Below are 72,089 nucleotides of genomic sequence, written 5' to 3'. Positions count from 1 at the left end.
AAATGTTTAGCTGAGTTACTATCTGCTTTTCTTTCAAACTGCAAATCCCAGTTGTCCTCAGAATTTCCTAATGCATAACATGCTTATCCATGAAACATAAACTGTGGTTAGGATGGAACCTTTGCCCTGCATTCTCTCTGTAGATACAAACTGTCTGTCAATATACTATAGTACTGCTACCATTCAGATCACGTTCCATTTGGGAACCCCTGTACGTTAGGATTTAGGAGGCTTCAGAAACCAGCTTTTTAAAGTATTTTCAGCAAACTCTAATGTAGAAAGCATTGTTGTTCTATTTCAAGTTTTTTAATACGATGTAAAAGAATGTGAGGTAGTTAGAAATACAAAGCGCTATGGAAAGGAGGCAGGCATTCTAGATAAAAGTACTTAAGATTAATTTAACATGCACAGGATTTCCCAATTAAAACTTTCATATTAGCACTGCATTTTAAACAGTTAATCTCCTAATGAGACATCCCCAGCAATGAGAAGTGAATTGCAGGACTGAATATGGCCCTGAGGCCCGCATCTGGAAAAGGCTGTACTTTGTAAATGCTGGATTTATACTGCTTGCTCAAATTCTGCAAAGAAAGAGCTGCACTGCCACCTACTGTCAAGATGTCTTTTCCCATCAGCAGCTTCCTCTAAAAGTAAGAAGTCCTTCGTGCTCCCGCACAAATCATTGAACGCTGTTGACCAAAGCGCACACAAAAGAAAATGGTGTAACGGTTCTTCATGCATACAAATATTAGATGATTTCTATTTTTTTTTCCTCTGATAGCTGAAAAGGCCGGTTGTTTCTTTTTCTCTGTTTTTTCTTCATAATACAATAGAAGCAAAAGAATGCAGTGCTGAGCAATCTGGGACAGCCTACGCAAAAGTCTGTTTTTTCTCTTCTCTTATTCCCAGATCTGCACTGTCATACCTTTGAATCCTAGCTGACCTGCAGTCATCTCAGCTAATGATACTCCAACTGACTCATCCAAAAGAGGTATGTTGCGGTTGACTTCTTCCCTTCCCTTAGGGGCCACAGGCATTACCTCTATGATGTGCCTGATCTCCAAGAGTCTAGATGTGAAGGAGTCTTGCATAGCAGCCCACGGCACTGCTATGGAGATACAAGCTTAATTGAAAACAAAGTTTTACTGCAGTTTCCTCTCGGGGTCTTTTTTTGACAGCTAAATTTGCAAATCAATTAACAGCTACTCCCTTTCCTAGTAGACATACTCACTACCAATTGCTCATGAAATAAAGTTTCATCAGTAGCAGAAAATAAAGGGAAATAATATTTCAGAATGCAAAGAAACTTCCCCAATAGTGAAATAGGGAAGACAGAACATCAAGATAAATGAATGTCAGCTGTGCCTTCTGTAAATTCTAGCCAACTTGAGCAATTTATCTAGGATTTAAGAAACAGTAGCAGATAACGGGGTGGTTTTTCTGCTCTTTTTCTTAATCATATATGCAAATAACACATAGGTGAGAGAATCCCCATCCTCACATTTATAGTTGTTTGGTAACATTAAAGCACAGACCAATTCGAGCTACTGCCGGGAAAATCAGAGAGTTACATATAATCTGCAAGCACCCTGGGGGGATAAACATCTCCAATTCAGTGTGTGTCTAAGGTGTCTCAGAAGACTGAAGTTGTGAGCACACGCTCAAGGAAACATATCCCTTTCCTACATTACCATCAAAATAAGTCCAAAACAAGCAAGATAGCTTAATTACATTTTCTAAAGAGCAGACTTTTTTTTTAGTTTGCAATAGACAGGAGCTCCTGCAACTACAGAAGTGGTGAGATTCACTTGTTTAATAACAAGGCAAAAAAATTCCAGACATCCTGACACTATCTCTCTTCTCCTCTGCCTTCAGGCCTAGCAATACTCCACATTTCAAGTATAATACAAGACAGCTACTAAATTTGTGTGTCTCCATTCTCTGTCTTTTTAGATACATAATATGGTCACGGCACCAAAGGGTTTATGTGTTCGGACCCTAGAAGAGAGCTGTTTCTTTTTAAAAGCATGAATATAGTACAATAATCCTTGAGAAAACATAAATTTCCATACATTTGCACATGAAAAGTCTCCTTTCACTTTTCATTTATCAAGAGAATAGTTCTGAAGAATTAATTCTGTAAGAAATTCTATTCTATCTGTTGCCCTAAAATTAAAATCTTTTATTTATCTGTTCATCGTCTTACGTGCTGTAGGGCTTTTACTGCAAATAAATTCAGAATTTGTCTCTCCATTACAGAACAGTGGCAACAGAAGTAATAAAAATCAAACAATTTTTTTGTTCTGTCTTTATAAAATGCTACCTTTTCTTCCCCTTGGAAATTCTTAAAACATCATCCATCCAGCAACAAGCCCACGCGGTAAGTTTTATATGGCATATTATGTAGCATTAGCAAAATAAAGTTGTACTTTACCTATTCCTTACATTTACTGTGCTTACATTCATCTAATGGAGCTGTTTCCATCAGGAATAGTAGATTTCTAAGCCATCTCTACAAAAGCCCTTCAGGCAACAAACGGAGTCTAATTAATTATATGTTTTCATCTTGTCTTTGCCCAAAATCATCTGACAAGACAAATATATAGCAAGAGAAGACTAGAAACAAATTTTAGGAAGACTAGTCTACTCCTCCACATTTTCTGTAGCTGCTGTGTTGGGTTTCGTCCTTAGTTGGCCATACCATCACCATACTTGGCCAAAGTCAGTTGTGATTTTACTTATGTTAGCAAAAGCTTTGTCCAGGAGAGACACCCGAGCAGAAGAGTAAAATTTTGATGTTCTGTAACAAAACAAGTATTTAAGCAGTCCTTAATCCAAAGGGATTCCGGATTGCTCCTGCAAACCAAAAATATTGAATTTCTGTATTTAGTTTCATAGCACTGTGTCTTTTTCTCTGATCTTTTCTATTTCCTCTCCCCCAAACTGACTCTCTTGGTATCCTTTCTCTTTACTCAAAAAACATCCAACAGTATTTGAGCTGAACCTTCAAGCCTACAATGTTCAGCTTGCACCCATGGTAGGAAAAATAGTCTGTCCATTTTAAAAGAATCCACAGTGAATATGAGAATCAATGGAGGGCTGGGGGACATAAAAAAAAAAATCTATGAGAAAATCATGAAGATTGTTTTGACAAATGAACAATTTTTAACAAAACCAATACATATTCCTTTTTGTTATTATTGTTTGCGAAGGACCTATTCTGTAATGCATTCTGTTTTGCAAGTTAGAATTTTTATTACTGGAAAAGCAAAGACAAAGCAAAAGCCAGAACCTCAGATGCTGTAAATGCTGTGACTTGATGGCACATAATAGCACTGTTTTAATAGCAAGCAAGAATAAGCAAAATCCTGATGTACCGCAATGCAAAGCCAGGACTTCTACTGTTTGCAGTGAACTTGAAAATTCACTTAATGAGCAAGCTTCATTAACATACAGCAGATACGTTGTTATACAGGCTAACAGAATAAACCTCTGGCTCTCCAGTAGAGATGCAACCTTTCAGAGCCCCAATGCCACTTTCTGACAGAGACAGAGTGAAGCACTGCCCAGCTTCCTGCTGATGAATGACAGGATGTCCAAATGACAACATGGCAACTTAACTGAGCAAAATAAAGACACAACCCTCCGAATGACAATGGTTAAACACATACCAGAAACATCCAGGCTAACAAGAATGCCATGTTACAAGGCTTTAGCTGTAATTTTCCCCAATATTTGTTCACTATTAATAACATGATCTCTGCTACAGTAGCAAACACCACTGTCAACTATAAATATGACTGAATATGCTGGATAACCAGCAACGCTCTTTCATGTCTTTCTCTGCTCACAAACTGTATTACTGGTACTTTAAGACAAAAGCTGGAGAAACATCTGCAAGATATGCATACATAGTTAGATCTCTGCTAACTAAGAATTTCAAGTTCTCTTTTACAAATACCTAGCGGCAAGCCCAGGTCATTTAAAGGCTTATCTTCCTGGAAGAAGTAGCATAGCCAGTCAGCCAAAGTATGGAAAGAAATGAAAACTGTTCATATATTATAGAGGGTGTCTCAGTTTACGTGGAGATTCTGGTTGGTGTGTAAGGCAGGTAGGCTTTTACAGATCCTCCAGTTCTGCCCATCTCTAAGGGAAGTACCTCACCTCCAGCTTGGTGCTGTGGATACAGGAAGGATTGCAGCAGGACTTCTTACTCAGGAGCTGATATCTGTTCAGGAGCTTAATTTTAACGTTCCCTGTTTATTTAGGCTTCAGCTGATTAAATAAATTAAATAGATAGCCTAATATGTTAGAAACTAGTGGTAGATTTAATACAGGATACTGTCCCTTGTTTTCTCCCAGATGTTCTTTTTATTTTGATAAGGATCCTCAAGGAAAAAAAAAAAAGAAAAGAGTATGCTTTCAACTTTAATTATCAGTTTTAAAATGCAGTTCTGTATCCTGAATGCTTTACAAACAGGCTTCTTTGGTTTCTGATTTCTGTGATGGTTAGGAAAACAATAAACACGTTCAGGAGCTGGAAAATATTCCTTATATGCACTCTATTTTCAAAAGGAAGGACACAGTTCAATCCTAGACATAAAAACAGTTTTGCTAAAGTGATGTCTTTAAGTAAAGGTGGTCAAGTTTAAACCATCAGAGTTTAAGGAAAAACACTTTTTTTTTTTTTTTTCATGGACTATGCAACAGGGAGCTGCAAAGGTACCGATGAATTGTTCTTGACATTAAAGAGAAGATGATCAGTAAAATGTTCTTCATGTTTTCCAGATGCTGGCAATAATAGTGCAAAGCAATATGCCGTACATATTAACATTATCTTTGTGAATACCTGACAAATGTGGAGCACACTTGAAATGAAGACAGACTCTGCCCCAGAGTTCTTCCAATCACAAAGAAAACCGAAGTTGAGACACAGAAACAAAAATTCAAACTGAAACCCTGCGGCTTGGAGAAATAGGATACTGTTGAGCTGAATAATACTTGTGAAGTGAGACAAAGCTGAATCAGTATTACATCTCCACATACAACGATATTATATACTGATTATGCCTTCAAAGTACTTGTGCCTGGTTTTCAGCAGTGGTTCTTACATAGTCGTCTATGAAGCACTGCTGCTGAATGTAAGTGACCCTCAGAGATCCATCTAATCCTCAATTACATGAAAGAACACATTAGATTTCAGTTTAATAAATCCTTATTACCATACATGGTCAACAGCCAGACTTTGTTTTAAGATTTACAACTATTTTTATGTTTAGCAGTTTATTTGGTGTGCTGGCTAGACACAGAACATTCATTTATTTCTGAGTTAAATAATTTCAGATTTGATATCAAGTCAGCCACTTCATTTCTGAGTTGCTTTCTGCTACAGCTCTATGAAGCTGCATGCGACAATTAGGCTGGCATTCTGTTAAGGCTTTGCAACTGATGGCACAGGACTCCAAGCTACAGCAGAATGCTTTACCAAGCATTTTCTCCATGAAGGGAAGCTATGACTCTGTTTACTTGCCAGGTGAATTATTAAGCTCCTGGCTGATGTTTCAGTCAAGTGAAGAGGAATTTTCAGAACGATGGAAACTGAACGAGCTCTCAGGCTAAAAAAAAATATGTAAAAAATGCTGCAAAGTTTAAACAAGAAAAGGAAGGGAATCATAAGCTTTGAAGAGATTTTTCTCACCTCTGAAACAAAACTAAGTATTTCAGAACCCACAACACAATGAGGTTAAATAAAGTGGGGGCCCTCCTCCTCATGCTTGAGAATCATTCAGTTTATTCCTCTTTAATGAAGCAGCCTAGGATGACCCATCTTTCATCTTAAGTGCATTAATACAATCCCCTCTACCCTAGGAAGTTTGTGTGGCGTACAAGTTGCGAGTACTTTTTGGTAAAGAGATGAACCATGGCCAGGACTGCCAGAGTACCTGAGACTGCAGGCTAAGCTCTTTATGTCTCATTCCTCCACCTTAAAAACATTCTATTATTCTTGAACGAATAAGGTGAATGTCAGGAAAGCTTGCCAGAATTTCTTCTAGATAGATCAGCCACTTATTTTGATCTTCTGGCCAGAAAGACCACAGATTTTTTCTGCTGTACTGTATCTATGAATAAAGTTTAAAGGTGCCACACCAGATTACCCAAGTGCCCTTTGCAAGAGTTCCAAACATTGTGTTCTGGCTCTAATACACAACAGGAAATTAAAGCAGAAATACCCACCAAAAATAAGACAGTATTAAGAAATGTACTGTCACTTACAAGACAAAAAAACATTGAAACATGCACCTGTCATTTCATACTTCACAATGGCAAACCAAGAGCTCAAGGTGAGGTGAAAAGCCTCACATTGACAAAAATATCTTACTTTCAGCCTTTGCATTAAAATGCTCCTCAAGTTTTATTCAGCTAAACAAAATTGAGAAAAAGGTACATTATTTCAATAGCATCACTCTTCCAAGAAGCTGCTGCAGTCGGCAGAGTGAACCTAAAGGCTTCTTATGCCAGAGGGCACAGCAGCAGCCAGAGGAATTCAGTGGTACTGGGGCAGAAAGGAACAACGTATGTTGGAGAACACATAGACCACCTGCCTCAAGAGAGCTCGGGTACAAATGAAGCCTGGTAGGCTTCCTGCTGGCAGGAACTCCCAGAACAGGCAGCCACATAGCTGCCATATAGCCCTCTGCTGGGGTGAACCCCAACCCGAAGCCCATGGAGGACACCTCAGCCAGGCACCCTACCCTGACTCTTGCACCTCATTTCCTTAATTTAACCCATGGTTTGCAGAATTTTCATACACACACAAAATTTCTTTTAGTGTCTGCTTGCTGTTCAGAGGTTATAATTATTTTTATAGGTGTGTATGTATGTCCAGGTTAGCAGCTATCACAAGCAAGAAAACATACTCAGTGCTGGAAGAGCAATGGAGTGTTTGCTGTCCAGCAACACAAATAGTCAGGCTCTGCTCTAAGTAATCCAGGTGTCCATCAAACTATTATATGAGCACAATTTCTAAATAATCGTACAGAAAAACTGTTAAGCATAATCAAATATCATTTTAATCCCATCAGATCCTCATATAATTCTCTTTAGGATTAGTTTTATATTTTTTAAAACATTAGATTAAGCACAATTAGTGAAAAGGCATTAATTAACTCTATTTGTTCATTTTATGAAGCTCTACAATGCAGCATTTTTCAAAAATTAGATACAATGAAGGATGTTGAAATGCATGAATTGGTATATTAAAAATATTCCCATTGCTACCAACACGCTTTTAACCAAAACTCACTGCGATCCTAAACCAGAAGTAGCTATCAGGAAAGAAAGTTCAGTGACACTACCAAACTCCTCATCCTTCCTTCCCTCACACACACTCATTTATTTACCTTCCAAAACCACGGAAACTGAAATATCTTACGATAAGACAGATCTAACAAACACTATGAATTACTTAACAGAAAATCTGTCCCAAATCTGCAGGTTCAAAAAAGTTCAGTAAGAATCTGTACATCTGAATCCTACAATGAGTGTTGTATTATATATATTAATTATTAATATTATATGTGGACTTTATTAATGTGGTATTCCTGTATCGTACACGTGAATGGGCACTATAGCTCTGAAGTCCATCTAAGGCCTGCTTTGCACCAACACTGTTTGCCAACAGCAGCATACCAACAAACACTCCTAATAGATACACAGTATTTTCTACCAAACTAGCTACTTTGCTGGTATGGCTTAAAAAAAGTACCTAATATTTATAGGTACAGCTGTGTCAGATGACAGAAAGTAAAACGTGATCTCTTGTAGTGGATAGACAGTTGCACTGTATATCTGCATCAATAATCTGCCTTTGCTGGTCTAGCCTACATGAGTCTACAGAATATAGGGAACTTCACCAGGAATTACAGGAGACTGGAATCAATCTGTGTTTAGGATATGGTAGGAGCACACAGGCTCTTAGTGGGAAGTAGCTGACAAACTGAATTTGATACCTTCTCCCACTGTATTCTACACAGAGTAAATTGTTTTCATATCCTGATCTTAAGTCTTCTTTTGGGAGGGAGAAAATCTTTTCTCATAATACTTCATGCACGTAGCAATATGAGAAAAGAAAACCATAATGCTCTGCACTGAACAGAATTAATGCACATTTAATATGGAAGTTATTATGTAGTGATAATCAATTATTAAAAACACACATTAATTTCTGTCCCTTTCCACATGCTAATTAAAAAACATCCTTTCAGAATTTGTTTCTATTAATGCTTCTCAGTTTGAAAATCAGAACCATTCTTGAGAACATGTTAACCTCTGCAATGGTTTTCAGATGGTTATCTCCTGAGAGGTAGGAGATGACAGATGCTAGCACACAGTGCTTTTCCGTTTTCTCTTGTCTTAACTTATTCGCTTGCATGCATTTATGTGTCCTGAATCATCATGTTGCAGTATTACAATTAGGCAGGACCAAGACTCCACTGAATATAGGCTCACATTAATTAGTTTCCTTTTTTATACAATTTCCGTGTTAACTTTGCAGAAGGCTCTAAAATATCAGTGTTATTGGTTTCTATACAGTTGAGGAAAAAAAATAATTTATAGAAACACACTATCATTTTCATGTTCCTTGGGGCAATATTAAAGGTGTACATAGAAACCATTTCTTAATATAGGATCACAAATTAAACCACACCAGCACCACTAAGCAGTAGCAAAAGCATTTGCAAATACGCATTCAGTTATAGACACATCATGATGCGTTTGTGACTTATTTCAGTAACCTTCCATAAACATTCAAATGAACACATTTATCTTCACACAAATATGCACTGAAAAAAACCCAAAAAGTGATGTGAGTAATGACATGGCCATGCAGCTGCATAAGTCCTTATGTTAGATATGTGTGTGTGTATTTTGAAAGCTTTTTTGTGGGATTATGGTTCATCTGATCACAGCAGAGAACAAAATAGTATGTAACTTGTTATTCAATATATTACTGAAATTCAGACAGCCCAAAGATAATTGAATTGTTTTAAAGCCAACAGAACACAAAGAGCAGATTGAAAGTGGTAGTAAAGAGGTAGTCTATTACTCAAATTCAGTTGTAGTGGAGACTTTAGACAGGCAAACTATAATTTCCAGTCAATTTGCATTGTGATCAGGATACTAGGGTAATGCAGCTAATAACAAATTTCTTTCAATAACACCTGACTATTTCATCTACAAGCTTGTCTTTTTATGTCATACTATACACACGTGTTTCAGATATGACCATTCTATTTAAAATGGCTTAATAAATATATTTAATATATTTGATAGAAATTACAGATGTGTATTAACTGTTAGCGTTCCTTTAAAAGGTCTACATTTCTCTTATATTTTCAGGTTGATAAATTCAAAATTAACGAGACATGCATTTTCCATCTAAACTGTTTAACAACAATTTTATGAGTTGTACAGATTAATTAATCCTGTTAAACCTCTCATTAATAGTGTAGTAAATATGTGCTGTATAATGGATGCATTTAATTTAATTCCATTTTGCCCCATTTTTTTAAACTAATCTAGTATCACCTAACATGAAGTTGACAATATTTTTCTCCAATAATTACTATCAAACGAAAATAAGTAAGATGGAAGCTTAGACCTTCATGCAGCAAAATATATCAACACACATTTGAATTTATGCATGCATTTTTTTTTCTGTTGAACTCATTAGGGATGCTCACATGATTAAATCTAAGCAGGCCACCAAGTGGTATACTGGATCGGGGCCCAAAGATTTAAAGGAAAAATCGATCCTTTGAAAGCAACCAAGAAATGCAAGCAGGGAAGGACAGGGCTTTCACTTACCAAGATTTAGGAGAACAGTCAAAAATTATTAACTGGAATCAATTTGCACACATTGTATGCACCGTATTTAGATCACACAAATTACTTCATATTAGCAAATCGATACTTACATTCATTGCAAGCTCTAAGACTGATTATCCCTTGCATCTCTGAAAAGACTATAGAGCACTAATAATTTATATAAGGATAAAGGCCTTCTCTAGGCATTTAGATTAAAATAGATACTTATAAATATACCTTTGATTAATATAAAAACTAAACTAGAGAGCATTCACTAACATGTTTTGCAAACAGCCAAAGAAAAATTGCAGTATTGTATTTACAGAATCCTATCCTTTTCCTGAGCAGTGTGTTATATAGCACTTTTCCCCACAGCAATCCAGTCTCATTGTAAGCAATGATTACTATAAATAGACTAGGTGAGCAATATTTGTTTATTTGGAAATAACCACCTGATCTACATAAAATACTTTAAAACAAAAAGACTGTGTTTTAGGCAAATATCCAGTTGGAATTCATTGGCAACAATATCTGACATAAAAATCCATCCAAATGGGGCGTGTGATATAGTGACAAGTTGACTGTAATGAGAATTGCAAAATACAGGTTCTAAACTGGGTGCTGTCAGTGAGAATATGGCCATTAGTAATAAAATAGGTAGGTACAAACATTCTGTTTGCTGGCAGAATCGTCCTCAGCTGAAAACTGTGAGATTGTATTACCAGAGAGCCGAGCTAACAAACCCACTGAGAGCTCAAGAAAATTCCTGCAAGTTCAAGTCTTTGCTTATGTGGTTATTCAGCTTTCAGACCAGACCCCTCTCATCTCTCACCTCCTAAGTGAATTGGTTCTCAGTCTTGGGCAAGTCACTTCATCTTTTTTTTCCCCTCCCACTTTCCATTTCTTACCCACTCAGAGTAAAAGCTCTGCAGAGCAATGCAGGCATGATCTCAGTTGGGACTTCTGGATGCTTCTGTAATGTGAAGACTAGCAATAAATCAGGAGAGGATAATGGAAGTGTCAACTGAGTCCTCAGTGCAGCAGCAGAGCTGTAATGTACTGTACTATACCCTACATGTAACGCTATTCTTCAAGAAAGTCTTTGCACAGCTTGGTTTATTCCACTACAATAATAAATGCATTCATGATGCATCTCCAAGTATTACCCAGCACTAAAAATGAATCACAGTAATGTTACCTTCACTTCTTTCCAACAAGAAGATAATACTTTTTGGATGTGATGCCATTCTGTATAGCTTTTGACAAACTGGAAATACTTTAATGAAGTAATAAGACTGTACCAGGAGCATATGATTCATCTTGAGGCAGTAGTATAGAAAAAGAGAGAGCTGGAATAAGTGAGGCAATTCAATTTATATCTGTTTAGCTGTGCTCGTTTATATTGTTATTCTTAATTGTTCTAGATTCCAGCAGATACTTCCTTTGCAGGTCCTCCCATTCACCACGATCAATAGTTTCTAAGTTCATAAGATGCTACAAGATACGCAGGAAGCGTCAGCAAGTGTATGTATCACAAGCACGTAGACAAATCAGATAGCAAACGATGTGTAATTTTTAATCCACCATTAAGACAATGGTGGTTTTTCAAAATTTGAGATACTGCTGCCGATCCTCTATCACTTCTCTCATGAACCAGTAAACCGTTACTGGTAATCCCATGAATGTAACTGTAAAGAGCATAAGCAAATCGTTAGCATTTTCTATTCATGCTGTTCTTTATTACCGGATGCTTGCTCAGCCCACATTACTCTTCATTCCATTTTCACAGGTTTGGCTGATATAATGTTTCATGAGTTTGGAAATCCATCTAAGTATCAATTGTTTTCCTAAAACCTCCATAAATTCCGCCATGTAGCTGTTTCACTGTTACCTACTAATTTAGTAATGTTCAAACAAAACACATGTATCAGTCTCAGCATCCTCTTTATGAATTAATGCCAACAGACCTCTCACTGAATGAGATGTTTTGTGTCTGAATATCCTGCAGTTTTGCCAGTATTTTCTACAGCTTCCCAAGAAAATTTAGTGCATTCCCTTAGTTCCCACTACTCTATAAAAATATCTTTCTCTCCCCTACTACTGATCACATCTATTAGTCCTCTTGGCAGAAGACCTTCCTTTTTCTATTGCTAATAATTTTTGAATCCTAATATATGATTCTTCTGAGCCTGATTCTTTGTCAGCTTTTGATCGTTCTAATTGCCTTATTATCATCTGCTCTCATACAGTGATAAAGACTTTTAATGTTTCATGCTATGAACGAAAGGGAAAAAACGTGAGCAAAATCTGTCTTTGTTCCTGGAATATTACCACCTCCACAGTTCATAATCATTAGGGTGAAGAATTCATTTTGGCCGTCTGTTATGTCAAAGTTTCATCCTTTCAGTGGCCCTGCTGTCTTTTTGCTATTTTGTTCACTTCAGCAGCAAAATGAATTGATCATTGCTGCTCCCCTTGCCACCTACTATTTCATGTGCTACTTTAACACCTCAGAATAATGATTTGTACTCACTTCTTTAATTTTTCTATGAACTGTATGTCTCATGCATTTTTTCTAATATAGCTTCTTGTATCTATGTATAATAAAAAAAGCTTATAATCATTACATTTGCCCAGGGCCTGAATTGTTTTATCTCAGTTTTAAACTCCTTTTCTTCATTACAAGAACATGCTTTACAAAATAGAAATTCAAAAACATGACCGAACTTCTGCAGATTTGCCTGCCATTTTGAGTTCTGTCCTTTGAGAAGTTAGAAATGGCTCCAAATAATACAGTCTCTACCACCTTCCAAGATACGCTGCCTTTCCATTTCAGAATTCAGAAGCATCTACCAGAAGCTTACACCAAGTACCACCAAAATCCTAATTTAAAAACTTTTCAGATTATCTTCCAATGATTTTATAGCCCAGTTAATTCAAAAGCAAATACAATTAATCTTGCAAAATTAGGTTTTTTTTTCCATCAACCAAAACCGTTCATACAAACATGCTGGCTGCAACAAATATTTTCTCCATAAGCACTCCTCAGGTCCACAGTGGAATTAGCACTCAAAACAAAAGGCAAAATCAGAAAGAACAGGGAGAAAGAAACACTTCTGCCGAGGTACAGTCCAAATCTATCCAATCCCAAGAGATTATCCTAACCATAATTTAGAGAAATAGTCTCCCAATTGTCCAGCGAATATTTGTTTACAACAACTCCAACAGTAGGAGGAAGAACAAGATAACAGCACTGGCTTTACTGCAGCAAGAGCATTCACTGCTTGGCAGGAAAACTGGGTTCCGGTTATCCTTTTTTGTGTACAGTCTAGAGCACAATTTAGAGAAAATTGGGATCATTCTTCCTCACTGTCTGCTGTTGAATTTTTACAAGTCTGAAGAAGGACATGACTCCAGGTCTTTCACATTCCAGGATGTAGAAGATATCTTCCGGATATTAGCCTCTGCCACCCCTTTGTCAAGCTCCCATTTTGGATATTGATGTACTGTATAGGAGTAAATGTGTCATTTGGACAAGAGAGACCCAAATGCTACATAATCCGGTGGCTATGGCATCCACCTAGAAGACCTGCGTTCAAGTATCTGTCTCAGAAAAAAGGGCAAGCGGGTATGATTTGAAACCTTTCTTCTACATTTCTCATGCAGCACTTGCCTTAGAGAATTAGCAAGCAACTGAGTACAATGGTATAACAAGGCTATGATTTACTGGGGGTAGGGGGGGCGGGGGGGGGAATTTCCAATATATACTCATACAAGAAATGGAAGAGATGTGAATTTTACAATTCTTTGTGGTATGGGTAAAATACTTTCTATCCACACTCTAGTTATCTATAGTTAACTATACTAACAAGGTACGCACTTCAAACTAAAATATTTATTCTTTTTTTTTATTATTATTTCTACTGATTGTTCAGGCACATAATTATAGTCAGCCTAAAAATTATAGTGTATTTGAGATTTTGTTGACATTGTATTCTGTTTTTTAGTTGTTTTTGCTTCACCATGTGAAACAAACAGCTTTCCTTACATTTAATTGCCTGGTTCTATTCACTCCATAAAGTGAAGTGGCAGTGAAATGCAAAACACTTGTTAGAGGGCTGTCTATTACAAAAGTGAATCCTACAGGTACTGTTACTTACATTGCAGCAAACTGTGACTATTCGCTTCCAATTAAGAACAAAGTATTCCTTCACCAATGAGAAATGACCTGAGAGATAATGATTATACCATCCAATGCCTTCAACGCTAGCCTCTGAAATGTCATTGTTATACAACTTCATGTGAATGAATTAGGTAATTGCTGTTGATCCAATGTGGATGGTCTGTCCAACATACATACAAACATACAAAAAACTGCATAATTCACAAAGCTTGCATACTCTTTTTTCTCACTTTTCTACCCAGAAAATTCTACAGTTCACAGTCCTGACTCTTAAGAGAGACCTATAACTCATGTTCAAAGAGAAGCCTTTAAACTAAAATTCATGACCCAACAGGATATTTGATATCACAAACTGAACCAGGATACAGAATTCCCTTGCTTTTGCATCTGCGAGCACATCTCCTTCAGTGACAACTTCCCCGTATATCTGGGAGTAAACTCGGTCAGAGTGCTACGAAGAACAGGTTTCAAGGGGAGAACCAGCACACGGCAAGCCTTGCATGCCAGCCTCTGGCCTTTACTTTATGAAGTGACCCACTGCACTAAATTTCACCCATCAAGAGCAATACCAAACAACCGCTTACCAAGGTGGAAAACTAAGCTAGGAGCTATTCAGAAGCACTGATTCCTGTGGATGGCCTGAAAGACAGTGCAAGTTTAGTGGACACAAGCGTAAACAATAAAGAAGGAATAAGGAAGAAAATTTGTTGCTGTGGACTAAAGAAGAAAAGTTGTGGCTTTAAAGTATGCAGCCTACTCTTTTTGTGTGTTTCTTTTGGTTACCTAGTGTGTTTTAGAGTCAAACTATCATTTAATGGAGATTTAGGATTGTGCTCACTTTATGATCCCGATACGTTAGTCTGATCACTAAGAAACATTCAGGTTGTTGGAGGTTGGTTTTTTTTTTTTTAAATGGACACTGCAAATGATTGATTATAGAACTTGCACAAACCGAAACACTTACAGATTACTAGCAAAAGGTGTAAACATTTGAAAGTGTTTAGGTACAGAGGGCAAGATAACAAACATTTTCAAATTCATCACATTGCAACAATGAAAACAAATCTTTGATGTTGAAAGCCAAAAGAAAGTAAATGCACATGAAACTTGACAGTTACTTTCAGCAAGTCTAAACACAAAAATTGCATTGATCTCACTAAAATTATTTTGCAAGTCCATTTAATTAAATAGTACAGACCCATGTGAACATTCTTAAACTGGTCTGCAACAGATTTTGTGTGATTTAGCTTAAGTCAGTAAGAAATCTACTTAAGGTAAATCAATGTAAGCCGTTTGTAAAACAATTTAGGAGTAGCTATAGGAGGGCTTCAGGATTGTAACTACATTGATTTATTTAAATCTGAGTTCAATTAAACAGGTGCAGCTTTTGTATGTGGACACGGCCTAAAGGTGTGACATACTGTCTTGTCTGCACTGACTCCATACCTACTTTTAATGTTTATTAGTTTTTTTTATCTTGTTAATGTTATGGCTTTCTTCCAAAACCGCAAAATGCCAACCTTATTTATACCTACTCTGATACATCCCTTGCTCAAGAAACTATTACCTGTTGGTAATCTCTTAAATACCTCCCATCAAATCCCAAAATCAACTTTACTGATTAAGGTGGCAACAAAACTGCTTAGTCCTCTTACCCATTAGGATAACGAGGAGCATATTATTCAAGGGATGGATTTCTTCAAGGCTACAAGTAGAAAATAAACAGCCTGACTATTATTAGCAGGCCTACTGGCAGTTTTGAATACCACTAGTCACAATGAGGCATTTACCGGTGTGACCCAACAGAGCTGAGATGGGATTACAAACCAGAAGCTATTCACTCTTACAAAGAATAGTACCTGTTGGATTCTGCAGGATGCAGCATGAAAATTAACACGTAAATGATACTGATTTAAGATATTGGGGTATAATCAGAATGGTGATAGACCTCAGGTGGTCCAAACAATTTTCTCCCAGATTGCAGCAATGTGTAATAGACCACTTAATACGTCTAATTACACTTTCTATTAGCGTTCAGCTCACCCCTCCAACTCCCCCACCCCAAACCAGGGAAGAGTGTGTTATGACCTACCTACTAATTAATAGAAGCATGATGTTCTTCTAGCGCCAAAGACGCTGGGTTCTAGCCCACAGACGCAGTTAGCTCTGATTTTCCTTACTGGATTGTTCCCAGCCAACTGCTTCCCAACACTAAGGGGAATCACTCTTTTGTAATGTCACAAGATGTGAGGTACCACTAAATGTTTAAAAACCAACAACCCCTGCAAAGAAAGCTCAGCTACTACTGCATCCTGGCAAGTTTCCTGCCCTCAGTTCTCATGAATATGTGGAGGAATTTATTATTTACACTAAAAGTAATACAAAATCAGAATGACTTGGAAACAGCCCTATGTTTCACTTTGTCCCTTTAAAAAGACAGATTTTGATCATGAAACTGTGACCTTTGAAACCCCCGACCTGAAATCTGTGAAACTGTCTCTAACAAACTTTAACCAAAATGAAGGGAATGCTACCAAGCACATTTACTTGAAATTAAATGACAATATTCTTGCCATACAAACAGATTTATTGAAAGACTGCTGTTCCACTTCCTGGTACACTGTCATTATCATCACATTATTCTATGCAACAGCATCGAATAACGCAAAGGAATAAATATTCTTCTAACACTAGGTTAAATTCAGAGGATAAACATAAGGATATATTTCTAACAGGGCAGCTGTGGTTTTGGAAGAAAAATAAAATGTTCTTTTCTTACATCTTTAATAATAGATAGCCATGGAGCCAGTTATGCAGCCAGTGGGGGGAAAAAAAAAAAAGATGATAACAATTAATCCATAGCTATGCCATATATTGTAAATTAACAAGTATCATCATATTTTAAGGAATATAGTCTAAGTAACAACCATTTATGCAGTACTTTAAATGCATGCAATACAATACAAAAATCTAAAGACGTGTTCCTTTGTCTGGATTGCTTACAAGCTACCAGTTATAAATATTCTAATCAGGCTTTTATACCTCTCCTGTCAGTGTGGTATCAGAGTGCCTTTCTATTAGTGCATTAAGCTACATGACTAGCATTTTTCTGTCTTTCTGTCCCCAGGTGGAGAATTGCATGTATTTAAAAATAATTAATATTTTATTTTTTATCTATGATGTGCATGCACTTTCACTAGCAAATGCAGAGAGAACAATATATATCATGTTTTACTGTGTGGAATTTAAAGTACTAGACAAGACTGTTGTATTAAAATAAGTATATTTATATGCTGAACTGGTGGAGAACAACAGCTAGAAACGTCTAGAGGAATATGTTTTATACCCTCAGCAGCAAATACTTTTCATTATCCACATTCCAGAGTAACCACTGATGAACACTTTGGATGAATTTTCAGATATGCTCAGTATTAGACTAACTTTGCTTCCACTGGAAGTTTTATCACGTAGCTTAATGGGAGCAGAGTTGGGCCACTGCTTAGTGCATATGCAAACTCCAGACCCTGAAGATAGTGTGAGAGTATAAGCACACCGGAAAGCTCAGGAGTCCCTGAATGGCGGCGCAGGGACCTAATTAATCTGCCCCAGTTCACTTCCAATCTGATGTAGCTCTTTGTTTGTGTCCATATGTATGAATCGCAAAATTTCTTCCTGCTACATCAACTGGAGTCACCCATAAAAGTTTGTCATTTCTCATAGACAGTGACAGTTAACTTACTGCAGTAATCCTTACCACTTTCCAGTTTACAATAGGATGGAAAACAGAAAATTTCAAATACTAAAATATTACACTGAAATTGTCAGTTTTAGAGAAGAGAAAATTTACACCACCTCCCACGCAAGGTTACACCAGAACAACATTTGAGTTACCCAAAGAAATTCTGTCTGTATTATATTGTGCTATTTTGTGCATTACTCTGACTATTCATGCCACTACTTTTTTTTTTATTACAACCCCTTACCTTCTCCTTTCATTTCCAAGACATAACTATCCAGAGATTTCAAATCTCAGCCAATTGTAGAATACATATTTTAATCAGGTTTAATAGGAAAATGATGATACACCAAAAAAGCTTTTTCTAATGTGGATATGACATAAAGGGCATGTTACTAAAGATGCCGGTAACTTAAATTTGGAATAAATCTGTACAACTATTTTGACACTGCAACTAAAGCATGGAAATGCATATCCAGTTTTGAAAGGTATAAAAGTCAGATCAGTTGTCAAAAACAATGGGACCTTCTACCTATTCAGTATGCTCCTAGCATTTGCTCAGGAATCAAACTCCCAAGAACAGACTATAGAAACTCAGAGGCCAGGAAGACATTATACTATCATGTAGGAAAGAAAATTCTACTCAGGAACCCTACCCAGAGTTCAATAAACAGTAAATACAAAATTTATTTCTGCTTAATTTTTTTACGTAGAGATCTCCTTTTTCTCTTTACCAAAAAAAAAAAAAAAAAAAAAAAAAAAAAGTACTTTATAGCCAAGTATCACAAACCCTGCAACAGAAAGATGTGAAGAGCTCCATTAGCAAGAAAGAGGTTTTTAAAGAGTGGTCTGAATTATGCAGCACTCTGAAGTTCAGAGTGCATTACTGTACTGGAGTATACCTTCTCACAGCTTCCCCCCCAAAACCCAGCAGTCATTTCAAAATAATCTCTCTTGAAGCTAACTTCACTAATTTTTGTTTCTATAGTTTAAAATGACAAAGTTTTGAACCACATTCCTCCTTCACACACCAAGACCTGTTCACAGAATTATATTTTTAATTTGCACTATCAAGAAACGTGTCATGATATTCAAATAGTTTTATTATTACAATGCTATCACGATTAGCATTTGCAAAGAACTTCTGAGTTCACAAAGACTGATAAGGCAGATTTTCTTACGGACATGTATCTTCTCTTCTGCCTATAGCTATACCACCATTAGGTCATCTCCTGTCTCATCTCTTCCCTTACCCCACTGTATTCCACACCATCTTTCTAAGCATCCCTATGACTTTTCCACTGGCCAACAGATAGCATATGTAGTGACTAGAAAGTTGTTTTCATGCTGACTGACCTTTTGCCTGCAACCAAACAAAATATATAACAGCTGAGTTGTTCCTGCCTTTCCCTCAGAGCACAGGGAGGACAAACATTTAGATTTCTCTCTTCTCCCCAGCTTTAGGTTTTCATAAAACTTGCAACTCAAGACTCCTACCTTCCTTCAAATTTAGATGAAGCTGAACAGCTGGTTCAAAAGCTACTGGGGACAGATTAGCAGAGAAGCAGATAAGTAATCAGGCAGTTTTCACCCCCTGCCCTCAAAAAAGACGAAAAATCAGGGCTGTTCAAAAGTACACCAGCAAGTACAAGCAGCAATCACGTAGCACCTTTCTGGCAGAGGAAACCAGCAGAATTTCACTGTTATTCTTAATGAGGCCAGAATTTTGTCAGAGTAACACGAGTATACTCAGAATTACCTCTGTTTCAAAGATCAGAGATCACTCAGTCCTGTCATTTTCCCAATACTTAATATTGTAAATATGTAACAGCTGAGAACTAGGACAGCACACTCTTCAGTGTTAAAATAGTACCTTTTCAAACCAGCTATACTTGTGAATTTTAAATCTGCATGAGTTAAATATGGATCTCATTCTGTTACAACATCTATTCTTGATTTCAAAGTAATCAAGAAGTGAAAGGGCATATCCAAACACAGCCCTATGTTTTATTTCTAATCTCGGAGATGGATTTAAGTCTAAACATGTCTTGTTTACGTATTGAGCTGAGCCAGCCAGCATATGAAAAAAATCACATAACTAATACCTAATCTTATTAGGTCCAGACTAACAGTGGGAATGACATGGAGTTTAAGGGGGCTGACTTAGGATGCAGGGACAGCCAAGCTCAGCTGGGGGTTTTCTGCAACCTTCTCATGTGCCTGAAAGTAAATCACTGTGGCACAGGGCCACCAACATATTTACATATGTAAATGCAATTCACTCAAGAAAGCTTGGGAGATAAACAAACGGTACTTGAATAAAAGTACACTCTAAATGTCTTTGTTGATCCAGCCTTTAAACATTTTGTAGCTCCCTAAAACATAGAAAATATTGTTTGCTTACCATGCAGAGGCTTGAGAAGAAAAACAGATCCAGAAAAAAAAAAAATCTGTGTGTGTCATGCACAATCATATTCTGGCAAAATCCTCAACCAGTAAGAATAAAAGTAATGAACTCCTCAAGAGCATAATTTAGGTTGTTTATAGGGTACAAAGATCTTCTAACCACGTTAACATCACTGGACCTGATCTAAATCCTGATGAAGAAAAAGAATATTTTTTACTGACCTTAAGTAAATTTGAACCTGGCCGATCCTCAGTGTTGGCCGGTTAACTGTGTCTATGTCTCTAGTACTGCTGCTTTAACAGGGGTGTACAGATCAACTTTGTACTGAATGCAAAGCAAGACCACACCTGCTGAAATGCACGGAGCCCCAGACCTCCTTAGTGCGAGCTGCAGGGCCGTTCCAACTGGAACCTTAGGACCAATGCTTTGCAAGTCAGCTCTCATCACTCTAGCTGGTATTCACTGAACTGCCTGCAAAGTATTATTCATCACCTTATATTTGACAGCTTACTATTAAAGACTGTTGTAGAAAAAAAAAAAATCTTACAGAATCTGTAGTATATATTATTTTACAGATACATATAAATCAATTTTAAAATAAACCAATGTTGTTTAATTGTCTTCATAGTCAAATGTTATTTTCTTTCATATTTTGACAATACTTAATTAAAAGACAAATCTGTGCTAATACTTCAACCATACAACATGAGCACATTACACCGACATTTGGTTAAAGATATGTTTTCATTCCAAAGTGACACTAAAGCTGGTGGCAAATTAAGATGATATTCTAGAAACTAAATGGTCATACAAACGTATGAAGACAATAAATTCGATTGTACTTCAGAGAAAACATTCAATATGGGATTTTAGATTTTTACTTATATTCACTAACCAAATAAATCCAAGACATAAAAGTAGCAAGAAAAAAAAAATTATTATTTCTTCAACAGCTACAACAAGATTCCTTTGGTGATCAAATAACTACTACACTCAAAATATTTTTCCTATTTTGCCAATATGGTCTAACTACAAATACAAAGACAGATAAGAAATTTAAAAATCCACATTAATAAGGAGTCTCACAGAATCTTACTCAGTAAGCAGTTTCTATTACACTTTTAAACATGGTAGATTATTTAAAGCATGTTTGGACTGGAATACTTCTATTTTAAAAGATAAAGCAAAATTTTCAACCTCATTTCAATTCATTAGTGTATTTTTGGAATTAGACTCCAAAATTTACAATAATTAAAACCATATGTAGAGCAGAAATGTCTCATTTTTTATGTTATATTACTTCTTCAGAATTATTATAAGCTCAGCCTGCCTGATGTGAGTCTAATTTTCTACTCAATCTTAGGCTGAGTCCCACTGGGAAAGTGAGATATTGTGATTATTAAGAAAAGCAGAGAAAGAAGAGATTAAAGACTCCCCGCTAATGAGTAGAGAGAAAAGAAAGAGATGTGCCAATCTACAGTGTAGTACCTCTAAATTGAACTGCCAAACAATAAAGAACAATAGGAAATAAACAATTCTTCATTACAGAGAGAGACATTTTTAGATGTTCATAGATAATAAGTGCAGAATGAACAAAAATACTGGTAAAAAGAGAAAACACCAGAACAGTCATATACAAATTGGAATTTGTAATGTTTGACTACTTTCCTTACAGCCTTTGACAGAACAAATATAATACGGACATTCTGAATATTTAGTAAATATTTGAAAAGATAGATGAATAATGAAGGTCCAGTAAGATACTGCTAGTTTTATTAATTCTATATCTACTTATCTTAGCTGATTAAAATAAGGAACAGAATTCAGCTTCATGGAGAAGGAATGCAGTTTTGCTGTGGAGCGGTACCCAAAACCAAAAGCATTGAACTAATCAAAGAGATCAGCACTTGTGCACACAAAATATTTAGAAATTACAGTCTTCCAAAATTGTTTGATGTACTCGTTGGAATTTTTAACCTCCAAAAGCTCTCACTTACACTCCCTGTACTCCCAGAATCCTAATTCAACATAATCTAGAAAAAGAACAATTATTACAAAGAAAAACGCCTTTGAAGGTTGTCTACGATGCAAATTCTTTAAAGACTGATACTACAGCATCAGGTAAAATATTTCTGTTTGCAATATTGTTGAACAGTGACCATCTCATCAGGAGATCTTAACACATTTTACAAAGGAGGGAAGTTTTTAGATGGAGAAAGTGAGGGAGAAAAATCAAATGGAATGCCAACAAATTATCCAGTATATTAATAGCACAGAAGTACTAGTAGTAAATATTTTTTAAAATTCATGTTTACAAAGCAATATTTATAGATTACCAAGAGGAAATTGACGCTTCTTGACAGAATTACCACAAAGACTGGTGGAATTGTAGACCTACCTACATCTGTTAGATGACTACAAAATATCCTTAAATTACTCTCGAGAATCTGGAAAAGCAAGCACATTCTGACCTTACCTCACACAAATACAGAATTATCTGCAATTCAAGGAAGGCGGAATAAGCAAAAAAATACAAATTCTCCACTGTGCAAACTGAAGCTAGTATAGGGTGACAACATCTGCCCATGTAAAATTAATCAGAGCATGTGCATCACAGTCTTCTATTGTCTCTTACAGTAGCCTTGAGACTTGTTCCAACTATCGAGTAAGCAACACAATTAAACAAGGAAAACTTTACTCTTAGCACTAAAAGAATAGAAACAAGAATAGCCATGTTTAATACTAATAACACCAGACTGTAAGATGAAAGGGATTACCTAATTACTAATTCTAATTAGTTATTGCAAAAATAATGGAACCTACAAACACCTATCAAGATAAAAGTAGATGCTCTAGTCCCACTCAGGGTTCCTGTTTAAGCCCATAAGGACTATACAGGTCATATTGTCCACAGTATATTAGAAGCCAATCATCTCACATTCACGCTTTGTGAAGTTTGTTACGCTGTTCCCCCATGTCTTTTTTCCCAATCCAAGTGTGGTTTTCTCACACACCCTGTTTACCAACAATCTGCGTGGATCTGAGTGCCAGCGACCTAAGCATTTTATGTTCAGTTGTCTCAGTCTTTGCATCACTTGCACATTGCGTCACTAATGATGCTGTTTATTCCAGGCCAGTGACAAGCCCTTAAACACTGTGTGGCCATCCCTGATTAAGACCATGAGACCTGTGCCTGCTTGATGATTACGCATCACTCTCTTAGCCACTCTTCATTCATGCCATGCGTACTGGGATGACTTTGTATTGTTCTAGCTGCTTAATCAAAATTCTTTGCCCTCCCAACTCCCCCTTTGCCATAAAATCCTCCCTACATCAACAGCTCTCTTATATCTGTATCTATCAACCCAAACTGTAATCTCATCAAAAGGGTGTCATATCAGCTTTACACTATCTGTGTTCCACAAGTCTAACAATTATTATTACACTTATTTCATTCTTTATAATTGAGTCCTATATCAGCCATGCCATTATTTTGCCTCAGATGGATGTCAGTCTGACAGGCCTATAATTACCATTATAACCTCTTTCACCCTTTCAAAATATTGGCTCAACAATAGATTTCTTCTCATCTTCTGGAATTTTCCAGTTCCAGTTTTATTGAAAAGCAATGGCAATGGTCCACTAAGCTCCTCATAACATTTGGACACCTACTATAAAGAAATGCTGATTTTAAAAGGTCCGAGGTTAGCGGCCTGTGCCCATGTTCATTTTCATCAGTTGCTGTGACAAGGTATTTCAGCTTCATCATCATCATATGGCTATAATGCTGTTTCTTTTCCACAGAGAACCAGGAGGAGCATTCTGGATCACCACTAACTTGGAATTTTACACATTAACTTGTAACAAGTCCCACTTGGGAAAGGCAGCAAGTGAAACAGTAAGGGAGAAATAGATGGGACTCCTGCTCAGAGTATAAAAAGGGTTGCAAGGGGAGAATATCGGTCTTGGAGAACCCAGAAAAGGCAAAAGTGTTTGCTTCCCAGGGTGATGACTACTAAGGAACCCTAGGGACTTGAAGGGACAGCAGCAGTTTGGCAGATTAAGGAGAAAAATCTGTAGGCACAAATGAAAATCCATTCAAAATGAATTCTTGCAAATCCAAAATCTTCATCTAAGTAATTTTTTTTTCCTCATCTTATCTCTAATTATTTAACACCTTACAACTCTGCTGCTGCTGACCCCTAACTACTTCTTAATCAACAATTTCCCTGTTAGTACTCTCTTCTGCACATCCTAAATCCACCCAGATGAGATCACTGAATACCCTTTAGCTGGAAAACTAGTTATGTTAGCTAAAAAATGTGGACAGGTTAGCACAGAATTCAGAAAAGTAGCTGGTTAAACATGTAACAGAAATGTTTATTCACTATCTCTGTCTTTCCTGCATTGTTATGCACATTTCTGCCTGTTCCACATAGTAACAAGCTACTACCATCATTAGGATTTTTTCCTCTTTAAAAAACTTTAAAAAGTCCTTAATTCCAATGGCCATAGGTTTCTTCTTCTGTCCTTCTGCTTCCTTTACAAATGTCTTCAGTTCCTAACTTCTCATTTATATTCATTTATTCATTGCTATCAACTTCCCCTTTTTTTTCCATTTGTTTCATTATATATTACAGCTGCTTTCTCTTCCCCTGTAAGTCAGGCTAGTTTTTAACTGTTGGAAAATTTTCATTAAAAAATGCCAATGAACTGACCCTGAAACATTTCACTCAAGACATCCCCAGTTTGATAAAACTTTTGTCAAAACCAGCAGAGGACTCAGAAGGAACTCAGATAGGATGCCTTGCGACTGCCACAGGGCCATGTACCCTCTCTGGGTTCCTGGCTCTGGGGAAGATCCACCAAGTGCAATGGCAAAACCCCAAAGTTTCTAGTTAACAAAACAAAAATAAAAACAAGACAAAAAAAAAAAAGGGGGGGGGGGGGGGGGGAGAGAGAAAAAAACCAACCCAAACCACACCACACTTTAAATTCTCAGGGCTTACAAACAAAGGAGCGTATCTCAAACTCTTTCAAAACAGAGACATCTGAATAGGGACTGCAAAAATACAAGAATCTCAGAACAGATAGTTTGGGTCTTAGTATATGCTTGTCTACATTAACAGTGTTTGCTTAGTTAGCCATGGCTCATCAATTCCAACATTTTATATTTTTAAATTTGCACATCTAATTCATCAGATGTCTTGGGAAGTGATGGGTGTCTCTCTGGGTAAGAGTGACTGACAGGTGCTGTGCAGGCACGTGTGTAATGAATGTCACAGAGAACACAGAGGCCTCCTCAGAGAATGCCACTGGGAGAGACAGCTTGTCTTCTGGCAGTTTGTAAATAGAAATCCAGTGGGAGTTACATGGATCTGAGTTACCAGTCATTTTATTCCTGCCTGCTCTCTACGGGAATCAGGAGAATAAACAAGTACTTTTCATCACGGCAGCTCCCATCCACAGTGGAAGACAGTGTCTATTTGGAACAGACCGTTACAAAAGATAATCTCTCTTTTGTTTTATCGAGATCCCAATCCTGTCATTACGACTGCAGTTATGGCCAAATAGTTATCACAGACGTAGATTTCCACAAAATGCATTTTTTATGGTGTGCCTATTCTCTCCTCTTTCAAACAGAGCATACAAGCCATGCACAAATGGTGGATAGGATCCTGAAGGCAAAGTTCTCTAGAGAAGCAATAACATGAGCATGACTTCTACTGCTTATTTTACTTAGTGACACCTGGACACTGAGCAGATAGATAGTTCACCAAGAGCTCTCTCTCATATCGATGCAGGGAACATGCTTTCAATATAAACTGTTCCTATTTGGAATAATGAACTCCATTGTATACTTGTCATGATCCTTTTTCTTTTCTTTTTTTTTTTTCCCCCCTCCTCTTACTACACCTTTCTATCAAGAGAATAGAAGAGCAAACATGAGCAGCAATGCCTAGAGTTTTATTCAGTGAAATGTGGATACCAGGAGAGCCTTTGGAACACATACACAGTTGTTGTCTTTTGGTCTGCATCTCCCTAAGACAGCTGACAGGCATGAGAGAATTGTATTCTCTAAGGCTGTATTCCGGAACTGGCACCTGACACAACAGTACATACACCTTCAGAAAAATGTCTGCATATCTGTGAATGGCTGAGGCAAAAAGCCAGCAGGTGGCACTCAAAAACACGTACTGGTACCTGGATGAGAGCACGATCGTGTGCGCTACACATGGCAGTTCATTCTCAACAAAATCTTGTCTACATAACCAGACAGAAACAAACAAACAAGAAAAATAAATTCCTGTTAAGCAGAGAGTCTGATTTTCAAACGAATCTCAGAGAAATATCTATGAACTCTTAGGTGAAATACTGTGTCAGTGACATCTCAAAAGTCACATTCACACATCCCAACTAGGAAAATTCACATACTTTCTGCTCCGTTTGCTTCTTCTCTTTACACAGTGTGATATGCTTGTGTAGAGATTTCCATGTGTGATTACATTTCTCAAGTCTCAAGAGGGAACATATTGTAGCACTCTTGTGACAGGAACCTGCTGGTTTGGGAATGGGTTCTTTATCCACTGCCTTCAGATTTCAGTGGTGAAGCCTCTGAACATCTGCAGGCAATTGTCTGAATCTATTCACTGAAGATGATGGCAAGTTTTCTAATATTTTTGCTGTTTTTTTCTCCCCCTCTAGTCATTTGCTCAAATATGTAGCCATTTGCTCAAATTAGCATGTGTCCAAGCTCAAAACTAAAGCCATCATCTTGCATTGGTAGACATTTAGCATTGCTTTATTAATGATTGAACCAAGGTTGCTTCAGTCTTTGAAAAGGCATCACTAATGGTCACCAGCCTCCTCTGTCAATAAATAACAAGCAGTGCTGCCTGTCATTCCTTGAAAGACACTGAATCCAAGTCTGCCGCTTTAAGCACAGCTCTCATTATTTATTCTCTTTCTTCTACACAGCCCGTTATCAAAATAGACTTCCTTTCATATTTCACAGTTTTTAAAAGTTTAAAACTCGACATTTACAGGTTGTTTCTTTTTTTCCTCCCCTAATTAGACTTCCTGAAAAAAAGACCTAAAAAATTTGCAAGGTTGGACCGTATCACTAAAATTTTAGTTCCTACATTTTTGCAGTTCCTTCCCAAGGCTATATCCTACAATTTACAGAGGACCCCATACAGGGGTCATTAAGAACAAAGCCCCTACTTAATACTCTTTCTGAAGGGTTAGCCATGTGACTGATTCCTAGCTCAAGCAGACTCTCTAAAGAGGTTGGGGGGGGGGGTGTTTGTTTTTTGTGGGTTTTTTGGTTTGGTTTGTTGTTTTTTTTGGTTTTCTGTTTTGTTGTGGGTTTTGGTTGTTTTTTTTTTTAATATGAGCCTTAGTGTTCATCCAGCATCAGGGCGTTCTCAGCACAAAAAGCATAAAACAAGCCAAACCCATACCACCATCAAGAAATCCAATAAGAATAAAACTCTTCATTCAGATATATTATTGTACATCGCTTGTAAGATAAAACTATATGCTCAGAAGTACTTCAAGACATGATAAAAATTCATACAGTACTTCAAGATCCTTCATACTCCAACCATAAAATCAGTGTTGCTGAATGTATCTCCTGATAAGAGGGAAATGCTACATGCTCAGATTTAATTTTTAAGTGATACAAACCTGTATTTTGTTCCATCTAAATGTAGAGATGGGATATTTCAGAAGTATTTTTTCTTTTCCTTCCCACAGCAGGGATAAATATACCATACATAGCTAAATCGGTTCTGTGTTATTACACCGTGCATATATCCAGATAGGCCTAGGGGATTTCTTTTTATTTTTATTATTAATTCCAGTTAAACACTCAAATTAAATAAATCTAATTCTAGTTAAGGAATTTGTTAGCTGGTTTAACAAAGTGCAGACTATTTTCGGGTAAGCCAGACCCAAATTTTAGAGTCCTGATTAAATTACTCTCAACCGTGAGGAGATCATTTTCTTCATCGTTGAGTCAGAGTTCTGGCATAACATTTGGATTTCAAAGGCAACACTCAGAAATTGTCAGCCTGCATGCAATTCTCACATATTTCAGACTTTGTGTTTTACAAGTTTCGACTTAAAGAATATCACTGCCCCGATTACTCTGCTGCTCTTGTCTCACATAAAATTTTAATTTAGTTAAAGGTGAAACAAATAAGATATTGAAATATTTATTTCTATTATAAAAGAGAACAAAGCAACCTTTGTGTTTGTATTTCCTCTTTCCCATAATTTTAAGGAGGCAGATTCTTTCAGGGAGAAATCATTCATGTTACCATTAGATTACATACTTTGCTTATAGCTATAAATAAAATATCAAGTACAAGTGAACTGCATTTTAAATATTAATTAGAAATTACATACCTACAGTACAGTGGATGGCAGGAAGGGCTTTACGTTGATCTGACTGTTTTAATTCATTCTGGCTGACTTAATTTTACAATTTAATTTCTTTTCTCTTTTTTTCACAAATAGATGGCAAATCTTCAAAACTTCTGCCTGTTTCATGAGATTAAGAAACATCACTAAACGTTAGTGAATTCAGAACAGTATCAGTGATTCACAGAGAATACATTGTAGCTAGTTAACGCCTTTTCCATTGGTGATAAGGTCATTTCTGTGGAAAAAAAAAAAAAAAAAAAAAAAAAAAAAAAAAACAACAAACCACCAAACCAAGGATCAATTTCATTGTCCTTTTCTGGATTCCTGCATTTAAAGAAAATTCCGATTTCAAAAATCTTACCATTTAAGGCCATTTAAAATACAAACATATAGAATGACTAATATACTTATCTATATATTTATATGTACATTAAACACATTTGTACAAGAAAATAAAGTTATCTGTTTGCACCCATCCTTGTGGGAAGATCCACATCCTGTTCCTATCTGTCCTACTGAGTTAAGTGTCCAGCATTTGTCTATGTGTCCACAAAGAAAAAAAAACCTTTCAACAGACACTTACTTGGGTATGTGGATATCTTAAGACTTTGATAAGCAACAGGTTGTCACTACTGTCAGTGACAGTAACTTGAAGTCTGGCTCCCTCTTTATCCTGATGATAATTGCTAGTTATAGCTAAAGTTATCACAGTTTTTATAAGTCTCTTGATTTGAGAAGTAGAAAACCAGCATAATCAAAACCTCAGCATAGTAAATTTTATTAGAAGATGCATAATGAGGGAGACTATTTTTTTCCCCCTCAATTGGAAATGGTTACAAGCGCATGACATATAGGCTTATAGAATTCCAAAATGGAAAGCATTTTTAGAAGTTACAGACAGTATAAGGTAGTTTCTCTTTGTCTAAGAATTTTTTTGTGGTTTTTTTTTTTTTTTCTTCCACAGAAAGTTTTGTAAGCCTTACAGACTTGGTAAATGACACAGTGTCAGAATATTTTTGCACAGGCTGTAACTGTACATAAAATGTTGACATTAGGAAAAATACTGTTTCTTTTAATCAGATTTTTATCAAAGAAATAGAGTCCTTCATTCTAAGATGAGTGACTATAATTAGATGGTTCCCTAACCAAATCCTTCTACTCACCCAGCTTTTGATACAACTATAAGTTATTTACACATAGAATAAGCCCTGCCACCAAGTTAATGAGATGCACAATAAATGCATCATTAATTTATGCTAGATACTATTCTGTTCCCTTCATATCTATTGTCATTATCCTCCCACAGCACTCAAGCTAATTCTAATTGATGGTTTCTATCAGCAAATTAAAAAACAATATACTCCAGACTATAGTGATGAAAAACATACAGCGTAAAACAGTATGTTCTAAGAGAACACCACACTTTGTTATCTTTATGGTGCAGAATGAAAGACAAATTGGTTAAAGAATGCTGTGCAAGTCTTTTTATTGCTTCTATGATAATAAGAAGATAGTCCTTATTTGTTTTGATTGGATGGTACAAATTCATTGTCCTGTTAAAAATTATTGATTTGGTTGAAAATCAGTAGTTGCCTGATTTAATACTTACAGGTGTTTCCTTCTGATAGTTTACATTTGCAATTTAAATTGCATTCAGAAAGCTTAAATGACTAATCCTCAACTTGTAGGCACGCTACTCTTTGGAAAATATAAATCCAGTGTCAAATACCTTTTTTTGTCAAATACATTATTGGTGAAAAATTCGTTACTTGGCCTGCTAAATAGAGAGAGAAGCACAAAGTTTTGGCAGGGCCATTAGGGGGTGTAGGGATATGCAGGTATTTATAAGTTGCTTTAGCAGTTGTTTGACAGGGGGGATATGCACGTATTTATAAGTTGCTTTAGTAAGTCTTTGACAGCAGCCCCAAACTTACTGCATTTTTTTTTTTTTGTCTACATACAGAAAAAAAAAAGTCATGCTTTTACAGGAAGGACAGGAAAGGAGCTGCAGTTTATTTTGGGCTAATCTGTGGCACTGCAAGCCATCAGGGGACAGAGCAAGCCCGGATGCAGTGGTACACTCACCAGGGAAATATTTGCCATCAGGAAATATTTATGCTCTTACAAACAAGAGAGTGAGCCTCCTCGTCCCTAAAGAGCAGAGGTAAGCGGGGGCGACAGCGCTAGGGGGCACCAAACCCACAAGCACGTCTCTTGAACTTGTGACCCGCTCTGCTCCCCTCCCTCCTCACCATCCAACATGGCCTCCAGCCCTCACCTCCACCCATGGGCTTTCCTACCTGCTTCCTTCCCCTTCCATAAGGACGAAAGCAGAGGGACCTGTGCCCCTGTGCAGGCCCACACTGCCACCAGAGTCCTGTGGGCACCAAAAGGCCCTTCACAGTGGGCCTCAGCCACCTCACCTGGGGCCTCCCCAACACCCCTGCTCTCCGGCCGCCATTTCACCTCAGCCCGGGGCCTCCTGGCCTGCCGCGCCACAGGGCTCACCTGGCTGGCGGGAGGGCCCTGCCTGTAACACTATACCACGTACATAATGGTATAACGCATCTGTCTCCTAATTATTGACAGGATTTTGGTTTATTTTGACTTATTGGAAAAGCAGTTATCTTTTAGAGGAAGGGATTTACCACCTCTCTGCCTGCTCAACACATACAGCCGTACGTTCACGAGGCTCGGATCGCTGCTTGCCCTCTCTGTAGCTCAATTTCATCCTGAAACTATAACAGCAGAAGTACTACTTCTGTACAATGATTTAAGGGCTAATGCTAGAAATCACCATATTGTCCAAGCAACTATCATTATTTTCACCTGTTTCTCAGCTGACAAAGGGAACAGTGACTATATTAATGTGTTGTTGTTTGGTGGTTTGGTTTTTTTTTTGTGGGTTTTCTTTTTTTTTTTGAGTTCCTTGTCCCGTTTCTCCACGGACAGGTATTACTTTCTCCCCAAACTAATAGCAGCAACCCAGTTTCTAAGTATTTTACTTATTTTTTTAAAAAAATTCATTTAATGGTCTTTCGTTTACTTGTCTCCTACAGACCATACACTTACAAGACAATTTTAAAGTTCCTCCTCCTGTTCTGTCATGCCTCGCCAGTAGTAACCAGTCCTCTTAGGTTTCCATTCCACACGCGTTTGTGAACATTGCCCAACCCCAGGCACGTGGGAGTAAAAGATGAACAACGTAGCTTTTTGACTAACATGACAACTACATGACACTTTGCTAACATTTTTCTAATTAAGTAGTCCACAAATAAGCAATACTAACACGTTTTTCACACTTGATGATAGTGTCTGACATTTTCTCATAACTGTTCTTCATTTATTACCATCATTAGCCCTGTCTCTGACCACAAAAAGAAGCTACGCTGCCACATCAACTTACACAACTCCGGTGGACTAACTGCCCGAGTAAACAAGCTTCAGTGAGAACAGCACAGACATAATCTAATTATTTTACATCAAACACCTTTCCATTAGTGTCTGTTGAGTTCTGCAGCTTTTGTAAATTAAAAGAATCTATTATTTCCCAAATACCTAGTAATATACAAAAAAAAAAACCAAAACCTCTTGTTTTGAGGTGCGTTTGTTACATTCCATTAAAATTATTTTCCTGTAGTTAGCTTTCAAAAATTAGCTGAAAACACAATTCAAGAAACGCAAATTCTCTACACAAGTCTTTACTTGAAGTCTTGCAAGAAGGATCATTTAAGGATTTGATGCACACATTACGAAGTGTATTAATTTTCAGTTTTAACCCAAGTCATTATTTAAAAATCTCCTCTCCAATTACACCGTAGCTTCAACAAATAAAATTCCTTCTGCCTAACTCCTGGATCTGAAACTCTCTCTCCTGCAGTCCCAAGCAATTGGGTCATGGCATACAGGGAAAGAATGATGTTTCATTGTGCCTGCTTTCTTTGCCCTTGAGTTTTGCAAATTTATTTGGAACACAATTTATCCTGTGCCTTGTACGCCCACAATATCATCTGGGAAGGAAGCAACTATTTTCCTTTCCCGGGTGGGTCTCTCACCACTCTGTACCTCTGAGCAGAATGAGCGTGATGGAGCATTCAATTTAAGGGAGCCAGCAGAGAGGTGCAGCCAGTTTTTGGGCCAGTTAGCATACAGCTCCGTGAGGCATGCGAACCCAATCTCTTGACCTTTTTGAAATATGAATTCGATGCCGTGCAGGTATAACCTGCTGAGTGACATTACAACCAGACTCCAATTGCTCCATTCAAGCAAGTATGACCCTAAGAGCTGCAGGTGAATGAAAAAGGAGTAAAAGCACAGTTGTTACCAACCTGAGTCTCTACCAAACAAACAGGAGAGCTCTAGGCTTACAGAATAACCAGCAGCCAGCCAAGAGGCTTGAGCAAACACCAGCAGGATGCCATTCAGAGGAACAAACGCCATTTCTTAAAAAATAGATCACAGACCGATGGGGAGCCTACAGCTACCAAGCCACACTGTGAGCGGCCACAGGCGTTGATTCTTCTGTCAAAGTGTATCAAAGGAAAGGAGCTGCAAAGGGGAAGAGCACTCTAAAGGCGTGCAGAGACAGGAGGTGGTCATTTCAGGTTACCGCTGCTGAGAGAAAGTATTGTGCATGTGCCATTCACTTTTAGGACCCAATTAATATATGAAAGACATTCTCAAGCACTTCTTGTAATTTTATTATTTTTCACTTCTACTGTTTTAATGCCCTCTGAGAACCTTGAAAATCCAATGTCTTTCCCTATTAATTTTGTCCTTTTCTATTTGACACACTCATTTATCTGAGTTTCTTAGCAAGGCTCAAATTAACATCTTTTTCTTTGCCTCTCCCTTCTTGTTTGGAAAGTCAGGCTTGTTTCATAGGCAGAAGATAAAATATCTTAAAGCAAACAGCAGAGCCCACCACAAAAACTTCATCTCTTAACTTCCCAGGGCATGATCAGGAGCCGAAGGATCTATCTCACAATAAGTCAGGTCTGTAACAGCAGCCCTGAAGCAAAGGGTAAGGAAATGAATGGATATTTACTGGTTTTGGACAGCTTGTTTCCAGGCACCCTAGCATTAAAATTTAGATTGCAGACTTAAAACATCAGAACGCACAAAGTCAGCTCCAGCCAACTTAGGGATCCCACTACAGAATTAAGGTAGAAATACCAAATCCAAACCTACAGTCCTGAAATCCCTAACTCAGCACCTGCCTAACTTGAAGGTACCTAAAGCCTGGGTATATTCCATGTGAGATTTCATAGCTACGTTCTTTTACAAGTTACTACTGTCTCCTAATCTGCCAGATGCCTTCTATGCCCAGAACTGCCTCACTTAAAAGGAATCAACAATTTTAAGGCAAACCAGTATGCAGGCAATCCCACCCGTGCCTACGAGGGGCCAAATCCAATACACTCTTTCACTGTACAGTTAAAACACACCAGCCTGGATACTTGGTGAGAGGGTCTGGAGGTACCTACTTCGGCAAACAAATTACGTGGCAAAGCTCCCCTAGCAGTCAATGAAAAAAGCAATTCCAAGCAAAAAGCAAACAGGTTCTGAATCGTATTCAGGACGAGACTGTCTCTCTGCTGACAACTGCAGAAGCCTAGCTAGATAATTTTGCTGGCTAAATTAAATGCCTATAGTAAAGTGCTAATGTCAAGTGGTATGAACAGTTCTCCTTCATCCTAAAATGCAAAGAGATGGTGAAAATAGCATTCCGTAACCTTTCATTCAACAACGCAGGCCCTCTTCTCTGGGCTGTTTATGTCTTGTAGCCACTGACTGCTGAATGTAAATTGTACAAATGCTGCTGTAAGCAGAGAGTAGATGCTAATATTCCTCCTTCTGCAGGCATGCTTAAGCTATGTGAATCATGGTCTCACTTGTGCTATCTCTTTTCTTGTGACTATTGAATCCTTTTCCACATAGTGGATCAGTTTCAAGGGCAAAGTTAAGATTGCTGTTGAGATTACAGCCCCACTCAGATTACTTTATGAATCACATCGCTTTCCTGGTGCTAAAAAGAATATGTATGAAGCAAAGCAGCAGCTCGACGACTATCACTCCTGCCCAGCTCTGCTTGAGAAATAGACAGACACAGGCTCGCTTTTTCAAGAAGCTGGTTAGAAGCACTTACCAGTAGGAAATATTTCCTTAGAGAGGAGGTGGTGCATCTGGAGATGCCTGCTTTCAGGTCTGAGTAGCATGGTAAAGAGTAAGAGGGTGGGATTTCAGGCACACTATTTATTTATTATTTTCTACTTATTAGTGAAGCAGTTTGCTGTTCTTATTAAGAGATTTTGGATGACTTTCGAGCCATTTAACTTGCCACACACAATGAACAGGATCACAGGTTAGTTACCCAAGGATCTGTTTGCAGCACTGCCTTGCAGATATTTATAGTATTCATCAGAAGTACCCACAGTGGAAGCAGTCAGCGCAAGCAATGGTGTTGTCAAGAAAGATGACTGTAAGAGAGCTAAATGCAAGCAGGAGAAAGCCAGTTTGGCAGAACAATTAAGGTGAGAAAGGGGGCTGCTAAGGACTGCTGAGTTGTCTTGAAGCAAGTATTTCCACCTGAAGAGGATGTGGATTTGTTAATCCCAGGTGGTCAAGAGAAACAGCAGAATAATTTTCATTCATTTAATACAGCATCAATATCATGCATTCTCTAAACCAGTATGTGATAAAGTAACCAAACACCTAGAGAGAGATCCACAAAAGGGATTAATCGAAGGGATTTAATCTAAGGCTTAAATTTAGAAGGTTGTTTATGTTTATTACCCTTTCCCTTGGAGCATGAGGTTAAAGTAAACTATAAAACTTCAAATTCCATAAACACTTGGGAAAGCATGTGGCTTTTCAGCATTCCAATAAAGATCATCTTCCATGTAATCTTTGATTTCCTCTGGATCCTAGGATCCAATAATAGCTAACCTGGCATCATATATAGAGACTTGCTTTACAATTTAAACCACCTCAAGGACGTCACAGAATTATGTCTTACCCTCCAGTGTAGTGAGGAAAGAATCCTTCACACTTGTACTTTATTTAACTTTCCTATTTTAAAAGAAAAAACCCTGTTCTGCTTACCTTTGTTTCATGACACAGGTAGGATATCACCAAACGTCATGCTCTCTTACCCTAGTAAAACTACTTCACTGTCTTTTAAAAGTCAAACTCACAAATAAAGCAACTGTTCCTCGTTACCCTGTCTATTTATTAAATCATTAAAGAAGGTGTTATTATCATCTAATATTCTTTTTCCTAATGCCCACATCAGAGAAGGATTTGAAGATGTGCCATCATTTTAAATGTAAACCAACAATAATGATTTTAAATATCTTTTCTATAATAGACTTTGGTCCCGAAAATTAATCTTTTAGAAATAAAACTGCTATAAAACCCTACTATTACTGTTTCTTTTCTCAATATATTTCTGAGTAGTTAACATTTCTCTATGTTACTTATCTATCACCTACTTTTTAAAAGCCATTATAAACTTTTAAAGGTTTTTAAAATAGTTGTGTCCTTTTTTCATAGCTTTTCCTTATGTAGTATATTCTCTTTCTATGCAGAAAATGTACCAGCTGCTGTTGTCGGGAAGTATCAGTGTATTGTAGAGGACTTTAGTCTGCCCTTCTACTTATAAGAAACTGCTGCTGCAGAAATGTGTTGGTCTTTGGGAATAAACCATTCTTCTGAAAAGTGAAGACTGGATTGATGCTTTCCTACAAATTTAAGACAGCAGAATTCAAATAGAAAGGTAAGGGGAGAGAAGCCAAAAGCACATAACTGGATTTCAGCCTGTGGCCTTCATTCCCCACTGCTCTCTTTCTTTGCAAAGGGCTCATACTTTTCAAATGATAGTTACCCTATCTTAAATGGATTATTTCAAAAATTCTGCTTAAAGTGACAGTTTGTTCTATGTGACTAAATACAATGGTTAGTTTCTATCTTTCTTTTCCTTTCTTGAATAGAACTGAAAAGTCATTTTTCTAACCTCATTAACACTCTTCTAGTAGTACAAGAAGGTACAGGTGCCCCCCAGAAATATCCCATATTAAAGCATCATGTGAGGAGTGGAGTAGTAAAGGATAAGCATCAGCAGGGAGGATATATCGAGACATCTCAGCACTCTCTCTCAAGTATCCTGTGTTTCTCTTGGCCTCTAGACTCATATTCCATTAGCCAACATATTTACTTCACCCACCTTACTTGAAGTCACAACTGGGAGAGTAGTGATGTTAGTAGGAATTAGTTTTTATCATGAAACTTGCAATAGAATGAGATTTTTCTTTGTTTCTGTCTTCAAACGGACACTTGAGAATACTGAATTTCATTTAAAAACAAAACAAACAAAACCTCCAGCAACTGTGGAACTAATGAAGCCTTGTCTGATACAGCTCAATGCCCTCAGGGCCTTCTCAGAACACCACAATAAATCCTGACTCTTACAATCATCACATATAAAACCACACATAAGACAGCAAACGGGCTGCTGCCACACAGGGTGTTTAACACATCAGTGTTACCAGGAGATGGTAACTTTTTTTCTCTTTGCATTCCATTTACTCATTCGGGAAATGGGGGGAGGGGGGTGTTTAAAAATGTTGAGAGTTCAGCCTTCTTTCTAATCTGATTGAAATTGGCTGGCTAGGTTCAAAAGTTATTGAAGAGAGTGATGCGCAGAGAGGAGAGTTCTTAAACCATCATTTCCTTACAAAATTCAGTAAGAAAAAGTTTTATAGATATGAAGAAAATAGTTTGAAATATGACTACAGGCACACTGAGACCTTAAAAGAGAGAGACAAGTCAAGACTTTTGAAGCTGTTATATATTTGAATTCTATATTTAGGCAAGAGAAGGCCTATTAAAATATTTCAGGAATGGCAATACTTAATATAATACAAGAACATCTCCATAAAATCTGACTGACCATTTTGCTTCACAAGCAGCTTTACCACGCTCAGAGAGGAAGGATTCCAAAGCAGCTGTTGCTTATAGGAGCTAGGTATGGAGAAGGTCTCTCATAAATCTAGCTTATGCCTTCTTGCTCAGGAAAGAGCTTAAATTTCTAGCGCAGGTAGTATTCTGCTACTTTACAATGCCCTTTCAGTACAAAAGAGCACTAAAAACAGACTATAAAGGCTGTAAGATTCACTATGCTTGCTTTTCTTCTTAACTAGTACCCTGTTTATGAAGATCCAGTCAGTCCAGTGGTCTTGTTTGCAGACATTAGCTCAACAAATAACAGGATAGATACACTTTCATGTGACTTGGGTAACCAACATGAATTTCTCATTCTGCAAATTATACTCAGCGGAGCACTTGCAAAATTCTACAAGCCTAATGTGATTGCAAGATTATTTGATGAACTACATAAAACACACACATTCATATAAAAAAATCATTAGCAGGTCATGGATAATTCACAGATAGAAAAACTGATTAAATCCCAGAGCAGTTATATACAATGAATGGCTTGACCTGCTCTATTCAGTACATGCATATTGCAGAAGTCAAGTATATTGGCTCTTTCCTGACACTTCATAGATCTTTGCATATATTATTCCAACTATTCCATAGATTAGAGTAAGAAAAAGATGTTAAGTTAACAAGCTGCTTCTGAAAAACCCAGCAATTACAGTGATTCGTAAGCCAAAATCTGAAAATCTTTCACAGGTTCCATTAAAATTTACTTTAAATCTTTTCTTGGATAAGCTATGGAATACAAAACTGATGGTGTTCTACATTTTTATTGGAAAAATGCCTTCACTCTTTCCGAATAGCAGTTTACAGGTGCTCATTTGAGTCTCTAGCCAAATAAATTATTATAGGGTTATTTAGAGTCCTGTTCCGGTAGAGTTACTCCACGTGCAAATGCCTATTGATTTCAGTGGAACTTCTATTATGCTATCTGCTGTGAAGTCTTATTTCTTTCACATTTAAAATCCTCACCGCTGTGTTTGCTCATTTCATTTTATTATTGGTTCAAATCATTGTGATATTAGAGCTAACATATCCAGAGTAAATCTATGGAATGAGAGAGACTACAAATCAGAACGCTAATGATAAAGATAGCCACTCACAAAAAGAAGGCTTACCTATTTTCTTTGAAGACTGCTAGGTATAAAGAAACTTAATCAGTAAATGACACTTAATCTTTCTTAACTCTAATATACCATATAATCTTATTTGTATCCATTGTTTTTACAGAAACCTCCTTTCAATGTAAGCTTAACTCTATTTAATAATTAAAATTACTTAAAAGTAAAATTGACTACTTACAGGTACAAGCACTGATTATGTTAATTTAAATTATAAATGCTTTTTCTTCAGTGCAATCATGTATTTTTAAGTCTTTTAGACAATCATGCTTCAAGCACATTTGGTATGGAGTACGTGAACTGATAACTTTCATATGGTAATAAGCTTCCAATTTCATGTAAACCTTTTTTCTTTTTTTTTTTTTTTCACTGAAAGCATTTATCTTTTATTCATTACATAATCCTCTTTACATACAATGGCTATACGAAATATCAGTAATAATCTGTTTCATCCTTTTGATTGTTTGAGAACATTCTGCAGAGCAAAATTTGATTTTCATGTTTTCTGGCTGCAAGGCTTTCCATATTTTGCTTGGTTCATTTGCTGCTCACACCCAAATTGGGAAACTCTGATGTGAACATGTGCAGGCCCTAATTCAGTAAAAGTACTTAAATCATCTGTATTTAAAGCTGTCTGCGGCGTAAATGTGCCTACTTGAGTGCTTAAAGCTAGGCAAGGGCTTATGCGCTTTGCTGTATCTCAAAGAAACTTGATTTTCTATTCAAGGCATTATAGCCACCCACATGACTATGCTCTGAGATGATACCATGTTAACCATCAGCCAGGTTCCATGTATGTGAAAAGGGTTCACTGAAGAATCACTTCTTTATATATAATCTACAGGTTATTTACAATCGAATTTGTAGAATTGTTTTTAACCAGTCATACAGTAAAAATAAGAGCATCACTAGTTACTGTTTAACATACTCGGAATAACCCTTGCCATGTGCTGGCCTCTGGGGTGCTCTGCGGAGCCTCAGTAAAGACGGAGACGGGATGTAACTCGCCTCACTGTAGGCATACGTATCTAAGCCAGACAATTATTTCTTCTTTGTAGCTACTGGAGAAATAGGTGTTTCTACACAATTATTTATATTCCTTGAAATGCTGATATGTACCACATAGCCCCTAAACCATGTTTCTGCTTCTCTCTACTGACCACAGCAAGAGTCTCCATGGACACACTTAGTTAAGGCCATGACACTGCAGACGACTCCCACTCTGCTGGGAGACTCTCAACCCTCTTGAGTTTTTTCCTTTAAAGTATGTTTAAAATTTTTCCCATCACCTCAAAGCACTGGTAGTCTGTTGGAGGAGGATCCATTAAAATGGGTGACACCTGAAGTGGTAATTTGCAGTCTTTTCCCTGTGAGCATTCGGCCCTAAAAGACAACAGTACCTGAGATGCAGTGCGTTAGTTTTTGGTGGGTTACTGCATGCCCTGTAAGTGCCTGCACACAGGAATCCCCTCAGTGGGTCACCGATCAGACTGACAAGAAGCGTTCGGAGCAGGAAGAGCCATGGGGAGATCCTTAGACACAACACCAGCTGCTCTGCAGGGTAAAGTGGCTGCTAATCATGAGAATTGCTCATTCACCACTCAACCAGGGAATCAAGGACATTCAAATTTCCACAGTTGCCAAAGATTTACTATCTCTATAGCTCAAGAAGAAAAAGCTGCCAGGTATTTGCTCTTTCTTTAAGGTTACCTAATATATTATCACTTATTAAACTTTTCCCATAGAGATGATGATCAACTATGAAGCACCAAATAAAGTGGTGTTTGCTACAGCTTTAACATTTTGCCTATTCTGCTGTTTGTGGAGGACAGATGGCACTATGCTTTCACATGTTGCTCCTTACTCTATTCCAGTGCGTGACCTGACTGATAAATATAGAGAAAGCTACCATTACAAAGGACAAAGTAGCGTACTTTGGACTGACCTTACAACACTACACCTTACAAAAAGGTAAAATGATCTGAATGGTAACCAGGAAAACTCTAATAGGAATGAAAAGGGAAGAAAATAGGTGAATGTGACCTTTATGAGGATTCAGTTCATTCTAACATTTCCTTAATTCTGTATTTTCTAGTAGAAAATTTCTAACTTGAAAGGGAGGTTGTATTTGGGAACATGACAGAGCAAATACACTGCTTACCTAGTTCTTAAAAGGGCCAGTGCATTAAATATGAGAAACAATAGAGATTCACAAGACCAAAAAAACCCAAAACCCTGAAAATCCACTCTTTTGGCCAAGTATTCACAAAGCAGAAAAAGCAGGTAAAAAGAGAGCAATAACCCAAATATATGAGCCCAAGAACACTACTAGAGTACAGTGATGTGTGATTCAAATTCAGAAGGTTATCCTTCTAGGGAGGAGTCCATTAGTCCAAAACTTTGAGAGCTCTTGACAAGCTAAAACCTCTAGTGCTGAGGGAAAAAGCATAATCTATAGTCCAGATAAAATGATCAAACTATTATCGCTAGTCCAAATGTTGGAACCCTATCTGGTTCATCATCCAGTAGTCCACTACCAGTTCTCCTTCAGAAAAGAGTCCAAATAATGTCCTTTAACATTTCACGTTTGCACTGTGTACAAAGTAGGTTCTCTAGATGGGCATGCAAACATACCAGAGGTTTCCTAACTGCTTGTTAGGTGGATGGCAATTTGTCTGACAGTCAGTTTTAATGGAATGAAAACAGTTTTTGCACTCTGTTTTCAGCCAGAAAGAGTTCACAAAGATAAGGTCACTCTCCAAAAACTGATGTGTCAGACAAATCACCATCCAACTTGCAAACTGTGCCTCTAAGGCAGACTGGTGTGATTTGTGACTTTGGGGTTTGTTTTTTATTGCTCATATTCCTGAGAAAATCACTGTGGAGCTCATTTGTTCCAGAGCCTGCACAGCCAGAACTCCGTCATGAGGAACTCACGGAAGGCATGACCACCAAAAGCGCTCCTCTTTTGTTCACAGAATAGCACCTTCCAGAGGTCAAAGGAAAATAAGTCTGATAAGCTGATGCCAAGTCATACTTCACTGCAGAGATGGCTGTCTGAAAGGGGCAATGTCAAAAACCTGTTTGAAGTTTGGATCATCCAGTATATCCTCCACAGTCAATTTCTCAAATACAATGCAGGAAAAACCTCAGCGCCTGCAAGCAGCTTAAGAGACTGGAAGGAAATCTAGGGCTGTTTATTTACAATAAGAATGCTTAGCTGAAGGTTCAGTCATTGGTTTATATGTGTTTGGTTTTTTTCTTTTTAAACACACAAACCCAATTTTTTACCATTTTCTCCTGAAATCTACTTTGAAATAAGAAGGAGGCACATTGTTTAAAATCCCACCTGTGCAACCTTGGCCAAAGTTGGGCTTTAGCCAGGCCATTAGCAGTGAAACATTATCACCACATCTGATTTAAGAGCATGCCCACAGGCAGAAACTGCAGGGCTCAGTAGCTGCAGAGCAGGGGCTTAGTGGCTGTCAGCAGAGTGTAGTTCATGTTCCCAAGTGCATTTATGTTTGGTATTTATGTGAGTGAAAAAAAAATAAATAAAATCATTCTCGATCTTCCTAGCATTTAGAAAAATTATAGAATAAACCACCTACAGTAGGAAATACCTCTTACCTGAATCTGGCCTAATTCTGTCTATTCAACAGACAGATCAAAAAAGGGCTAGTTGTGCCTTTAAAGCTGGTGCTGATGTCACTGTCCAGCGTTCACTTAATTGGGTCACACAAAGCTGCACTGACTGACAAAGATAATTTGGCTACATACAGATTGTTCTGTATTTGAAGTGAATACTCTTGCAAAGGTCACTATTTCATTGCACGTTTATTAGGTGCCTTGGTACTTCCTTTAAGTGATGCGGCTAATGTTGTCTGGTGGATTCTTTCTCAAATGGCCTGAATTTAATATCTGTCTATGGGGGCAGAAGCCAGACACTCCACCACAGTATCTGAATCTGTTGCAACTATGAACAGTTTTTTAGACTTATAAAGCTCTGGGATGGAAACATACTTTTTGCATTGCAGATGGAGAGCAAGGGCACAGGCAAACGGAGATGACCCCACACCACAAAGGATAGCTGTACCTCAACCGAAAACTGACCCTGGGATTTTTACATCCAAGCCAAGTACCTTAGCCTCTAGACCATCCTCCCAAGTGCAAAGATAGCTGCATATTAGTTAAATAAAAACTATTAGATTTGCAAGTCTTCCCTATGCATCGCTAAGATTAGCGGGTTTAAAATACTGCGTGTCACACTAATCTTCAGAGAAAAGTGATTTAAATATATTACTTCATCACATCCACAACTTTCCCATTATCATTGTAAGGGGCTTTAACAAATAGAGGATAAGTGGGAGAAGGTTTGTGTTAGCATTAAAAATGCTTTTTTGAGAGTCTAGAAAAATATTGGCCAAGGATCTGTTTTCAATACATTCAATATTGATGTGCTCTTAAAGCAGGGTGTTGCCCCTTCTTTTATGCTTTTATACTTGCAGCTGTTAATAAATTAGCACTTTTCAATTCCAATAAAGTTACGCCATGTGGTCTGAAGTAATCTAATTATTTCCAATGTGAGTTAAATAGTCATCTTTAAATATAGCTCTTTTAAAAAGTGCATATTTTTTGGTTCAATTCTACCCTGCTAAAATCAAGCAGAAGAAATCTCTTGGATCTAAACAAAAATTTGAAGCCATCTGAATTACTAAAATACGCACAAGGCCAAAAAACTTGTGTAAATTCTAATAAGATAAATCTAAAGAATTCAGATCATGTTTATTGATACATTTCAGTGACATAAAATGAACTTTTCAGCCTAGGGACAGCAGTGATTAAAAAATGTTAGATTGATGTTTCAGCAAAGTTCTGTTTTGACGGTTTAAAGACAAGAAAAATTTGAAAATTTGTCTCCTAAAACTCTCTTCGTGACTACGCAGATTTTTCTTGTAAAAGATATTAAAGCCCAATGATTATAAAGTAAGTAACTTAAAAGTAGAAATCAAACAATAAGGACCCAAGTCAAAGATACTTCACCAGAAAAAAAAATGCCCCATAAAGGTGGCTTTACACTTCCTTTACAGTTCTTTGACTCTCCAGTTTCCAGCACAATAATTTAGAACAGCCTGAGGTCTGCACTGACTTGTACCTCAATCTCTGTAGTCCAGAAAAGCAGGTCTAGCTTCAGGAGACTAGGAGAATGCAAAGGTCCTTAAATGAGGAATCTTTTACCCAATAGTTTCCTTTATGCAGAGAAAAGTCTTGCCTAGGTGGTAAAACTAGTTTTTAAGGTCTTCTGCAAAGGAAAGTTAGTGAAAAGAAAACACTGAAAATCGACTCCCTCTGCGCAGGCAGACACAACAAGGACACCAACATCTCACTTCACTAGTAAATACAGGAGGATCTAACCAAGGAGTTCTTTTCTTTTTTGTTTTCTCCCCCACCCCTCCACCCCCCCAAATCAACTAATTTTTCAAGTGTCAATCAATACGTCAATCCCCAAGCACAGTTTTAACATTTGGGAGAAGTAATTCAGCTTATTAGAGTTATGTATGTGTATTTTTCAAGTCCTGGTGTTTTGCTTGAGGAGTTAGTGCACTCTAAAAGCAATTACTGTATACATTTAGATACTATCTACACTGTATAAAAATATTTGTTACATTGAAAAAGACACACTGGAAGAAATGATTCTGTTAAAATACGGAATCACAGAAGGGATCCCACTTCAGTGTTAGCTATGGAAAAAGCAGAAGTGTTTTTTGCACCAGTTGTGTTTTGTTTTTAATCTCTCTGTAAATTTCTATAACACAATTGGAGAGAAAACAAACGTCATTGCCTAACCAAAAGCAAACTTACTTAGAATAATTGAATTGAATTTCAATCCAATCTCACTAACGGGTATCCTCACCATAATTTATGAACATTTCATTGTGAAATATTTATTGCAATTTTTAAAGGTGGATTGGTAAAGATCACTTCAGCTCTCCACATTACTTCTCTAATTCTCGTGCTTTAATTGAGTTTATCCATCAATGTCGTATACTGTTTGGAGAATGGATGCAGGGCTAGAACTGTTAGCTCTGCGTATGGGAAGGACTTTGATTTAATTAACAATATTATCTCTGTAGAGAAGTTAAAGGCTATATTCATTCTGTTCTAATAAATTGGATTCCGGTTCTTTGTTTGGACAGAGAGTGGTGAATGATGTTCAAGTCTATTTCTTAGAAGTAGCAGTACATAGAACAGCAATAGGTTGCATAACGGTAGTAAGTTCAAACCATTAAAAAAGGAAAAATTATTACCCGACCTTATTAGAAACGTACCGTTAGTGTTGCACGACATACTTGTCCGTGAAACACTACTGTTTCCTTGCTTCTCTGTCAGTTTCAACTGCCAGGATAAAAATTCAGTTTCAGAAACCATACTGCAAATGCAGGTATGGACTTCCACCTTGAACGTGTGAGACATTCTTTGTTGCTTTTGCCTTGGCAGTTAACTCAGTGAAAGGGCTGAGTTAAGATAATTACTCACATGAGGTATGCGTTCAAAGGAGACCAAGATACTTTGAATGTATGTTGATATTGCCAAATGAGTCTCATTCAGCCTCATGGTTTTCAATACATCTTAATTGGTTTTGCATTTTGTACGCTCCCCTGAACATCTTTAAAATAACAGCCAAATAAATTTGTTTTAAGAAAAAACAACATTCTGGTTCATGCATGAGGCATAGAGTTGAGCTTGGACCATGAAATAGAGAGACGATAACGTTCACTTAAGTCCTCCCTAAACACAGTTAAACACCAGCACAGGCAGAAACTGTTTTCCAATATTTGATTAAGGTACAGAATGCAACATTAAGCGGGTGCATGATGAAATATATCCTCTGCTTTTTATAGTAACTTCTAACCTAGTGTGTCAGAGAACTATATTTCGTGTGTCATACAGTTATTGAAATACTGTTAAAATATACTTTCTGCACCTTGTGTATCACCTAAGCCCTTTACCATTTTTAAAAAGTGCTGAACTCAGTGTTCTAGAGTCAAAAGCGAGAAGAGATGTGCAGTCTGTTTATGGCCAAGCGCTCAGCACAATTACACCAACTGTAAGACAGGTTCTTGAATACTGAATCGGAGTTCACATAACATAGATAACCAAAGGGTTAAATCCAGGTAACTTTATTTGCATGGATGTATTTTTATACTCCTCAATATTATTGCAGTTAAATCTACAAACCAAATCTTCTGAGACTGGGCTTTCTGCCCTGGACTGGTTCTTAAAACAGTCAGTCGTGAAACAACAGATTACAGCTGGGAGCAGGCAGTAACAACACATGAGAGAAGTAGCACTAACAGTGGTTCTTCTCATTTTAATCCAGAAATCTTATTTTTTAATGTCAGATAACGAGGAGCAAGAACCTTGCAGAAAGATAAACGAAGCACACTATTTCTGAAGTAGAAATACACTAATTAGTACCGAAAAGGAGGACCGGTGATGCTAAACAGAACACAAGACCTGAGAAAAGAGCAAGAACCACTGACAAATGCTTCAGCAAAAGCTGATAGGAGATTCTAAAGTATTGATTCTATCTTTTATCTTCCTAGGCTATGTGAGCAAGCAAATAAACAGCAGGACAACATCAAAACCAAAACTATTCAATAGGGTGGACACAGATCAAAGCAGTCTTGAATGCATTTTATCATTGTTTCCTGCTGGTAAGTATTGTTAATTGGAAGCATAATATGAATGCATGAAAGCAAAACAGGAGTCATGCATTTGGTACCAGAAGACCACACATAACATCTAATTAGAGCATCTAACAATATACCAGCTTAAGTTTAAAGACAAAAAAAAAGTGGTATTATTAACGTGCAGAGGCTGAATCTAATAATTAGTAATTCTACAGTATTTTAGAGTACTTCAGGCTGGATCCTCTGTGTGGGGTTTCTTTAGCTTTGTTGTGGTTTTGTTTGTTTGCTTGTTGAAAGAAAAAGAATAGGTCATAAGCTGTCACCATCAATAAAGAAGGATGATTATGTGCCTCTTATTAAAGATGATAACATTTCACCTAGCATAGAAACATTATTTAAATTGCATGGCCACATGAATAATCCTAAAATCTGGCTGAGGCACTGTTTGAGTCAAGGTAGCTATAATGGAGTAAAAGAAGCACAACCTAAGAATTATCCCCTTATGGGAAGGTAAAGTCAGTTTGGTCTCCAGAAAAGAAATTAAGTAACCTCTCTACTGCATTTAACTGCCATCAGGCTTAAAACAGGGAAGAAGAAACACTTTTCATGTAATCTTCCACAGCCTCACTTTTCTATGAGGAAGGAATACTCATAAATTATGAATCTATTTAACTGTATGAAACCAAGGAATGTTTAATATCTCAAGAAGCATATAGTAGAATGTTCTTGATGTCCTATATATACACAAAATTTAACAATAGGACAGAAAATCCTATGAATAAATTGCAAGTATTCCTTACTGTCAAAGTTTGCTTACCTTCCTGTTCTCTGCACACATCTTCCCACTTCTTGAAGATTATCTACGGAGCATTTCTTCTAATAAGAAACAGAGACATAAGAGCATCAGAAATATTTACCTTTTAAAAGAAATGTTCTGCGATTCAGGAAGGAAGAAAAGATTAAAATCATTAATACACCTTCAGGGAAGATTTTCAGGTAACGTAAATTGTCAAAAGTCATTACAGGGTCTATTAACAATTAACATCAACCAAAAATCTTCCCTGTTCACATCTTTGTAATTCAATGGTTTGCAACTTTTAAAAACCTGCAGTCTTCCAAATTTTCCAGTGAAGATACAGATCCCCCTCAAAAATTTTTCACATACATAGATTCTCACAGAACAGTATATTAACTTTTCTTCTGCTTTTCCTAATTGTACTTTGCAGTTTCCTTGAAAACCACAGATCGTCACCCTGTGACTGACTGATCACAGGTCAAAAAGAGCCCAGTCTCCTTCTTATGAGCTCCTTGGGCAAGCAATCTCTGCTAGCCAGACTGTAGGTACGGTCTGGAAAATTTTTATTTCAGTTCACTCCTTTATTCCCCCCATGACTCTGGAGTGTAGGTGCTTTAAAGTTTTGTTATTTTTTTATTTAATTCACATTTCTCACACAAAAAACAGCTAGAAAATATTGGCTTTCAGAAGGTTCAAATAATTCTTATCATTTTTCTTAATGAAAAACTGAGTGAGGATGAAACACAAGAAGAGACAAGGTCAGTGAAGTTGTGGAATCTCCATCCTTGCGGGTATTCAAAACCCCATCGCACACAGCCCCAGGCAACCTGCTGTATCTGGACCCGCTGGAGGTTGGACTAGCTGACTTCTGGAAGTCCCTTGCAGCCCACATGATGCTGTGGCTGTGCTGGAGGTAACACTAGAGAGGTTTCTTAGACAATACTAGACATTCAGTAACTATGCGCATTTCAATCATAATTTTCTAGTGATCTTCAAGGTTTCATGGCTTTACCCAGTATAATATTTGCTTGGTCCCATGGCTATACTTTTCTAAATCCACCCAAGCCAAATTTCCTCCAGAATAATGGCCATGTTAAATGCTCTTCTGGGCCAGATTTGTTTTGAGCAACTCCTATGTGTATCATTGTCCCGCACTAAAATTCAATGTCGGTAAAGGTCACAGACACCATACTAACAATAGGTAGATAATAATCCAATTACTGCAAATAGTGGTAATTCTAACAGACTCAGCGTCGCTGCCCAGAAAGCAAAGCGTGTTTCTTGAGGGCTGAAGGATTTTGGCTACGTTCTTTACATTTCTGCTCAAATTCTTAAGGTAGCACAAAAGGACTTGGAATAGCTCACAGAAACTTCAAGAAATTAACATGATGCCAATGAAGCTTATAAATGCAGTACTTCTAAGCCCAAACAAGCACAAATTTAATGCACATATTGCGTTAAATTTACTTACACCAGTATCGTCTTGTTTACAGTCCAGACACTCCAAAGATGTGGCAGCAACAGGTTAGTACCTGCTTGACTTTGAATGTTAATTTAATGGGTTTTTTTTGTTTGGTTCAGGTTTGGGGGGTTTTGGGGGGTTGTGTTTTGGGTTTTTTTCGCGTGCAATTGTATAGTAATGAGGCGGGTCACTCTGCCTCTAAAGAAACTGTGACTTAGGGTTGAGCACTCATAGACAACCACCATGGCTGGTCATTGTTTCCTCTTTTTCTCACTGAATGTAGCTTAGCTCACGTAGAGTCACACAAGCTATCCAATTTCATCCTTATTTAAAGTTGCATAAATTGGATTATTTGCTTTCTGGAATGTGATGCCATATTCTTTACAAATTATATGAATTCTTTGTTCCTCAATGTACTGTTTTACATTTGTCCAGTGACAGTTATGTAACTTATTATTTATTATTCCATCAATCTTAGTTTCATCTGTAAATAATGCTAGAATTATTTTAAATTTTCTTTCAGGAAAAACTGAATGATGTGGAGCTGACAAATCCAAATAAAATTTTTCCTCTGAATATTAAAGCTAATAATGAAGTACTGAGAAGCACCAATTCTCATGCTTGTAACAGAAATAATAATTACAGGACTGATACCGTATAATGCTGGTTTTCAATTGAGATGCCCTCTGTTTATAGGTACATGACAAAAATCCACTATGTCTACACAACATATGGATATGAGTCCCAATATTTTTCTGCTGTCAGCAAGTAGTACAGTGTGAAATCCTATGGCCTCTATCTGTAGTAACTAGTCCGCCTGAAAAAAACACCACCTTATTAACTTGCTGAGTTAGATCAAGCAGTGCTATATAATTCAAAGTCCCATGTGGAGACCAGTGTGGTTCCACATGATAGAATTTTTCTTTTTTTGCTGTTTACTCAAAAAAGTAGGAAATTTCACACAAAATAAGTGTGTTAAAGGTTAAGACAGAAAAGCAAAGTGCTCCAGAAGGTAGGAAATAAAATCAAGGTGTAGTGCGCAACACAGCTCAGATCCTTTAGGCACAAACACTACAATTTGAATGCTGCCTTCCATAACGTGCACATACACTGTGTTCCTTTCCCTTTCTTCTCCCCTCTCTTTGCCTCCCAGCCAAAATGACCCACTCTCTTTCATTAGAAAAATGCCAAGTACTGTGAATGAGTTGGGTTTGTCCTTTGGAAGAGAAGAATGGTGGTATCAAATCAGGTGGACCGTCTCTCCAGTGACCCTAATACTGACAAATATCTGATGTTTCAGATACATTATAAGAATAAAGCAAGCATATGGTGACAAAATTCTGCAGAGTCCATTGATTTGCAGCTCAAGGGTTTCTAAAAGCGATGGGCTGACTATTCAAATCAATAGGAACTGAGCTTTGAGTTTAGAAGTACTATATGAATACTAAGACTGATGGAAAACCGGACCAAGCTGGACACTCAAAATAAGTGAAAACTTTCTACTTTAAATTTGTTTGGAACTAAAAATGGATAAGAAAGGGGAAACAAGAAAACTCTTAAGATTGCTGTGAAGATAAATTCCTTAGGGTTTGTGAAGCAGTTGAACACTACAGCTAAAGCATATAACAAAGGAGCTCACAAGGACATTAGTAATTTTGTACTCTGCGGGGTTTGGATGGCAAAGTAAATAAGGCTTAGGGGTATGTACCATATGATTCAGCACAAGCAAATGTTGAACAAGTAACCCCACGGTGACCACTGTACATCTGTGTATAAGTGCATATATAAACTATATCTATATACACACACAGTGTAAAAGGCAGGGGTCCTGTGGGGAAAAAAAGCTCTAGGTGAATCGGTAATTAAAACTTTTTCAACTGTAAATTCACTGAGGAGCTTAATAAAATTCCCATAGATTTCCCACATTCTGACATTTGAAAACTTGATATTCTATTTTTCTTAATGCATTTCTCTGGGGTGCAAAGTACGTACATCTAATTTTATACAAAGTCCACTGATTGACCGAATTACTTTTCAACCGCCTTTGATACACAGGAAATACTTTCCCTTTGCTTATGTTGCTTTTAAAGACATACACAGAATATATATGCACTCGAACTATTTTGTTACGTTATTTTAAATAATTGCGATAATTAAATTTGATTTAAGTATTTTAAGGGGTTTTCTTCTGTGTACTCAAGTTGACTTTATGAATATTTTTTATTTAGGTACCAAGAATTTTTAATGTGCCTTTTAATGTACCCAGTTAAATTGCGTGACTTCCTATAGTTGATTCTGAAACAATTCACAATCACTAAGCATAACTCTGCCTCATGTCTACCATAGAACAACAGCAAAATTCAATCTGAAAAGCCCAGATATTCAATTTCTGAAAAGCTGAAGTGTAAGAATAATAAGCAGATGACACTTGCTTCCCACAAAAAGGAGGCTACTGAGAAGATATTCTCATCCTTCTACTATAGGTCATTTTGACATATAGCTTAATTCCTTAGAAACACTTTCAAAGGCATACTGAAACCTCCAGACTACTTAAACGTTATGTTGTACTGCTGAGCCTTGACCTAGCCTGTCCCAACAATGGGACTTGCTACGTGCAAGATTGCAGAGTTTATAGAAAGCTGCCTTGGAGCCCAAGGTAAGTAGCAGTGCAAGCCATACAAGCCACCAAAACCCCACAGAAGATCTATGCAAGCCCCAGGCGATGCGGAAAGACCTACCCAGGATTTTGTTACTGAGATGAATTTCACTCCAAGAGGAAACATTGCTGAGAGCAGTGACAAGCAGAAAGATAGCTCTCAAAACAATTTTATATAAAGGATACTGAACCCTTATTTTATTTATAAATCTCTTGAAATGTCTATCTTTGGATGCATGCTTATGTATACACTTCCCCTTTCTTAAATCACAGCAGAGTTTTTTCACAAGTTTTACGTGACAAATTTACCTCCTTTGAAGTGTTGCTTCGCCCCCCTCAGGAACTACAACAAATGTTCATAACAGCAAACTTCTACAACTATTATTTAGATTGCTTGGGAGAAAAGTCTGGGTTATAAGAAACCTAATCATTAGGAAGCCTTTGGGTGCATTATGATTCTAGACTTGTTCTTGTAAAAGTCCAAGTTCCACTCCCAAAGAATGCAATAAGCCAGAAACCTCTGAGCATACAAGGCTGCAGCTTCTTCCCAACCAGCATCAACACAGAAAGAAAAATGAAAACTACTCTTCAGTACATGAAGCAACTAAGAAGCACTGTCTGTGTCTGGCTCTCATTCCGATACAGGTTCTGCTTCCAGCATTTCTAAGTCTTTGCTTTTACTTCTATGTGCTATGGTGAAGTGAAAGCTCAGGTTGTTACTAAAATGTCACTAAACAGTATTTCTGAGGATATACATTTGAAAGCTCTGTCTAAGGGTACAATTGATTCAGCTGACCTTTCCATGTTACTCTGAACGCAGATATTCTAATAGCTAATGCAGGAAGCTACTGCATGTGTCACACCATACTTCTACTTGCTTTAACCTTCCAGTGTACGTATGTTTTAAAGTACAAAAATGTCAGTACCAGAAAAACAAATGCACCCAAAAACTTCAACTATAATGAAACCCATGAGACTTTTCATTTGCTTTCACCTGAAGAGCACAGGTTAAAAGATTAAACTGAAGTTCTTCGGTAAGTTACTTGTAAAGGGCCAAGAAGGACCTTACAAAATAAGTACCTATGTACTCCTCGTAGATGTCTATGCCAAAGAATGCAGAGCAATTTACAGATGATACTTAAACCGAGTTCAAATGAGCTAACCCAGACTTCCAAGTCTCAGTAGCACAAAGTTCTCGCAGGCACGTTTATCCTGCTGGAATGTAATTTATCTTGACTCAGTATAGTCCAGATGAAATAAATGGTGCACCTTGTCAAGCAAAATGGTGTTCACTGTGCAAGGGGCATTACAGCCTTTCCCTCTGTTCTTGTACTGCCACAACTGTGTTTCAACTAAGACATCACCTCTCCATTGTTTGCCCTAGTTGATGGTAAAACTAACCCTGACTAACCTGACTAACACCGAAAGCAGGACACATATTAAGTAGTAAAAGCAAGTCCCCTTCTAACCACAAAATGCTCGTTGTTTGACCTAATAATCAGTGCTTAAGAACACGCACATTTCAAAAACATTACCGCTGAAACATTATCAATCCACCAACATACTTCTATATATGGCTGTGGGCACGCTCTGGTTAGCTTACGGGGAAGCGTTTTCTGTGTAAATGAATTGCTTCTTCTTGAGCTGTCAGATGTATAAAGCATACAAAGCAGCTAGAAACCATCCAATAATCGCGTATTATCTCATAAACACGACCTTCATTAGGAACAACTCAGGAAAGCATTACACTGTGTGTAGAGTAATTTAAATTGTGACTTTTTTGATAGAGTAATAGAGGTTTGTCATATCTATAACATGTAGGTAACAAAAAAGCTTTCGGTCCTAAAATGTCCCTTAGATAATTAAAACACATATAATTTTTGCAGTAACAAATTAAAGCTTGGAGACTTGGAAATGCTGTCTGGTGAACAGGTTTAATAGTTTGTGTAGATGGAGAGGGATTCAGTGCCAAGGCAGGAAAGGAGAGGTTGACAGATTTAACCCACCTTCACGTTCTCAGTTTCAAAGCTGGTCCTGAGCCAATTCAGGCTTCTGCTTTATGCTATAATGCGTTATCCTCTATCGCCAAGAATAACTGGAAAGCAGCAGGCAAACCAGTAAAATGGCAGACGTCAAGAGGATGGGCACATCAGCCTTTTATGAGAGAACTATTTAATGGAATAGGTATTTCTCAAGCGAGATTTTTGCTTTCTTTCTTGCATTGAAGAAGAAGAGAAAATGCAGGGTCGAGCACGAAATCAAGCATCAACTGTTGCATCGGCACTTTGGAAAACAGAATAGGTTTCTTCAGTTTTGTCCATAGCTTTTTAACTGAATCACAAAATCGTTTCAGTCAACAATTTGAGAGTCTGATCCTGCTCTCAGACGACTCAGCAACGTTATTGTTCTGCTACACGGGGCAACCAATCCAAATTTTTCTCCACTTATCCACCTCCAAAGTGGTGTTCACAAAGGAAGAGATCCCACGTCATCTTCCATGTATACTTCAGTGATTCTCATAAGTTTTTCTCCACAGTCTTAGTGTTCTAACTTCAAAAACCTGTAATGATACTTTCTTACCTCAATAGCACAACAGTCCTGAGTACGTACACATAAGAAAATTAACCTTTGCCGTGTACTATTCACTCACTGGTGCTGCGTACAGAAGCAGAGCACTGATTTCACTAGGCCATTGTCATATATTTAACACTAGTTGGTAGTCAGTGCTTCACAGGAAGATGCAAAACGTTGCACGGTGAAACAACTGCATGAATCTCAGACTGTTACACGAACAGCTTCAGAAGGCAAGCACTTGAAAATGTCTCTCCTGCCTTCTCCCAAAGCTGAAAATCCACTCTGAAAAGTAGACCAGATTACTTTTCCCTGTGTATCTGATATGATCAGTTAGGTTTTAGCCACTACATCTTGAAATGTAAGAAATCCATCTTTTTGCTAAAAGCAAGTGTGAGACGGGTTTCTAGATTAAGGAAAACCAGACTGCCATCTACAACTGTGCAGCTTCTGTGGACCTCCCCAGGCTCAGTCCAAGGGACAGTCATGGAATTGTAGCTGGGGCACCCTGGCTTCTCTAAAATGTTAACTCGGGGCAATAGCCTGGCTTATACAGCCCACAGCTAAGTCTATGCTGAAGCTCATACTTTATAATCCGTGTTATCGTTCTTCATTGTTTTTCTTAAATTTTAAACAAAAGCCACAGAACATCCTCACTTTTCAGCATGAAAAGCGTAATAGTCAGATGCGATAGTGTTTGATTCTGGGAAAATGATACACTCATGGCATCAAACTTGTGAGGGAGTAGATGGTCTATTCCAGAGAGCAGTGCAGGTTTCAGGGACTCTCCGTGGGCCATACAACATTGATGTCCAAGCGTAGGTGGCCCCAAGATATCAGATCTTATTAATCATTACATTCTTCATGGAAAAGTTTTGTTACAGTATTTCAAAGGGTCTCTTGAATTTAATAAATTAAAATTGTTTTCACCCTCTGAGACTAGAACAAATAGATTCATGTTACTAAGGAAACCTGTCTGTGCAAGCGACTAGATAGGAAAATAGCAACAACAAAAAAATCCCTAAATCCATTGTTAATAAGGTTATTTTCTCTCATAATATTTGTGGCATACGCTAAAAGCATGACTATATTGTTACAAAGGCACTCACTTGGATGACCTACATAACTCATTCATGGCTTTCCTGCTTATGAATCTTTGATATCTATCAAAAAAAAAAAAAAAGATGTCAGTAAAACATTTGCACCACACCTTGCTATGCAATGTTCTGGTTTTATGACAAATGCAAGTTGTACCTTAAAGTAGCCAGAATTTCAATACATGAGCTTTTCAATACCACATTAAATTTCTGCCACTATCTTATAAAAGCAAACTGCAAGATCCTAAAACAGGGACAGACTATAATAAATCTCAAACATTCCTGAGGCAAATATATAAGTATGTAATGGGGATCAAAGCTGAATATATAAATCCAAGATGTGAAAAAGAACAAAATATGCTCAAAGTGTCTAAAATCACTGGCAATCTACCTGTCTAATGTCAGACTACCAACTAAAAGATAAAGAAGGAATATAAGGGGGGAAAATACTCTTTTCATAATACACAGGAGGGAAAAATTAAGCCAAAAATCCCCTAAACACAACCCCATATGTACAATGCTCTTAACATGCCAGAGCCTATTTAGACACCTATCAATCAATGTATGTATAAGGAAATATGTACAAAGAACCAACTAAAATACTAACATACAAAGATAAAACATCGGTATATGTTTACAGCAGAACACTGAAATACAATGATGTCCTGTGTCTATGGAGACAAAAATACGTTTGTGTGTGGAGTAAAATATGTTTTATTAGACTAAACGCTATAATTGATAAAACAATCAAGCATCCGTGCACAGAAATCCTTCTTTGGGTAATTAAAGATGGTATAAATTTGCAACTATATCAGCTGCTCTAACGAAAAGGTAATACTACTATTTAAAAACCTGTTTTGCTTGTGTCCTTAGGACTTTGTTGCTATAGCAAAACATCATTACCTCTACCTAGACACATCTAACATTTTTATTTGATTTAATACAATTACTGGGATTTGATGAAAGCTGTGTTAATTGAAGAGTGCACTCGCTCACTTAAATTATTACTCAATTTCTCAACAAAACTCAACAAGAAAAACCTGCTAAAGCATATCTCAAAAACACTGAAAATCACCTTTTACTCTTTGTCTGCCAGTATATACACGAAGCTGTCCACAACAAAAATTGTATTTTAAATGTCAGTGAAAGCAGTTGTTCTCCAAAGAGATCTAAAAAGTGAATCTATGTTTATCATGCAAATAAGGCTTTAAGGTTATTTTGGGAGAAGCACTGAAAAGTAATTCCAATAAAAATGGAAGGGGAATAACGTACAAGCTAGAGTACGAGAAGGAACATAAATTTTAAAATGTTGAATGGACCTAATTGTAAATAATTGTTAAGTAAAAGTGCATTTTAGAATATTAAGCAGATGTTTAATCATCTCAGTTGAAAAATGAAATTAAATACCAGATAACAAAATTTCAGGTTGTTAGCGGAATATCATAGCAAAGTCAAAGTAAAAAAATGTGGTTCAGTTGCCTGTGTGGATTTAGGTGGAAAACATTTTGTATTAATTTTGTTATGTAGAAACAGTTTAGGAATTGACCCTGTAAAAAGATACTTCTAAATGTGTGAGCTTTGAGTGACTGGCTTTCATCTCTGAAGCATTTTGGTCTCATCTAAGCACTGCATGCTGCAAAACTGCTTGACATTGAGCAGATTATCTTGTATGACATAGTTTTACAATAATCAGTGTTTAACTAAAAGTTAAAGGATACAATTTATACAAATAAAGCTCTAGGTTACCTGAAGAATGAAAATGTTCCAGGCGCAGGGTATTATTTTGGCTGTTCTGTCTACTGGATTACTGTTGGATTAATAGACCTCCCATGAAGAGCATTGTTAAAACAGAATTTCCATGACAGGGAATGACATTTCAAACACACTTGTTAGTGGAACGCGTATTAAGAGGCAGCCATCACCAGTAGGTTTTGGATTTGTCGCACCAAAGGGAAGAAGGGTGAAGACATAAAAAGAAGAAACACTGCTCATTCCTCAGTTGCACAAAGAATGGAGGAGAAACTGAGGAGACAGTTTTGAAGAGGGTGTAGGCATGCTAACGTTTAGTTTAAAGGGAAAGTAAGTTGTACAAAAGGTGGCTATCAAGATAGTAGCCTCAGATAAGCCGGAAGTTGGTTACAGCACAACTTTAACTAGTGGCTGAGGAGAAGAAAGACCTGCTGCAGAAGAGACCTCAGCAGAATTTCGCAGAACTGGAGACAAAGCAAAGCTCTGAACTGAGGTGCCTGGGACTATGGCTAAGGACATATAATTGTGTGGCTTGCTGTTTTTTTTCTTTAAGGTATCGTTTCTAACATGGCAGCAATACATTCAAATCTGAATCAGAGTAAAGACAAGCAAAGCAGGCTGTTGTGTGCTATAAGCATCATATTGTATGATGTAACCACAAAATTGTAAGTAAACCTGAAGCAAACTGCTTGTAGCACTTTTACTAGAATGAAATTATGTTTAGTCTCTCAAGATAAGATTAATAATGGCAAATTAATTTATGCTCCCTCTAAACCAGTAGGCAGAGACAAGCAGCCAGTATAGTCATGATAATGTCTAACTCACTTGTCTCCAGTGCAATAAATTTAGATGAGGTATCCTCTATGCAAATTGAAAACAGATATCTGATCCAAAAGAAAGTGACGCTGTTTGAAACAATTTGCAGGGCTGTGTCAGGCCATACTGAGTAATGCTCCTTGTGCTATAAAGTACTGTGATATGAAATCCATCTAAACCAAAAGCATTCGTTTTTTTTTTTGACCTACACTGCAAGATACAAGTTTATATAAGTGACAGGATGGTAATAAGTGTTGTAATTGTCCACACTTACTTTCTATTAAAATTCCAATCAGTGGCAAGGTTAGAATCATGCATTCAGTGAAGGATTTTTTTTTTTTTTTTTTTTTTTTTTTTTTTTTTTTTTTTTTACGTACAGGAATGAATCATTATAAAAAAGGTAACAACAGATGAGCTCTAGAGAGCTCAGAGGCTGATCCTGGTAAAGCATGCAAAGTCTCAGCTGTGTGCCTGAATCCGCTGGCTACGCCAAACAGAGTGAAAATTTTGCAGTCACAAGGTCTTGTGACAGTTTCTTTAAGTTCTGCTTTCAATGTCACCCAAAATTCTGCAAGAGGGACCCTTGTCACCTTGTCCATCTTTAATATGTTAAGCAAGCCTCTTTCATTTTCAGAAGGAAAAAAAAGATCTGGGGTCTCGGCTCTGCAGAGCTTCTCTTGGCACACTAATGGCCATGGGGAAAGTTATCAAAGGAAATTCTCTGTACCATTCTACACCCTGACATTATTTAGATGAGACTGAAGGACGCCAATTTGTATCAGCTGGCTACGGTCCTTAGAGGATTGTATATCAAATAAGCCCCGCCAAAGTACACTGTCGTGCCCCTCTCCATGCCTCCTGCCTTGAGGATGAGTACAGGAAACAGCACAGCACCTGAGAGGTCACCTTTCCAGAGCTTTCAGGAATTCTAGGCATGATCCACACATTGATTAAAGTCCCGCTGCATTACCTGAGTGCTTTTCCTTCCTAAATTAAATTTGCATTGCATGAAACGATCAAAGCCAGCATGCAGTCCAATAAGGTCCAATGCACGCAATTGTATGGAAAGCAGGTATGTCTACCAGAACAAAGAGTATAATGGAGAATCTCATTTTTCATACATGAAAAAAAAACCAACAATAAGCAAACAAATCAAAAGTCTGATTTTGCATGCATTAAGCAGTTCCTTGTGCTGAGTGGCACCTTACTCATAAAATACTCTTACAGATTCTATGCATATCCCAAGTGCGTAAGGCACCACCATTTCCTATTGCGAGTATAGCCGCCTGATCCAAGGTGGAAGAATTAGACCGTAATTTTCCAGCTCTGCAAATCTGGACAAGTGCACACAGAACTTCCAGTGATAGAGGCTAACTTTCAAAGAAACAAGACAAGAAGCAGCTATACATTTGGAAACTGAAGAGACTCTTCAGTCACAGTAACATAACTTAAATCACATTTGAACAAAACAATCGGGATTCTCTTGCTGCCCCACCTTAACAGTAAGTTTATCAGCAATTCAGACGTGGAGAACAAGTATCAGTTATGCTGGGACATGAAGACAAAATTGTTTGAGTTACCCCAAAATATTATACTTGGATCTAGAATCTCCTGGATTCCAACAGGAACTGAACAAAAGCCAGACTTTTTTATGTTAAAGGTGCAAACTGTTACCTGCATTGATAAAACATGTACTCCTCTCTCCATTCCATTTTAATACTCATGAGCTGGCTGTAAGCACACTGGTATACTGTCTGTCTTTCTCCTTGTACTGAATTGCATGTCCTTAAACCGCAGAACTGAGCTAAAGGCTGAGGGCATTACAGCTTTAATGTCACCAAAAGTAATGGCATAAATGTAATTCCAAATTATTCATATGTTACTGCTATCCATATTATTACATAAGTGCATTTCACTAAGATCAGAGTATTAAAATCACATGATATTGAAAATACAACCAGCATTTCAGATATACAAATGGCACCCCAAAGGCCATCAGACCCTAGAACTTATATTCACCAATGGCAGAGTCAAAAAGAACACAAGAAATCAAGAAAAATACATATGCTACTTTCTTGAATACACTAACACCTTCTAAACATTTGAGAGATTACTCAAATCAAAGGTTTCAATAGATGTTGTAATGCTGAAAGGATAACTCTTCCACGAACTCTTCTACTCCCGTATCGAACCAGCATAAAGTTTTACCATACACAACTGTCTATGGCAATGTATTTCACAGCTTGTTATTAGTATTATTATTTTATAGCTTTACATTGTCTTGCACATATCACATTATTTGAATGTACTTTGGACAGCTTCCTGGCATCAAAGGATCTTAAAAGGTCATCGAGTCCAGTCCCCCTGCAATGAGCAGGGACATCTTCCACTAGATCAGGTTGCTCAGAGCCCCGTCCAACCTCACGTTGAATGTTTCCCAGGTCAGGGCATCTACCACGTCTCTGGGCAACCTGGGCCAGTGTTTCACCACCCTCATTGTGAACAATTTCTTCCTTATATCTAATCTAAATCTACCCTCTTCTAGGTTTTTAATCATAGAACTGTTATGGTTGGAAAAGACTTTTAAGATCATCAAGTCCAACTGTTAACCTAGGACTGCCAAGTTACCACTAAACCATGTCCCTCAGCACCACATCTATCTTTCAAGTAGATAAATTTTTTCTAATATCCAATCTAAACCTGCCCTGGTGCCACCTGAGGACGTTTCCTCTTGTCCTACCACCTATCACTTGGGAAAAGAGACCGACCCCCACCTCCCTACAACCTCCGTTCAGGCAGTTGTAGAGAGCAATAAGGTCTCCCCTCAGCCACCTTTTCTCCAGAATAAACAACCCCAGTTCCCTCAGCTGCTCCTCGTAAGACTTGTGCTCCAGACCCCTCACCAGCTTCATTGCCTGGACACGATCCAGCACCTCAATGTCTTTCTTGCATTGAGGGGCCCAAAACCGAACACAGTATTCAAGGTGCAACCTCACCAGGGTCGCGTACAAGGAGACAACCACTTCCCTAGGCCTGCTGGCCACACTAGTCCTGACACAGGCCAGGATGCCCTTGGCCTTCTTGGCCACCTGGGCACACTGCTGGCTCATATTCAGCCGGCTGTTGACAAACACCTCCAGATCCTCTTCCACCAGGCAGCTTTCCAGCCACTCTTCCCTAAGCCTGTAGCATTGCGTGGGTGGTTGTGACCCAAGTGCAGGACCTGGCACTTAGCAACGTAATCAAGCACAGCAATGTAAATCAGCAAGCCATTTCATATTTGAAGCATGAAAACAGTCACATTCAGTTATGTGCCTGTTGTTTTACACTTATGCTCAAGTATTTCACTAGTGTAAAACCGAAGTTTGTTCAGTTATATGGATAATGACAGAACAATTTGTGCCTCTGGACTTACATCCTGCAAAATACGTACTAAACAAAGCCTTAAGTCTTAGAAAAAGCCCCTCAAGTTAAATGTAAAAGTGGAAATTTCATTAGGTTTGGGGGTTTTTTCTGATCAGTGGACTGAATTTTTTTTATTTAAAGTAAATGGGCATCTGAAGTTTTGCAACTGAAATACTGCAGCATCACAGGGCATCAGAAATCAAAACTGAAACAGACTATTAGCTTATAATAAATGACAATCGCTTTGCCCTAGTTGAAAGATGGGCCCAAAAAAAGGCAATAGAGCAAACAAAGAACAGGGTTTTTACCAAATCCTGAGCAAGGTCTCTCGTATTTGACCCATTTTTAATCTAAAAATGTCCTTTAGGCTGTCATATAAAATATAAAATTCTTTAATAAAAGATTATAGTCTTTAACTATAAGCTGAACTATAATAAAATGTACATGGTTTTTAATGTGGAGCTTTTAGCATACACTTTGATGTTTTTAAATCACAGATTTTAAGATAGTAGAACACGCAAAGTGAAACTAAGTTCTGGTGTAAGATACCATTATCATGCATACTCAGTATTAAAGGAATCACAATGTTCCTGGGTCGGCTGAAAATTGTGTGCCATCGATGCAAGCTGTAGCAAGCTAAAGCACGTTAGAAAATAGAAATATTAATTATAACACATGTTGGAAGGGGACACCACTAATTGCACGGTACACAAACTGGTCTTGTCAGAAAATCTCAAACATATTTGTACTGCACTGATTCTTTCTTTTTCCTTGGGATACACCAAGAGAAGAGGTGCAGAGCTGATACTCAAAAGTCACCAGTGTTTTACATTTGATAACAGATGTCCAATTATATCCAAATCAATTACTATAGCTCTGCATTAGGGTGTAACATATTCAGGGCTAACTTACATCAGGCTGTCATCAAGTATATCTTTAAAGTGTTTTGCAGTTGCCTGGCACTAATGTTGTATCAAGATGTTTACAAGCACTGAGTAAATTCATATTCATATCACTGGAATTCTGGATTTAGATTGGTGTCACGTACAATTTATCTGAAGTAAATGCAAACTGTTTGGCTGGATAGGATGCGGCTTTGCAACCCTCCTGTTTTCCACCACTAGTGATAGCATATACCTCATTCTGCCGACAAGGAGCTTACTCTGCCGCTTCCATTCAAGATGTTTGAATCTTTACAGTTTGTTTCATTTGCATTTAGTGCTTCTTGAATGTAGGCATTTTATAAGAAGAAAAATTCACCTTGCTCTCCTTTGAAAATAAGCAAAAATCCAATTACAACTAAAGTTAAGAACTTCAGGCTATATCTTGTCCTTAGCAAATGGGTAAATGGTGATTTTGTGCACGTACATAAGGCATTAGCTCAGTCACACAAATGCAGCACCATTACAGAGGCTCCTATCAAGCAGTTAGATACCATTATACATCTGCTGCTCAATATTCTTGTTAAAAAACCTCGGCTCTTTCAGAGCTTTGCACATCTGACTTTGTCACAGCACTTGTCCCAAAATGATTGAAATTGAACCTTAATATATATAGGAGAAATCAGAAAAGTTACAAATACACTGCAAGCCTAGAACTGTCAGTTCAGAATTTTCATTTTTGACTTATTCGATGCAAGATGAAAGCTGTATCTTTTTTCTGACTGTCTCTATAACATCATAAGCAACGACATAAACCTAAAGACAGTGACAGCACAGGGCATCATCCCTGACAATTCAAGAGACGGTTACTATTCTTACACTGGGAAAATTTCTGCTTAATTGAATTTATCAAAATAACTGTATTCATAATCTGAAAAAAGGTCTAGAGGTTTTTTTGGTTTTATGCTTTTAATAATCTTGACTCCTACAAACAATAAACTGGCATAATCCCATCGATGAAGTTATAAACATAACATACATATTTACATTTAATTTGATCCCACACTAACATTCCAATATGTCCTATGAGACTCTCGGTGAACTTAAATTTCAAGAAAACAAAGCAAAACATGTTACTGACATATCCAAATTAATGTGTAGGTATCAGGGGAAAAAAAGTTTCAGGGAAACCTCGGCTATCCTTCAGTATATTTGATGGAAAACTTTCATAATTAGTTTTTATTTTATACCATATTTTCCCATCTATCACTGTGTTTGAAAATGCTTGAGACAGCTGCTGATCTCAACTGAACATTTGGCAGAAGCTAAAAATCAAAGCATAGTATCAAAGAAGTTAGAGTAACACTCTCATTCACATATGCTCGTTGGAAGGGAAGAAGGGAAGATCGTTGCCTCTCCAAAACTGGAATGTCTGAAAAAAGGTGGGTATGCCAGCATCTGCCTATAGCACACATTGTGTGATTAACTCCGTAGATGGTGATTTTTGCTACTTTAAGGGAACACAAATAAATAAAAATTAATTTAAAAAAGGGATTTTCATTGAGTTATAATTTGCACAAAACCTTGCCTTTATACCAGAGTTCCCCACTGTGAACTTTGTACTGATACTTCTTTGTGGGTTGCCAGGTATCAGTTTACAGTCAGCATGAAGAAATCAAAGCATGTAATTTCCACCCTGCTGCCCTAACTCATTTTTCAGTCTTTATAAATACCATTAACATCTAATCTGTAATTCAAACCCCAAAGCCAGGTACTGCCTTTAATGTGGATCTTTCCCTAGTCCTCACATCACAGAGATATTTTAATCTCAGTCCATCTTTCTACACAAATTTTGTGAAGGGAAGGCTTTCTTGTGTGTCCAAACAAATGAAATTAGCACCTTGGCCTTGTGTCTAATGTATTTCAATCTTCTCTTGTCAGCCTTGACCTCGTCCATTTTACACCATGGAAAACCACTCAAAATGCTGCACAAAAAGTCCATTTTCCTCATTAATCACATGTATCCTGCCAACTCTATTTTCCTTTGATGGCTTTCTCTTTTCTCTGAATTAAATACAAAATTGTCTTCCTGTATCACCTGTTCCCACGTGCACTACTAAGGTGTCACCCTCTTCTTTTCCCCAGCAGTTCTTCATCTGTTGAATTTTCAAAGATCTTTCTACAGTTTCCTTTTGAGGCCACCTTTTATAGTTGGAAACTGTTGCAAAATTCCTAGAACAGCCCCACTATCTTCTTCCTCTTCTCCAAATTTTAGCAGAATGGTGCTAGACCATGAAGCTTATAAAACTTTTGCTCAAGGCAAGGAGCAGATGTGACGCAAATACTATTTACCATGCCAAACGGTCCTTCTCATCATTATATGGCCCTATTTGTTTGTTGTAGGTATCATGAATCATATCACAAATTTTAGTTTCTTGCTGCGTGAAGGACGTTGCATGCTTAATCTTATTCCAGACAGTGGACACATGGCAGAAGACATACATGCTAGAACAAAAATCATCAACCTGTGAATAGTTTTCTGATGCAACTGCCTATTGCATACCGTGGGTTCCCATAATAATGTCAACTTTGAACTGTTTGTCATTTTAAAATCGTAATGTCACATCAGCCCATTTTTCTGAACTCCTCTGTTTTTCCACACATTTTTCATTCAACCCAAAAATAAGCCCCTGCCATTTTCAGCTGAAAACATAGAGACGAGTATGAATTTCAAATTCTTAGATGACTCAAGAAAGGCAACATGACACCAGCATTTCTGACAACTCGCAGTAAACCACTTACGTTGGTTATCATCAAAATCTCTTTCAGAGACCTTTCCAATACCTTTTCAGAAGTCTTTCCGTTAGGATACCCCAAGATATTTAAATGCCAGTTGTACTGAGGCCCTGGGCTTTTCCTCATTGGTAGTCAGTGTTTATCTCCTCTATTATTCATAGACTCAACTCTTCTACAGCTTTCATTCTGTACTTTAAAAGCCAGTTTCATTTTTTTGTATCGTTGGTTTCATAGTTACTGGTAGTCTTACAAGAATTCCTCAGGCAATTCTCACCTCATTTGGAAATGCACGTAAAATCCCCTTCTCTCTCCCCTTACCACAACTTCTCACGACAAAAAATCTTTTAAAAACTAAGGAATATTTTTACTTTCAATAGCCCTACACTCTCTTTTGACCTAATTTCACTTTTACTTAGTCTTTCTTTATTACTTCAGTGTTACCACACCCAACTCGCCACTCTGCCTTCTTCAGCACCTCAAGGACTGTTTCTCAGAAAAGCATAAAATGTTAGAGCATTGCAATTTCTCGTGCATGTTGGAACCATTTAAATACGCAACTTAGTTTGTTGTATACAATGTTATCTGCATCAAAAACTGTAGTCTCTCAATAATAACTGTCTACCGAGATTCAGCTTGCCATTTAGCACCATAACAGTCCTTGCTCAAATTGTACTTTGCAGTAGGAAGTTAGAACTGAAAAATGACCCCGAGTAAAAAAGTTGATGTTCAGATAATTAACATTTTAGTAGTTCCCTTTTGAAAATGCCCTGTGACTCTCTTCTGCAGACTTCCCCAAGAGCTTTACAGGGCCTCACTTAAGGGAACATGTAATTAGGCAGGATTTAAAAGGTCCCACTGGCCACTTGAAACTCTTATGTTAGCTTCAAAAAGAAACCAAAGCCATTTACGCTGCATTGTTTAGTTTTGTGACTAAGATTTCCTAATATTTAACTGAGGTGCTGGAAATCCAAAGAAGCTTTAAACAACCAGGGAACAATGTAAAGCCAGAAGTGAAAATATTTAAAGAGAAGTAAAGAGGATTTCAAATCCATTTTACACAGCTGCATCTGCTGTGACAGTTTATTAAGCTGCAAGGCAAAGGATTTTTTTTTCTTGCTGAAATATTTACCATAAGCTAAATAGAATTGTCACAGTGTCTCAAGTCACTGCCGTAGAAAGCTGAACATTAGCATTCCCAAGCGAGAACATTACTTGATTGATTCACTGAGTGGAAGGGTGAGAAAAATCAGATCAAAATGGAAGCCAACGTGCAGCATTCAGATCTGTGGAGGGAACTGAAAATGGGAGAAAAGCTGGAGGGGGGAAGTAATAGGCTTTGTGCATTGGTGGAGAGAAAACGGCTGAGAATTTGCCATTTTTTTAGCAGCTTCCAGGCTCTGATGGTGTACCAAGCAGAAAGTGAGTACATTCGAACCTTCCTTTTTTGCAGCAGCAGCAGAAGCCACACAATTTCATGAGGGCTCGAAAGGAGTTGTGGTTTCTCTTCGAGGAAACAACCGCCTTGGATCAGGAGAGCGATGTGTAATATGATGACCTGGGGTTTGTTTGCTTTTTCTGAAAGCATTAATGTAAGGGAAGATCCTTTAAGCTCTACCATTCCCAAGCAAAGTATTATTGGATTTGGTAGAAAAGCAGGAACACAAAGCCCTTCAGCTCCCAGCTAGGCTACCATTGGAAACACCTCTCAAAACCACCTGCCAACTGCAGCAAGACAGATCTGCTATCACCAAGCCTCCAAGAGACACCTTTCTTCTAACTAAATCCTTTTTTACTAAATCCTTGTTAAATTTGCAGTCGTGTGAAATAAGAGAGTCACTGGTGTGCATAATACTACAATAAAGGTTTGGTGATTCAAACTGGACATTTACTTCAGTGGGTCAATTTCAGCACTAAATTAGCCACGACAGTGCCCATTTTTATTTTGTACATGTGACCAGAGCAGCTACGTGGGGTGAAGCAGAAGGGAGACTGAGGGGAAAACATACAGAAGCAAGAGGCAAATCCCGCCTGCTTGACTCCTGCAAACGCTTCTGCAGTAGTCAATAGAACTGCCTTTGGGAATCAGGCACACAAGATGTGGCCCCTTGCTTTTCCCCCCTTGATATTATAGAGAGAAATCGTTGCACTGTGTGTGTGCCACACAGCTAGACCCTGGAATAAAAGATACTGACCTTTAAGAGCTCGTTCCTAATTAAAGTTACCCATTTGAAATCCCACAAGTAGTTCAGGCACCTTTGGTCATTCATGGATATTAACTGTTATCTGAAAAAGCACCAAAACAGTCTGCAATTGAATAATCTTTAAAGTTCCGCTCTTTTTAAATACGGAAGGATTTGCGCACAATACTAGTAGTTTTCTTTCAAGTCCTCTGAAAATATTTTCAAGACTTTGTTTTATGATTATCTACACTAAAACTGAGAGAATAAACAATTATGATGTTGCTAGGAAATTTTGACCTTAAATATTGCATTAGAAGTCAAAGGTTTCATGACAGGATACCATGTCTCTAAGAAGCTATTACATATGGTCTGGGAAACTGAAAAATAAGCTGTGTCATGACGACTTACCTGTAGCACTAATTTTGTTATCACATATTGTCTTTCTCCAAAATAAGTTGTTCTGGAAGCAAATCCAGCCTAAGTTGCTGTGTGCAAGTCCCTCCAATATTTTCACGATCTACATTATCACAGGACATTCAATTTCTTACTAAAGGCTGAGCTGAGCTCTAACTCTTAACAGAGTTTCACGTTTTTAACACGACTTCTTTCAGGAAGAGGTTGGGGAGTCAAAGAATAGAGGTTATCAACAAGAATTTTCTTTTCCAATCAGTTAGGACTTTCTTGAAACTTATGGATTTAATACCTCTGAGTCTTCTCAAAAGTTGCATAAGCAGGGAAGGGAGAAGCTCAGCCGTAGCAGATATGGGGCATACCAGGCTTCAGAATTCAGAATATATTTGAAAAGCAAAACTAAATTAATAAAATGTAACACGTATAATATCTTCCAAAAAGAATATTGGCATGATTTAAGCTATGAAGGAAGAAAGACTATCAGAATGTTAATGTGTAAAAAGGAAGGGTTTTTTATTCCGAAAACAACTAGTGGGGGAACAGGGGGTGTCCCTAGAATACTACACCTGTCCAAAGAACAATAACTCATTTTCACCCCTAGCATGACCAGCACTGAAAAGCTCTCATGTGGCCTATTTTCATTGAAAACTTCATTGATTATTTTTTTTTTTGTATTTACATAGTAATGGAAAGGATATTCACCGGTCACAAGAGGAAGAAGAACTAAGAAATCATGTTCAATGACAGAGGGTGGAATAATTACCTAATTAAGTCATAACTGCAGGAAATTAGGCAAATTCATGAAATATGCAGGGGTAATGGATCAGTATATTTTCCAGGTTCTATTCTGCTGTTTTCATCTGCATTATGCATGCTATAGGGGGAAGGAGAGAGGCAGGAGGAGAAAGTAGAGTGGGAGAGCAAGAGCAAGGAAGGTCTGTTTGCTGCATCTGTTTTGCAACTTAAAATAAAAGATTAAAATAGATTTTAAAAAACAAGCTTCAACTGGTTAACGTCACATGAGAGGTATTTTCATTAAATATTTCTGATCTTTCAAACCAGTATTTTTCATGTATACCTATAAACAGTTTTATACTTATGTATATTATAAAAGCGCAGGTGATCCAATGCAGCTTTGTTATAAAACAACTGAGACTTAAAACTGAGGTACAACAGTGTCATACTCAACCCATTCACTGAATTCTATACACAGCAAGTCTGACTACAAACCCGACCACCTTTACTCCATGCCTGTCTTCCAAATGCTGAAACAGAAGTCTGTGATGCTGGGGAAAAATGTTTTCAGATGTTCTCCCTCTACATTCTGGGGCCCTGTTACTCTGTAGCATAACCTTCTTGGTTATTCTAAATTATTCTGTGTTTTTCATGGCACCCTCTGGAGTCTGGGAAGAGCATAATTCAGTCGCACTGGGCCTATTCAGTGAAGGAATTGCCAAACAAATGCCTGAATACCAACTTTTAACCTGTTGGAAAAGTTTTAAAATATTATTCTCCTTATTAAAACTCCTTTGCACAGTCAAGAAATGCAGAAGAAAGGAAACCCAAAAATTTGCTGGAAAAGAATGATGAGGAGTGTCCTACACTGAAGTCCCATTAACAAGCCAGTATGATAGGAAAGTAATCACAGAAACTTCTGAATGGGAAAGGGTGAGGAGTAGGGTGCCAAGAAAGAGGTCTCTGTATTTAAGCAGCTTATTTTGCATTTAATACAATGCCCGTGGCACAGTATGAATTGATAAAACACCACAGTTAATAAAAAGAGTGAGAAGCACTAACATCGGTATTCAAGAAAATGTCCCTGGATACAGTGAGGCTTTTGGGAAAGAGTCAAGAGTCACCTAACGCACCAGTGGTGCACACAGAGTAAACTTCCATATATTTACGCTCAGCAATACTGCAGAACATCAAATATAGAACTGATCTTGAAATAACTGATCTTGAAATAACCAGGACATTTACTTTGAGTGCAGAAATAAAGTATCGTCATAGTAGATTTCCAGTAGTTTTTCACTTCTATAGTATATCCTGATTTCATCTCCTTCATCTTTGTAAATTATCAAACTAGCTAAACTTGCAACCATTCTAGCCACAAAAATATTCTGTCCACTCCAAACACGATTCAACTCAGATGCTAGTCTTATCAAAGGGGGTTCAGTAAACCAACAAGTTGGGAGAGATCTTTTTGGCGGCCCTCAGCTTAATCTCTGAGGCCCTTCCTTCCAAATACGTCTTGAGTTTTCAGCACATGCATCCAACCAAGTGCATCTCCAGACAATAAAGAACAGTGCAAACCTAGGCCTTTTCAGTGTCAGATCCTTCATTTAACAATACTGATACCACAAGGACCACGGAAGTGCATCCCAACAGCAGGTTTCAAAGAAGCCCCCCAGCATCTTTTTCCCTTGCTCTGCTTCAAGCTTCTAACCAACTTTGAACTGTTCTCCCGTGCCACAACCCCTGGGTTGCACTTCAAGTAAAGGACATAGCAATCATGTGGAAGGTCTGTGTGTTAAACATGCTACTGGGTTCCACTTTGATGGGTTTGTTTTACAGGTATACAGGCACTGAAGTTGTTATTAAACCTTTCCCCTGTTGTTGTTGGAGTTTATGCATGAAGCCACTGTAAAGCCATATTTTTAGCCTCGTGAAGTGTTTTCCCCTTCTCTGTTAATTATCAAGTACCTGACTGATTGCTCATGATTGATGACTGATGGGGAGAAGGTTCAGCAGGTGTTAATGGTTTGGTTAATGTGAGTGGCACCGAGGAAGGAAGTGGCCCCGAATTCCATCACGCTATGCTTGCTGCTGTTGCCTGTAAATGGGTTTCTCCATGGCAGAGCGTGTGTGAATTTGTATTATAAACTGAAAATGGAAATTTCTGTAGGGTGTCATTACTAAAAAGAGTATTATTAAAGGAGTATGATTATTTCTGATCTTTGCTTATGGAAATTGTTGTTTATTTAAACTTTCAAGTGATGCAGAAGGTATAGTCAAGTGAAAAAGAATTTCAAGTGGAATAATCAAACTAAATACTACAAACTGAACTCAGCATCGGGAAAAATATCTTGCAATGTAATCTGAAACCTATCCCAATAACTTCATATAATTATGAAGAGAAATTCATTTACATGAAGGACTTTTTTGAAGTCAGCAATCGAACAAGAAGTCATCTTAACAGAACAATGACTTCCTCTGAGACATGGGGAATGCAGCCAAGTTATTTAAATACAAAAAAGACAAATATGAAACTGATTTCTAATTAACTAAAACACAGACCTACCTTTCTGGTGTCTTTTCTTTTGGTGGACTTCGTGCTGTCATGGTTATTTTTATATGTTCAGAAGCATTACTCCCCATCCTATGTTTAGTTAGCTCTTCTAAGAAGATGATCCTGAAGGGAGTAGGCTGGTGTTCCTGCCTACATAGCACTTCAGTGAAATAAATCAGGATACAAATAAAAAAAAAAAATCTTTGGAAAAGAGTGGGTTTCATGTAATTTCATATAATCTGCTACACACGGGGGACGTACACAACTGAGGTGACTAACCCCTTAATAGATGTTTTAGTGCGTATAAACTTGTAGAGTACGGATATGAAAGACATGACCTGAAGATTATTTTTTTTTTAGTTTCATTTATATATTCTATAATCGTTATATTTTTCTATTTCCAAAAGGGGGAAATTCCTGGAAAAAATAAAAACCTCAGTCTAACAGAAAATCCATAGAAAGTTTTTAGAATGTTTATGAAAAAATCTTAATAAATAAATAAATGTGAAAGAGGAGACATCTTTGGGCTATTAATTAATAATAATTAATTAAATTAATGCTCAAATGTGATTCAAAAAAGTAGCTAAGACATCAACATTCTTTCAAAACCACAGTTGTAAAGTGAAAAATTTAATGAGTATAGAGTATATTCGGTTAAATATAAATATATACTTTCTGAGTATAGCTTGCAGTGAATCCTTTTCTATGGAAATAATAAAACCTTTTTTTTAAAATATAAGACATTTTACAAGTGAATACAAGGCTATGTGTATTACCCAAAATTACCAGTCAGAAAATCAAGCTGGTTGTGTTCCTTAATGCTAAAATGTGTATTTATATTAATTCTGAGAGAGGGATTATACAAATCTGTATTTGTAAATCAAGATAAATTTGATTAAATCATCTCCTATAAAACATCAAATAAGATGACAATCTCCGAATCTCCTGTCATTATTTCATTACTCTAAGTGTCACTGAAATTCATAAAATCCTACTTCAAAACCTTTTGAAATTTTAGCCAATTTTCTATTCAAAAGTTGATATGATAAATGAACTCCAAACTCAAAGTTTGAATCCTGTTAATCTAACACTAGGAAAAAAAGTTTCCTTAAATTAAGTATAAAACAAAATCTGTTGCGTTTACAAAGGTACCGTAATTGTGTACACGATGCTTATAATCTAATTTCTTTTAGGTTTTAGAAATGTGAATTTCAACCTATAGAACCACAAAGTACCACCTGCTGCTCACATCAAGAACTGTTTAGAAAATAGTTTTATCGAAAGAAGCTCTTGGGTTTTAAAAGCAAGTAAGAATTTTAGGTAAGAAACTCCTGTCAAGTTCCAATAGGAACTACCACACTGGCAAGTCTTTTTAGAAAATCTGTTGGTGAAACTGGTTCTTTTTGCTCGAGACAGAACAATGAAGTCTTCTTAAGCACAAGGAGAATACTTGCTCCTTCTAGATTCTGAAGTCTTCTGTAGGAACAAAAGGATTTTAGCTTAATAAAATTTCTGAAGGCTTTTACTCTAAGTAGGAACAGC

At 37.4% G+C, this 72,089-nt stretch overlaps 1 long non-coding RNA gene across 1 annotated transcript; it reads right to left on the bottom strand.

Annotated features, from left to right (window-relative positions):
• Positions 1 to 28,666: 28,666 nt before the first annotated feature.
• LOC309671048 lies at positions 28,667 to 70,577 on the bottom strand. Its single transcript, XR_014269101.1, has 3 exons — positions 70,560 to 70,577; positions 47,256 to 47,314; positions 28,667 to 28,740 (listed from the first exon to the last, which is right to left on the bottom strand). It is a non-coding gene; the product is annotated as an uncharacterized lncRNA (long non-coding RNA).
• Between the last annotated feature and the right edge of the window lie 1,512 nt (positions 70,578 to 72,089).

The sequence above is a fragment of the Vanellus vanellus genome, assembly GCF_965231255.1.
Source record: "Vanellus vanellus genome assembly, chromosome: 4".
Taxonomy (NCBI): Eukaryota; Metazoa; Chordata; class Aves; order Charadriiformes; family Charadriidae; genus Vanellus; species Vanellus vanellus.
Note: the sequence above shows the minus strand (reverse complement) of the source record. Positions and strands in the feature narration are given on the sequence as shown.